Source organism: Rhinolophus hipposideros (genome assembly GCF_964194185.1).
Source record: "Rhinolophus hipposideros genome assembly, chromosome: 9".
Taxonomy (NCBI): Eukaryota; Metazoa; Chordata; class Mammalia; order Chiroptera; family Rhinolophidae; genus Rhinolophus; species Rhinolophus hipposideros.
The window spans coordinates 11,077,205-11,149,293 of record NC_138055.1 but is presented as its reverse complement, the minus strand read 5'-3'; the positions used below and the strand labels follow the sequence as shown (position 1 = coordinate 11,149,293).

Sequence of the window (72,089 nt, the reverse complement as noted above, 5' to 3'; positions counted from 1 at the left end):
ATTTCATGTGATGGACTCTCTCGGCCCACCTCACCACGCTGTGATCTGGCCTTCTGTAATGGAGGGATAGCAAAAGTCTGGGTGTGGGACACTGCAGAGGGAAGGAGCCACTGGGTCAGAGGAGACCAACAATCCACCCCGTAGCAACAACTCAGCCTGCGGTTCCCTTATTGTGATATTACAGTCACAGCTGCCTGTTCCAGGTGTAGAGCAACGGTCCCCTTCTTCACCCTGCTGCCTACCTGTCCCTCTCATCCTCCACCTTCCCACCCCCAGGTTCTTGCTCACAACCCATAATCCTTACCTCCTGGCTTCAAAAAGCAAGAGCAAGGTTAACCCAGGCAAATGAGGACGGGAGAACTTTGGAGGTTTGCAAGACATCCAGGCTGTGTGTCAGACTTACCTGGAGTTAGCTGAAATGGGCATGAGAGCAATTGTACTCCATCTTAAATCCCCCAGAACCAAGAGCCCAGAAGGTGTTTGTCTGATAAACCATGTTGACGACTCTCCTTGGCTTCTCTCCTTTGTGGGGACAGAGCCAGGAGTGCAGTTTCCAGGCTCTCGCCCTCACGTGGAAAGGTGCTCACTCAGGTAGTAAATGGCCATCAACTGTGCTTGGATGGCCATCAGCTGTGGCTAGTTGGCCGTCAGCTGTAACCAGTGAGCTATTGGCCACTAATATAACTGCCGTGGCTATGCTAGCAGGAAATGGGGGCTAGCAAGAAGATGGTGGCTGAGCTAGCAAGAGCGGATTGTAGTTAGGACGGCGGATTGCAGCTAGAAAGTGAGGTTGGTTGGCAGAGAAAAGCAGACGGCAGTTTGCAGATCGTGTGGCTCCTGCTTCCTGTGTCTCCAACCCAGCCGCCAGCGAGAATATAGTGATATGACTCCCCTACCTATGGCTCCGTGGGTGTTCCTTTTTGGCCTCACCATGTCCTGCATTCTTGTGTGGGCAGCGGGACCAGAGACCCCGCCTGATGCCCCACATGACACCTTCCTACAGTTCAAGCCCTGTTTCCTGCCCAAGGAGCTTTCAACTTGGACCTTTTGACCTCTGTTTCGGATCCAGACTTTGACTGATAATTATTATGTCAACTTGGAATGGCACTTCTTCTCCTGGCAGCAGGAGAGCCCTCTGGGTAGCAGTGGCCTTTTGGGGTCCTGGAAGAAGTGGAAATGAGAGAGCTGTCCTGGCTCACAGGATCTTAGGAGATTTTCTAATATCTTAAGACATGTTGACAGGATGGGTTCAAGGCTATGGAAGTTTCTCAGGGAACCAAGGTGGGCCAAGGTTTATGTGGCACTTAAAACTTCTTTTAAAACTTTCTTTCATTGCAACATTTCACAGTCCTCACCCAGGTCCAGCCCCTCCACCTACCCCCATCCCAAAACAAGCTCCATCCCACAAGTGACAAAGCGTACCTCAGGTAGGAAGGACCTGCCCCCTTAGGCACCCTTTCAGGGTTCTTATTCTATGGGGGAGCTGTCAGCCTATTATGCTGCCACTGCGCGCTCTGAAAAGTTTCCACGTGATCAAACATTCACTCAACTTGTTGACATAGAGGAGAGTGCTTAAGCCTCAACAGGCGCAAGCCCAGTGGGTCAGATGGATTCCGGAATCCCAGGAGTTCTGAGTATCAGCTGGGACAGTGTTTCTCCGTGGACGGTCTCCAGGTCAGCTGCAACACGACCTTATTAAAAGTGCTTGAACTTCTCTCAAGACCTACAGAATAGGGATCTAGAGTGGTGTTAGCCATCTGCATTTTACATGTTCCCAGGTGAGTCCAAGAACCAAGGAAAACCATGAAAAATAAAATTACACCCAAAGATAAATGGAAATGCAGGGATGGAAATTCCAACCAAAGCCAATGTGGCCCTCAGCACCCACCGCTTACACGAGAGGCACTGAGTCTGGCCCCATCTCACCATCAACTCTCCACCACCGTAGAGGAAGCCCCTTGAGTTCCTGCCTGCAGGGGCGACAGTAGCCGCAGTAGCCTCCTGACTGCTCTCCCTGCTTTGTCCCTCACCCCTACGACCTCCTGTCCACAGGAGGCCCATGTTGTAAAGTAAGTTATATTGTGCGCTCTACCTTCCAATGGCTTCCCAGCACACTCGTAACCCAATCCCACATCTCACCATGGTCCACCGGGCCCTACATGACCTGGCCTCTACCTGCTCTCCAAAAGGGTCCACTCTCTCCTTATCTCTGCGCTCCAGGTACACTGGCCCCCTGCTTTTCCTTGAGCACCCCAGCCACATGTTGACCTTGGGCACTTGGCATTTACTGGTCCCTCTGCCTAGAAAGCTCTCCCTTCTACTCTCCATTTGGTTCACTCCTTCACTTCCTTCAGCTCAAATATCACCTCCTCCACAAGGCCTTCTCCATCCACCCCTACCATAGCACCCCCATCACATTCTATCCTTCTGTCTTGCCTTATATATTCCCCACAGTGCCTGACACGTTACATGTTTCTTTATCGTTTATTGTCTCTCTTCTAGAATAGAATCTTCAGGAGAACAGTCAGGATAAGCAAGGTTCTGCTGCAGTAACAAACAACTCCAAAAGCTCCGTGGCTTCGAAGCACATGAGTTTATCTCTCACACCCTGTCCAACATGGGTCAGCTGCAGTCCTACTATGTTACCATCGTCCTTACTCTAAGACGTAGGCCAGCGGGGAGCCACTATCTTAGAACATTGCAGGTGACTTGCCAGATGGAAAAGAGAATGCAGCAAAGCATGAACTAGCTGATACATATAATTCCATTGAGATGTCATTGGCCACGCCTGAATTCAATGGGATGGGGAGGTATGACCCTTCTCCAGGAAGAGAAGTGGAGTTTGGTGAAACAGTAACCAGTCTGCCAGAGGCTAGGAACTTGGTTTTGTTTGCTAATCTATCCCTAGTGTCTAAAACAGAGCCTAGCTTGATTAGGTGCTCAATTAATGTTTGTTGGAGGGATAGAGGGTTAGATCCCAAGCTTGGGCAGCAGTTTGACTTAATTGTCAGGCTCTGTGTGCTGGGGCTGATGCTGTCCCGGATAAGACAGACTCAGTGGTATCTGACATATCCATAGATCCAGCTATGGGAGCTGGAAAAGACGGCGGCAGAGCTGACAGCAGCCTTAGGTGCCGTAAGCTGGAAGGGAGCGCAGAGACCATTACTCCAGTCTCCCTCCCAGTGAATGTACCCTCCTGTCCTCTACAGAATCCCTCTGGAAAGTGGGAATGGGGTTCTGGGCTTTGATAGGGCAGACCCCAGGGTGCAGACCAGCAGCATGTATACTCCATGATTGCTCTCTTCTCTTCTTTCAGCATCCCTTCCCGACCTCGGTGGGGACTTCGGGCCCCTCACTCTCTCTTCCCCATCCTCTGACCAAGGATGGAATGCCAGCATCCTTTCAAATCCAGCTGGCCTTGGTTCCCCAGATACCACCTCCCGGCACACAGGGCCTCAAAAGAGACATGCAGGCTGGCCACTGTCTTCGAAATACACACCCTGATTTTTCACAGGACTATTGCCAGTTTTCTGTTAGGTCAAGCAAATTAGGCTAGAGCTTATTTTCCCAGCTCCTGCAAAAAAATGCCCCTGGGCATATGCTGTCTGGCTCTTTCCAGGCCTCATAAAATGTAATGTTTACACAGGTGCAAGGGAGGCGCTGCCCAGCTGAGCCTCTCCTCCCAGCTGTCAGGCGTCCAGGTTCCAGACCTGGTGCCGGCCCATCTGGGCCCGGCCTGGCTCCTGTGTCCCCACGGAGCTGTCCTGGTGGCAGTTATGCCCCCACAACTTCATCCCAAATCTCCCCAACTCTTTTCTTCAGAGTCTTTGCCCTCAGACATCCCCAGGAAGGGACAAAACATAAGAAAACTTGGGTAAGACAAAGCGACCCTGGTTTCCTTGCTGTCAAACTTCTCAGGGCCGTGTGTGTGTGTGTGTGTGTGTGTGTGTGTGTGTGTGTGTGTGTGTGTGTGTGAGAGAGAGAGAGAGAGAGAGAGAGAGAGAGAGAGAGAGAGAGAGATGTGGTGTTGCGTCAGCTTCGACTCCTGGAGACCCTATGAATGAGTGATGTCCACAATGGCCTGTCCTCAGCAGCCCTGCTCAGCTCCTGTGGACTCACACCTACGGCTTCTTTTATGGAGACAATCCATCTCATATTTGTTCTTCCTCTTTCCCTGCTGCCTTCTGTTTTTCCTGGTATTATTGTCTTTTCCAATGCACCTTGGCTTCTCATGATGTGCCCGAATGAGGACAGCTTCAGTTTTGTCATTTTTTGCCTCCAGCGATATTTCAGGCTTAGTTTGCTCTAGGACCCCCTTGTTCTTCTTCCTGGTGGTCCAGGGTATCTGTAGAACTCTCCTCCAACAGCACATTTCAAATGAATCATTTTTTTTTCCTATCAGCCTTCTTCACTTGAGTCCATTAGAAATCTACTTAGAGGGAATCATTTGATTCAATAAATATGTACTGAGGATCTATTGTGTGCCAAGCATTATTTAGGCATTAAGAATATGCAAGCGAGGGTGGCCAGTTAGCTCAGTTGGTTAGAGTGTGGTGCTAATAACACCAAGTTTGCCGGTTCGATCCCCACATGGGCCACTGTGAGCTGTGCCCTCCTTAAAAAAAAAAAGAAAAAGAAGAAAAAGAAAAAAAAAAATACACCAGCTAATGAGATAAACCAAAACCAAAACCAAAAAAAAAAAAAAAAAAAGAATACCTATTGGAGACAGACAATAAACAAGAAACAAAGGAAATTAGTAACATACATAGGACGCTAGAAGGTTGTGTGTGCTATGGATTTATTTTGAAAAACAAAATAAAAGGAATTAGAGGGCCATGGAGGAAGGGCAGGGTTGCAGTTTTAGATAAGACCTTCCAAACAGGTCTCATTGAGAAGGCAGCATTGAAGCAAAGATATAAAAGATGTGGAATGAGTGGGCCAGGCAAATACCCGCAGAACCAAACAGCCCCTGAGCGCCGCTGGGACGTTGGAGGAGCTGGGGAAAGAGGCACTAGAAGCTTTGGCACTGTTGGCGTTTAGGGCAGGATAATGGTGTTCTGGGGTCTGTCCCACACATCGTACGGTCTTTAGCAGCCGCCCTGGCCTCCTCACTAGATGCCAGGAGCACCCTCTCACCCAGTGGTGACAACCAAAAAATGTCCCCAGACATTGCCAAATGTCCCCTGGGGGCAAAATCACACCCTCCCCCTTAGAACTGAGACACAGAGGGGTGAAGTCACGTGCCCAAGGTCCCTTTGCCTCACCCCAAACTCATCCCATGTTCACCCGCAAGCGGCGGGCAGCTGGCCCGAGTGCAGAGACCCGAAGTCCTGCATGTGTGACCAGCCTAGACTGAGCTGTGCTCCCCCCAGCAGGGCACGCCCAGATACCAGGTGTCCTCCTGGCGCCCCTGGTCCCACCACCCAGCCTGCGCCCCCGATAGTATCCTGAGCATGTGTCCCTCACCCACCCAACAAACTTCTATATCATGGCTGTCATTGCTCTCAAAGCAATCTCCCCGGAGACTACAGGCCATGGAGCATGGCGGCAGGGAGACTGCTGGGTGGCCAGCTGTGGGTCCAGGCTGACCTGGGCTGGGGCTTGGTTCTGCCACTTCCTAGCTGTGTGACCCTGCAAAGCGGGGATGTTGATATTAGCCTGCTTTGCCTGGCTACGGTGGGACTCACATGGCAAAACATTTGTGAACACATCCAGGAGAGTGCCTGGCACACAGTAGGATCTTCTTATATACTCACATTCTGGTTTCTGTCTTAACACCTTGCATTGGTTTTCTGTGGCTGCCACAACAAAGTACCACAAACCTGGTGGGCTTAAAACAGCAGGAATTCATTCCCTCACAGTTTGGGAAGCCAGACGTCTGAAATCAAGGCGTTAGCAGCACCCTGCTCCCTCCAGGGGCTCTCGGGGAGAATCCTTCCCTGCCTCTTCCCGTTCCTGGTCGTTCCTGGTTCCTTGGCTTGCGGTGGCAGCTCTCCAGTGTCTGCCTCTATCTTCACAGGGCGTTCTTCCATACGCATGTGAGTCTCTGTGTCCTCTCCTCTCATAAGGACGCCAGCTGTTGCCGTTAGAGCCCACTCTAAATTCAGGATGCTAGCATCTTGAGATCCTTGATAACTGCATCTGCAAATACCCTATTCCCAAATAAGGTCACATCCTGGGGTTTCCAGGGGACATGAGTTTTGGGGACACTATGCAAAGCCAGTTCACATCTCTTTGCCCTGTACCTCTGCTCCTTCCCCCGGGGCCAGAAAGGCAGGAGCGGGTCTTTGGCTCTCACAGTCTGAGCCTCCGTTTCTCCTCCTGCAAAAAAGATCTTCCTGCTTTCTTGGCCCAACGTGTCCAGGTAATATGCTGGGGCTGACCTACAGCAGAAGACAGGAAGTCGCTTCCCCATCATTCCCTATTCTGGATTAGCCCAGAGGTCCTCTGGGGGCTGCCAGAGCACGGTGGAAGCCCACGTGGAAGACGGTGGGTGGAAGGGGAGTGTGACCATTTTCATCCCTTTCCTAGCGCAGGCATCAGCCCAAAGCCAAGGCCACCTGCCACGGTCAAACCTGAGGCCACAGCGCCCCCTGGCGGCGGACCCGAGCCCGCATCGCGCCTCCCCTGTGCTCACGCAGCCATGCGCGACGGAGGTGGCTGTAAATGAATTTAGCATCAGCACAGTTATTTAAATTGTTTTAATTAATCACAGATTGAGCAGTAAATGAACCACTAAGTGGAGAGAGAGAGCGCGGAGTGAGCGAGAAAGAGGTGAGGGGAGGAAGGTAGCTCCGAGGTGATGTCTTAAAGAAGCACAAATAGCTTCTGAGGGGGGTAGGGGGAGGCGGCTGGAGACTCAGATCGCTGAGCTTTTCCTCCCACTCCTGACACATCTCCCGCTCAGCCCCTGGCGCCCTGCGTGGGGCAGGAGGCGGCCCAGCGCGGGTGGGGCTGAGACACAGCCTTGGGCAGGGGGTACCCCTCCCCTACAAAAAGGATGGGAGGTTGGCTAAAGGGGACCTACCGGGGGAGGGGTGGGGGTAACGCTTAATATGAATTTCATACGTGTCTTGCACTGTGCTGAGCACTTATACACCCATTATCGTGTCTGAAAAACGCAATGCAACATCAAGCATCTTGACCCAGCAATGCCAACTGCCTCCTGCGAGAACTCAACTGTGAACATCGCCCCTGGATCTGGCTTGTCCACCTGTGGAGGCGAAGGGACCCATGGGACTGGTGGCCCAGACCTCCCAGGCGTAGGAGTCTTTTCTCTCGAGCAAGACATTTCAATAACGCTCTGGGCCTGGCTTCCCCCTCTGTAAACCCGGTTTACTACCTTTTACATTTCATACAGGATTCAGCAAACTGCAGCCTGCAGGCCTGTTTTTCTACAGCCCATGAGCCAACAGTGGGTTTGTTTGTTTGTTTGTTTGTTTGTTTGTTTGTTTGTTATATTTTTATATGGCTGAAAAAATATCAAAAGAATAATATTTCATGACACGTGAAAATTATATGAAATTTAAATTCCATCAATAAACTTTTATTGGAACGCAGCCACACTTGCTCATTTTAAGGATTGCCTATGGCTGCTGGTGCAACAAAGACTCTGTGGCCTGGGAAACCTAAGATACTTACGACCTGACCATTTCGTCATTTACAAGATGCACTCATAAGAAAAATGCTGCAGATTAGTGCAGCCACTATGGAAAACAGTATGGAGGTATCTCAGGAATCTGAAAATGGAACTACCCTATGATCCAGTAATTCCACTCCTAGGCATCTACCCGGAGAAATCCAAAACTCCAATTCAAAAATCTGTATGCACTCCTATGTTTATTGCAGCACTTTACACAATAGCCAAGATATGGAAACAACCGAAATGCCCATCGGTAGATGACTGGATTAAGAAGCTGTGGTACATTTATACAATGGAGTATTACGCAGCCATAAAGAAAAAAGAAATCTTATCATTTGCAACAACATGGATGGATCTAGAGAACATTATGTTAAGTGAAATAAGTCAGAAAGAGAAAGACAAGTACCAAATGATCTCACTTATATGTGGAATCTAAAGAAAAGACTATGTGAATGAACTAATCAGAAACAGTTTTGGGGACACAAAGAAAAAACCGAGAGTTGTTAGATGGGTGTCGGGGGGGGGGGGTTGGGGATAAGGGGAAAGGTGAAGGGATTTGGAAGCAGCTGGTAACCACAAGATGGCCTCAGGGTTTTTTTGAAAATTAATTTGGGGAAGGTATTCAATAATGTTGTAAAGATTTTGTTGGGTATCCGATGGACATGCGTCCTATTTGGGAGACCACCTCAGGGATACTGTGGATACCTGATCATGGCATTGTACACCAGAAGCTAAACATTAATGAATGCCAACTATAATTTTATATATATAATGTGATGGTTCAGTGTGAGGTCGGAGGGATAGTGGATGGGGGGAGGGGGTTCACAGTGTGAGGGATATAAATGATGAACGTGTAAGTATTACCTTGTCTTGTACACCTGAAACTAATAAATAAATAAAAAGAAAGAAAGAAAGAAAAATGCTGCCCAATTAAACTATACAACAATGCTTTCATATTACATAGATTTTCTTTTTATTTTACATTTACTGGAAGTTATTTTAGACTATTTAAACATCACTTCGTATCGTACATCTAAAGGAAAATGTATGCAAAATAAATTGGTTAAGGTACTCCTAAAACATCTTCGTAATCCAGAGTCTAACTCTTCTGAATCACTTTTTGACTTAAAATCACTGTTGTCCTGTGCACACAATGTCATCCTCAGTGCCTCTGTGGAATGCAGCATTTCTTAAAAGCATGCTTCGCCATCATCTTGGGATTTTCTTCCCAGCTACTGACACTTGATCTGGAAGTTTCGATTCGAATATACAGGCTGTAACAACTACGTTGTGACTGCTCCCTGGCCAGTGGTGATTTTTAAGAAACATCCCGCTTTCAGAGATGTTGGAAAGTGGGGCACAGGGAGAGTGATACGAATAATAAACTTTTCAAAATTGAAACCATTGTCTACTGGTGAGAAGTGCTCACAATTTGAACATACTTTGAAAGGATTGCTTCCTACGATACTAGGAAGTATTCGTAGGTATGAGGGGAAAAGGGACACCAAAGAATGATTGTCTGGGGTTAGTCTGTGGACCTGGAGGACTAGCCATTATCTGAGATGGGCATGTGTACAGAGAATGGACAAGTCAGGAATTGCATTTGGGACTTGCTGAGTTTGAAATGTCTATTAGATGGCCAAGCGGGGACCCACCCAGAGAGGCAAATGGACAGCTCTGCATTTCAAAAGAGAGAGACCCTGGGAGAGAAGCCCTGGGAGACATGAGGACATAGATGGCGACCAAACCCCAGAGCCTAGATGACATCACAAAGGGCGTGGTTTCTGTGGGGCGGAGACTCCTCCCAGGGCTGAAGCCTGGGGCCCTCCCACAGGAAGAGTCAGCCAGATAGATGAGAAGGAACAGGAGGATCTACCACTCAACAGCTCAGCTCCATCCTTCACAGGTACAGGTGCAAAAAGAAAATGCAGGCCCCCTTGCTCCAAATTATTGATAAGAATTTCAAGATGGCAGCAGCAGAGGCTTAAACAAAGCTTGGGGACTTCTGAGCATTAATCCCAGTGCAAATGCACAGGTCACACTTCCATGAAGCAGGACACCAGGGGAATATGGAGTCCCAGAGCCGAGATAGAAACACAACTACTTCAAGGAGAAGAAAAAGACTGATTAACTGGGTCACGGAAATGAGGAGTGAGACTGATTGGTGGGTATGGCAAGGTGGAGGCCACTGCTGGCCTGGATGAGAGCAGCTCCTGGGGTGGGGTGGGGACGCGAGCCCGATGGGGTGGGTTCAGGCAGAAAGGGAGAGAGGAAGTAGCGCTGGCAGGTAGACCATTTGGAAGGGGTTTGCTAGAAAGTGGAACAGAACTACAGTGCAATATCCAGAAGCTACTATGGAATCAAGGCAGGTATATTTTTATTATTACCTCCTGTTTTTAGGCTGATGAAACAATTCTAGAGAACAGACGGTTGAGGAGGCAGGAAAGGAAGGAGAGTATTTGCAGGAGGCGTGTCCTTGAGCAGCAAGAGGGTGGGAGGAGTTGGCTTTGTGTGGGAGGACAGTTCAAGAGGCTGTTAGGAAACAAAGCCCCCTATGTATGGGCGGAGACATGTGGAAATTCTTGTCATGGCAATGACTTTCTCAGTGAAATGGGAAGCAAGGACATTCCTGAGAGGAGGGAGGAAGGGGGACTTTTTTGAGGTTGCAGAGAGAGGAGTCAGTCTGAAACAATCATCTAGGAAACTGTGAGGGACTGAGTCCAGTTCTGTGTGCAAACTCTTTTTGACCACTCTCCGCAGGAAGAAATACATTTTTCATTAAGACCCAGTATGCAATACATTTCACAAAACAGCATTTCACCTGATTACATTCGGTGGGCTCTGACCTTTTCTGTTCTATTTCATCTCATTTTCTTAATGCTTGTCGGACCCACTAAATTGGTTTCATGACCCAGAAATGAATCTTGACCTACAGGTTGAAACACACTGGGCTAAGGAAACATGATTAGCTTGCAGACACACTGGGGGCTGGCTGGGGTTGGCGGTCATCCATGCAAAGGAATACCCGGGTACAGGTGTGGAGTGGAAAGGAAGTTGGATTTAATGAAGACCAGGGTGCCACCCACGCAGGTACCACCCAGCAAGAACTAATGGGTCATAGGAGCTAAGGAAGGAGTTGAGGGCCTGGTGGGTGAAGGCAGTGTAGGTGGAATGGAGGTCTAGGTGGGGTCACAAAACTATGGAGACAGAGAACTACAGGGAGCGGGAGGGGAAGACAGGAGGTGTTGGTTAAAACAAAGAACCGGTCAGGCAACGGGGGAGAAGCCATTCCCATAGGCTGGTAAATACAGCGTCCAGCGGATCACCGTGGGGGTGACTGGCTGAAGCAAGGATGAGGACAAGTTCACGGGAGGATGGGAGTCTAGGAACCAAGAGGCTGGGTTGCTGGGGGGATCCTCTCTGCAGATACTAACATTTCCCCAAATTAGGACCCCAGTAGTCCATGTCAGAGACACGCAGGTGCTAAAAGCTTGTCTCTGAGACACAAACTCCGTGTCTAGAAGGGCAATGAAGAAGGGGTGGCAGGAAGTATTCGTCACCATCTGTGGCTTACCCTGGGCAGCTGGGATGGGCAAGGAGTCCCCATGGAACACACAGTGTGGGAAAGGGGGGGAACCTCCTTGAAAGGCTGCCAGGGACGTGTGTGCTCAGGGGAGCTCCCGGTGTCCCCGAGAGCAAGAGGGCAGAGGGACCGCACGCGGAGGCGGCTGTGTGCAGAGATTCTGCTGACGGGGCAGCTCCGTTCGAGCGGGCATAGCAGAAGGCCTGGGCAGTGGCGTCCCTCGGGCAGGGGGAGGGCGACTGTCTGCCCCAAACGGGAGGACCATGTTATCACCAGTTGTCTAGAATCGTGGGCTCTGGTGATAACAAAACGCAGGCTGCCATGTATGGTTTTATTCTTGTTTTTAAATTCTCTACAGCCCTTCTCGCTGGAACCGGGCAGACCACTGCCTCTGACTCCCTTGGGTGTGTCACTGGCTTGGGGAGGTCGGAGATGTGTGAAGTTGAGTCGGGTTAGGGGTACGTTGAGAGCAGTAGGGGATGAGATTTGGGGGGTGGAGGGTAGAGCAGCTAACCCCCCCTGTGAGCAGCCGTCTGCTAAGCAAGGGCTTCACACATAATGACTCATTGAATCCTCACAACTACCCTGTGAGCTGGGCTCGGTAATTAGCCCATATTACAGAAGAGGAAAGCGAGGCACTGAGAGGTAAGTGATGTATTGGAAGGTCCATAGCTGCCACGTGGGAGGGCCGAGGCTCCCACTGAGGCCACTGCTACAGAGTCTGTGCAGGGGTCCCCTGGGTGGCCTTGCCTTGTTCTGGGTTTCGCTATGATGACATAAGGTCCTGGCTTCTCATGGCGGCGGCTGCACACAGGGTTGTGAGCGTGTTGGGTTCCTCCTGGGCAACTGTTGGGCTATGAGCCAGGAAGCGGGGTGTTCCCGGGCACCTGAATCTCCATGTTCCCCTCCTCAGTCACTCCAATGCTGTGTCCTTGAGCAGACGGCCTCAGGGAGCAGCTTCAGCAGCTCCCCTGTCTGTCTAATGAGGATGAAAACAGGTTCCCAGATGCAGCAAGTGGCTGCTGGCCGCAGGGTGAACACAGGACGCCACACTTGTCACTGTAGATAAGAAAGTGCCGTATTTAAGGCAGGTTGAGTTGGGGTTTCCCTCACTTGCAGCCAAAAGCATCATAACTGAATTATAGGGAGGGTCTGCCTGGCACGAGGTCAAGGGTAGAACAGCCCGGAATCTAGGGAAAGCCAAGATTAGGAGAGTCGAGCATTAAAGAGGTCTGGCAGCCAGGCTGTAACCACCAGGAAGTCTTTCGTGATCCCTGAATGGGGTGGGGGTGGGGGGTTCATAAAGTCGGGTGGGACCCCGTGTTGGAGAACGGGGTAAAGAGCAAGGACTCAGGATGTACCATCAGGCCATTTCCTGGTGTGCAAGTGACAGAAAAGGTAAGTATACCAGCCAGAGTGACACTGCCCACACAGCAGCCTGATCCCCACCATAGATTAGCTGTGTTCCCTTAGACAAACAACTGAACCTCTCTGTTTCAGTTCCCTTCTCTGCCACAAGGCGATGGTAAAGCACCCGCCTCTAGGGTTGCCAGGTAAACCGATGAAATCATCCTTGCCAGGTGCTTCGTACAATGCCTGACAATGTCAGAAAAAATGCCATCTATGAATATCATACTCTATCCTCTGCCCCCCTAGGCTTCTGCCTGGGTCACTCCTTCCCACACTCCATTCCCCTCCATTCCTGCCCGTCCGACTTGTGCACATCCTTGAAGATGCAACCTTAGGCATTGCCTCCTCCAGGAAGCCCTCCCAGTGTCCCTCCCACTCCAGGTCTAGGTAGATGTGTTCTCTGTGCTTGTCCCTATGGAGCTTCTGCAGTCTGACTCTTTATCACTTATTGCAGCACATGGCACAGTGTAGGTGCTCAATGATTGTTGAATGAATTGGGGAATGAAAGAACCAGCTGAGGAAGTAGGGACTGGGTTTCAAAACAGATAGTTTGCTTATCAAAACTGGGGGCCAAGGGACAAATGAAATGATGAGAAGGGCTGCATGTCCTGACGCCGCCTCCCACACACATGCCAGGTCCTGTTGGTCCCAGAGCCATTTTTCATCCACGCAAGAAAGTTTACTAAGCCCCTAACTGTACTCCATACAGTGTTCCTGGCACTCAAGATACAGAAGTAAACAAGATACTGGTAATTCCTCATCTCTTTGTGCCTGTTACGTTCTAGTAGCAGACACAGACACACAAGGAAATGCATAAACTACAAGATAATTATTTCAGATCCAGGTAAATATTAGGAGGAAAATGAAAGTGCAAAGAGAGAGGGCGGGGCGAGACTGGGGCAGGGAGTTCCTTTAAATGGGGTAGTCAGGGAAGATACCTGAACAGAGATAGGAATGAATGGCGAGAGGGTGAAGCCAGGCCATGACGTGAGGAAGGACTTTTCACACAGAGGGAACAGGTGGCATGTGCAAGGGTCCTGAGGCAGGACCAGGCTTGATGTGCTGGAGGAACTGAAACACACAGGGCGGTAGTGCTTGGGGGGCAAGGGAAAAGGATGGTAGCGATGCCAGTCGTGAAGGAGCCCGTAGGTCAAGGTAATCCAAGTGCAACAAGAAGCCGTTAGAGATTTTAAGCAGGTTTTAAGAATGATCTGACGTGTGGTATTCAAAAGAGCAATCTGGCTGCTGTGTTAAGAAATGACTCGAGGAGGGGAGCAGGCAAAGGGAGAAGCAGGCAGGTGGGTGAGGAGACCTTCGTGGTTGTCCAGCTGAGAAGTAATGATGGCTCAACAAGAGCGGTGGCAGTGGAGGTGGAAGGAAGTATAGACTGGAATCTATTTTGGAAATGGAGACAACAGGACTTTGGGGGGCTTCCAGGGTAATCAAGGGGTCCCAGCTATGAGGACTCTGGCCTAAGAAGCAGCTATTTTCCTTCCAGTTTTGTCCTGGGTTGGCCCTGCCTGAGCTGCCCACACTCTGAGCCCTGCTTCCGGTGTGTCTGCCACTCATCCCACACACGGCCATTGACTTTGGGTGGGTGCCTCCTGCCCTGGCACATTTTACCTTCTCCTCCTTCCCTCCCCTCCCTGCCTTCCGTCACTAACACCCAGTGGAGTTGCTCATTATTCCTATTCCAGCTCTTCCCTGAAGATTTCTGCGGCTTCTGCCTCTGTCTGAGGCACCTCCTATTAATACAAATAAAGAAAACACCAATAGCCAACCGGTGTTTTATCATTTGCAAGAGACTGTGTACTTTGTCTCCTCTGAGCCTCAGAAGTCATAACAATGGTGAATATTTATTGAATAGCTATGAGGCTCTGGCACCAAGCTAACTGCTTTACTTGCTGTTATGGGCTGAATTGTGTCTCCCACAAAAAATACATGTAAGTCCCAACGCCCAGTACCTGTGACTGTGACCTTATTTGGAAAGAGTCTTTGCAGCTATAACTAAGTTAAGATGGGTTCATTAGAACAGGCCCTAAGCCAATCTGACCCGTGACCTGATAAGAATGAAGGAGACATGGAGACAGACACATACGGAAAAGTCCGTGTGACAATGAAGGCAGAGAATGAAGCAATGCGTCTACAAACCAAGGAACGCCAAGACATCGAATGCCGTGGGGATAAGGTCACACCAGAACCAGGAGGAAGAGCCAGGACCAGTCCCTCCCAGACCTGTTGCTTTCTAACTCCCTCTACTACACAAGCTTGCCTCGTTCACATTCGAGCAGTAATTACAATTTACAAAGAGTCTTCAACTCTCTTCGGGGTTCACTGCTCCCAGAGTCTGAGGTGACCATGAAGACTCTCACAAACGATGAAACTGAGTCTCCGAGAAGCCAAGGGCATTGACGGGCCATGTGACTCCAGACTGTCCCTCTGACCCCTCTGACCCCTCTCCAAGGCTGACCCGCCATTTGTGCCACCAGGGTAGTGGATTCTTAAGGACATGAAGAACCCGTCCAGGCCTTAGAGCCAGCCAAGCAAAATTAGAAGGGGCATCTGGGCTCACCGAGTCCAAACTGCTCATTTCACAGAATGCCGAGGCCCAGGGAGGGAGGCCAGCGCCCTCTACTGCCTAGGCCTAACGTTGCACCTGCTGCTACTCAAGGAGAAACTTTTCCAGGGCCCGGTTCCACTCTCACCAAGAAGGGCCAAGAAGGTGGCGTAGAGCTGAGAGACAGCTAATAACTGGCACAGGCCCTGAGCAGAGGAAGCAAGAAATTCCTCCGCGTGATAGTCAAAGCCCTGCGTGGTCTAGCGCCCCTCACCTCTTTATTCTTACCTCTCACCACCCTTTCCTCTCATGGCATGCTCTGTGCACAACTTACAATTCCCCCACCAAGCTAAGCTTCCCGATGCCTCCCTCTGCTCAAGCTGTACCCCACTGTCTAGAACCTGATGCCCTCCTCCTAGTCAACCCCAACCTGTCTAAGCCGTCTTCCTACAGTCTCATTTAATCTTTCATGGTAATCTCGTTGAGGAAGTACAAATAGCCCCATTTCACAGGCAAAGAAACTGAGGTTCAGAGGAGAAAGATACACAGCACAAGATCACAAGGTGAGTAAAGAGTAGAGCTGGGATTCAAGGACTCTCCCCTTTGTCTCTCCTCCCCCATTGCTCGGCGGCTCCCATTTCAGGACTGTCACCTGTAGTTCTGCCCAGGTGTGCTGGCCTGCAGGGCTCCGCTCATTACCAGCCCAGTGACACTGGTTCCCAGGTGTGTCTTTCCCCCAGACTGTGAGATGACTTCCCCAACTCTGCCTTCTGGCCCCAGAGCAGCCCGACATGGTGCTGGTGCTTGGGGACAGGCCACCAGTGATCGAAAGGTTCGGTGTCACGTCTTCCAGTATTTTAAAAAACACAAAATTTGAATCACTTAACATCTGAAGACATGCCCAGAGGGTCATATGCTGAATTAAAAAATTGAAATGAACCAAGATAACTGCCTCAGAAGCGTTCTGTCCACATATCTCCCTTGTATAAAATACTTCTCAGGTATCCTGCTGTCCATTAAATTCCCACGTCCTGCGTTACTGATGAGACAGAGCCTTTTTTTGAGGCTAATAATTTAGTAATGTTAATACTCATTTCCATTTCCTCCGGAATCCATTTGAACTCCAAGACTATTTCCCAAAGTCCTAATGGAGTCATCTGAACACAGAGCAGGGCCTAGAGGGAGCCACTGAAGGCAAACAGAAGGAAGTCAGAGCAAGGGATGAGGAAGAGAGTGGAGGAAGGTAGAGGGAAGCCCCAAGTCCAATGCCAGCCTCAGGATCCCAACCTCTTACGTTCCTGCAGAACAGGTTCCCTCGGCTTCCCCCCTCCCACCGCCATCACCAGGACCCTGTCATTGCACAGGTTATGCCCTACACAAGAGAAGGCCGCGAAAACCCAGCTCTCCCTGTTACCAGGCCCTGCACCCTCCCACACGGCCCCGAGGAAAACCTCTTCCTGACTGTCCACGGGCCCTGTGTGGCTGGCAGCCGCTCTGGCACTACAGAGGAAAGGAGGGTGCAGGGGGACCCATCTTTCACTTCTTCAGCCAAGACCCTACACAAAGGATTTGGCCCAAAAGAATGATGTTGGAACACACACACACACACACACACACACACACACACACACATCAAGGAAAACTGAGGGAGAGAAGGAGGCCTCCTGGCCTAAGCAAACTGACTGGGAGATGTGTGTGGCCCCCTCTCCAATGATTCCTGGATGTGCCAAAGATATTATCCACTTCATCGGCCTCCAGGGGCCAGGCCGGGAGGTGGCAAGCCGGCCTGCGTGGGCTCAGCGAGGACAGATGCTCTTCTGGTTTATTTCCGATTAGCCCTGTAATGGAATACACTGTGTGTAATTGGTACATGAATCAAGAGACACACTCCTTTTATGTTCCGTGGGGCGCTGTGGAATCCTCCCTGTGTCCCTCTGCCTGGCTCTGGCACTGCTTCCGCTGGTCAACCTGGCATTTCTGGAGCTGGCAGAGAAGGTATAGTTGCAGCCCCTGAATTAGGGAGTAACATAGCCCCTGGCTTTTGTAAGTGTCAGCAATCAAATCATCGGAGGGCCACCCTCCCTGTTTGTTGTTTTTTTTCCCAAATATAAGGAATTAGAGAAGCCAGGAGGCAGCCAATGGGAGCAGATGCTGGCCAACCGGCCCAGCCGTATTAACCCAGGGCTATCTCACTTCCTACTGGCCCAGCTTCCCGCTTCCCGCCGCCACCACCATCGCCGTAGCTGCCTCTCAGCCCAACTCTGCCAGTGGTCCCCAAGGTCCCCCTCAGCTAATCTTTCTATACCAGCAAGAAGGCAGTGCCACTGGCAACATCTGGGTTTGGGAGACACACAAATTCACATTTGATTGAGACGTGAGTACCTAAGCCAAGTGACTTCACCTCCCCATACCCCAGCTACTTCATGACTTCATCTGTAAAATGGACAGGTCATACCTTTCTCCCTGGTTTGTGGTAAAGACCAATTAAATCTCCCAGAAGGTCTGTCACAGAGTTGATGTACAACAAATGTCAGTTTGACAGCACCCCCTCTTTATCCCCTGCTCTAGCCCTGGCCCCACCCTATCAGACTGCTGTGACTGGCCTTTCCTTCTGTCAAAGAAAGAATCCTGGAAATACCCTGAGAGGACGCCTAAGCTCGTCACTTTAAAGACACAGCTGTAAGTTTACTTGTCCCTACAGCCATTCTCATGCAATTCTACCCATGGCCAAAAATAAACTACCAGTGAAGTGACCCCCTCCTAAAGGCATCCTTGCTTGAATGTCCTACCCCGTTTCCCCCCAGTCACAGTCTGTCACGACTCCACACACCATTGGGTCAGACATCAGTCAACCTCATGGACTACGGGACATTCGCGTCCCATGATCCGTGAAATGCAGATTCATTTCATTTGAAACCGAAAATCTCACAAATGAGGCAGGATTTCCTGAGATGGAAGAAAAGGGACATTAGAGCCTGGCTCAAATCACAGGCAGCGACTGTGACAAAATGAGCAGTTAACAAGCAGGCTATGCAGTTCAAGTCCCTCCTCCACGTACTACTCGCGCCATCGTGAGCAAGTTACTTAACCTCTCCGTGTCTCAGTTTCCTTATAACACATGCATAGGCTGTCCAGCCACGTAGAGCTGCAGTAAAAATAAATCCATCGAGACACACAAAGAGCCTGGCACGTGGTAAGCACTCAAAAAATGCTAGTTATTAGTACTATGTACAGGGTTAGACCTGTTAATAATTAACAAAGAGGAAATCAATGAGTATAATGAATAAGCACCTCAAAAGAGAATAATTTAAATATCAAAGCACTAAGACAGGCCCTTAGGAAAACTTAGGAAGCCCTCAAGCATTTTTGCAAAAATGACGCTCTGTGTAGTTGTGCCATGAAAATCGAATAAGAAGTGAACGTTGTCCTGACATACCACTATATCATCTTGTCAGAAAAATTCCACCAAAAAGAGGAAAATGTGATTCATTCTTTGTTCCTTCTAAAAAAAAATAGTGCACTACTTTCATTATAGTAAAATAGTGTTACGCATAAGATACAATTTACTACCTTTCATTATATTTAGCTTTCTGTTTCAGTGACAGGTTGGTCTCATCCACACGAGGCTGACATTGGACAGAGATGGAAATGCTGTCCAAGTGGGTGGTTCGGAGCTTGCGTGGCTGGAGAGGGGGCCAGGCCAGGCGACTCCGGAAGCAAGAGACTTTCTCTCTTTTGATCAATAAATATGTATTGTGCCAGATACTGTTCTAGATGCTTGTGGGACAGCCATGGACAAATGGACAAAATCGCCCACCCCTCCTAGGCTTACAGTCCAATTGGCAGGAGCGATAGGTGATGAGCTCTAGCCACACACATACTAAATACATAATTAAATCATATCTCACCTAAGAAGGAGCTGGGTGCTATAGCAAAAGAAAAGGAGGGTCAGGATGTCAGAGCAGAGGTGAGCAGGGAGGGATAGTTACGAAAGTGGTGCTTGAGCAGGCTGGAAGGCATGAAAGAGTGAGCCATGAGACTGTGTAAGGAAAAGCATTCCAGGCAGAGGGAACAGCAAATGCAAAGTGTGTTTAACAGAACTTCCAGGAGGTCTGTGTAGCTGGAGCACAGAGAGGCCATGGGGCCAGATTTCACAGGTCCTCACAGGCTATTGGTTCTCCTCTGGATTCACGGAAGGGCAGGGCAGGTGCTCGAGCAAGGAGACCAGATATGGTGGCTGTGTGGGCATGGGCCAGATGGGAGGGAAGAAAGGCACAAACGCCCATGTAGGTGTCCCAGGTGGGGATACACGGCTCATCCCAGGGGGGCAGTCAAGGTCGTAGGAAATGGGGGGATTCCAGACCCAGCCAAAAGGTCTAACCTACAGGAATGCTGATGGATTCGATGTGGGATGTGAAGAAAAGAATTAGATAATTCCTGGGTGTTTGGTTTTCACCAATCTGGGCCCAAGCCTGGAGCCAAGGTCTGTTCCCCAAACTGCAGTGCTGCCACCCAACAGAGCAAGAGTGCAATGAGTGGTGGGGAGTCGGCCACAACATGCCACCCACCCTGTGCGGCCTTGGAAATGACAACAACAGCACCCATCAAGTGGAGGCTGACTGGGCACCAGGCACTGTATGCTGCTCGTGTAGTCTCATTGAATATGGGCAACAAACCTGGGATGTAGGCATCACTAGTTCCACTTAAGATATGAGGGACCCTGAGCCCAGAGACATCACTAGGCAAAGCACACACAGCTAGTAAGTGACACAATTAAGAAGTGAACCTGGGGTTGTCTGACTTGATAGCCTGTGTCCTTAGCTACTGTGTGGCACTGCCCCCGACCCCTTGCCAGACAGGTCATTTCTTCCAGTTCCACCCAAGTGCCACTGCCTTCAGGAAGTCCTCCTTGATTTCTGGGGAGGGGCAGCGGCACCTTCCACTGAAACTACACAGGCTATTTCACCTTCTTTTTTATTTTATTTTAATAAAAATTGTATATATGTAAGGTATATCACATGGTTATATATATATATATGTATGTATATATATATATTTATGTAGTGAATTGATTATTACAGTCGAGCTAATTAACATATCTCACATAGTTACTGTGTGTGTGAGAGAGAGAGAGAGAGAGAGAGGGCTGATATAGGACATATAGAGCTGATGGCAGCAGCTTCTGCATCCTGAGTATTTGCCATAAACCAGGCACCATTGGAAGTCCTTTATAGTCAGTTCTCACAGCAGCCCTGTGACATGGGTTCTTTCAATAAACCCCTTTTTGTAGAAGAGACTGAAGCACAGAGTGTTGAAGTAACTTGCCCAAAGTTCCCTGGCTCCTCTGCTTTGTTTGCTATGTGGCTTTGGGCAAGTCAACTAACCTCTCTGATCATGGAAAAGTTATGTTACTGCTTATGTGCCCCAGTCTCCTTCTCTGGAAAATCTGGCATGTATTAATACTCAAAAACAGGAAGGTTTTTGTTTTTTTTAATCATCATACTTCATCATCACTACTGCTACAATTACAGACTTACCCAAAGAAATAAGAGGTTCTCAGTACACAGTCAACAAAGGATGGAGGGAAGGCAGGCAAGAAGGAAGGAAGGAGTGAATGGATGGGTGAATGAATGAATGAATGAATCATCTACCCAGAGAAAGCTCTAGAGTACAGAAGGTGAGCAAGAGGGCCTGAAGCGTATTTAAGTGATACACTTGAGAATAGATGGAGCCTGCGGGTGCAGGAGAATCAATGACCCACATCACCATAGCTACATAGCCCTCCACTCCTCAGCACCTTCAATCCCCTGGAAACAAGGACAAGAGCTATTTGCACCCTGATGGATGGTGACACAGACAGAAATATCAACTGATCATAATTGGTCCATAAATGGACCCCATAACACAATTACCAGTTTAAGACCCAGGGAAACGTTATTAATATTTCTAATTTATGGGCTCATTTGAGAAGTCATCAGGGATGACAAACCAAATAAATTGTGGGTTAAAGGGACTCCAGACAGCAGTGCAGGGGGCCTTCCAAGCAGCTATTGAACTTTTGAGACAATCATAGCAACCGTCACCAGGGCGAGGGACTGCAAAATGGAATCTGGAGTTGGTGGCAGTGACAGCTGGAAACAGATTATCAAAAAAGGACAGCATTTCCTGGTCCAGGGAGCATAGTAGGGGAAGAAAGGGCTATCAAATGTGCACCTGCTTTGCGCAGGCACTTTATTTGCACTGCCTCATTCAAGCCACCTCGAGACACGCCTCTCCTCATGCCCATTTTATAGACAAGGCAACCAAGGCTCAGGGAGATTAAGTCACTTGCTCAGTGCAATAGTTGAGCTGGGACGCAAAGGCGAGAGGTAGCCACTCAATGCTCCATGCTCTTCATCACTGCACTCTTCTGGACGCCAGTTCAATGTCCCCATTCCACGGAGGTGGAAACTGAGTCCCAGTGATGTTGCCACACAGAAGCAAGTCAACGGCAGAGCGGGAGTAAGGACGCCAGCATCCTGATGTCTACTCATTTGCTCTCATTCTTCCTCAGACGCTTTCTGACTCTCTGGCAGCTTCCCTCCACTCTCATCACCTTACTCTACTTCGTTGTCCCTTCATAGCATTGGTCCCCTGCCATGTTATATATTTATTTGTTTGAATGCCAGCATGCTCATTTTGTGAGCTGAGGGTTTGAGCTGTTTAATTGTATACCAGCTTGTACCCCAAGATGGTGACACAGACTTGGACTCACATGCAGTTGGTTACACACACACACACACATCTCAGGGCGTGGTCTTCCCAGCAGTACCAAAATAACTGAAATTCTCTTGCTAACTTCTCCCCTTAGCCCACTCCCAGACCCCAATGGGCAGGAAGCAGCACTCCCAACATTTGCGCCTGTGAGTGCCTTCTCTGGGCCCTAAGAGCTGTCCAACCTTTCACACTGATACATTCTTGGCAGGCGACAGGTTTTGCCTCTCATTAAGTTGCCTTCAGCGTGTTATGTGTTCATTACGTTTGTCACCAAAAAGGCCATCGCACTTCCTTTCTCCAGGTTTTTCGGGGACTTGCTCATGATAACTCCCAACTACGAGCTGTCATACAGGCTACACTACAGGTATATCCCATATGTATGATTCCCTTCTTGTTACCAGTAGAACCCCAACTTATTCAGGGTGACACTGTTCCCAGGTTAAGGACTGCATTTCCTAGGCCTACTTTCAGCTAAGAGGGAAGGTTCAGTGACACAAAAGAGCAAATCATTAGGTGAGATTCCCTCCAGAAAAGCTCTTGAGAAAGGGGCTGACTGAGCTGAGAGATTGGGCCTGTTTCCCTTCCACCCGGAATTCAAACCCGATGGCTGACGCCCCAGCAGCCAGCGTGGAGTGTGAGGCAACTGTAAGGATGGAGCTGGCACTACGGCAGGCGGCCCCTGATGCTAAGGCATCTGCCAGCATAGCTTTCGCCTTACGAGCCTAGGTCTCCATTTACGTGACAGCAAAAAATACATTGATATTTTTAAGACTTTTATTTCCACATTCTGTGACATGCCGTCAAACAAAATGCTAACTACTGTGCTAACACCCTGCTTTCGTTCAGCAGACCCTCACTGAGTACCCCCTGTGTGCAAGCCACTGTGTTAGGTGTGTGGTATGAGGACGAAGAAGCCACGGCCCTTGCTCTCGAGGGCCTCGCAGGGCGGGGGATTCCACAAGGAAACTATAACAGTCGTGTCCAAAGGAAAATTCAGAGAGCTTTACCTGTTATATTTCACTGAGCGAGAAACAAACTTCGCGAACACAGACTGCAAACCCAAAAGTGGGATGAAGCTCAGAGGCATGACGTTACAGGGCAGCTTGTAAAGTGAAAATGAGGAAGTCGTCGGACCTTTGCAGGGATTGGTTATTACAAGGGGGGTTTCCTGCTGGCAGGGGATTGATTAAAAGTGATTATCTTATATGAGTTTAGGAAGGTGACTTAAATATTTTTTATGGTTATCGGAGGTATTTACAAGACATAATCTAAGTCTTGTTTTGCTCGTGTTCATGAAATAAGCTAGATTTCGTTTTGTTTCCATGGCTTACATGGTTTTGTCTCTCCCTGGGGAATTTTCAAGCCTGGTCTCCATTTTATTTCAACAAGGGGAAGTTTAGAGAGCTGAGGAACACAGAGGAGGGGACTTGATCCAGCCAGGAAGGGCAGAGAAAGACCCCAAAGGACGCTGCATGTTTAAGAACAAGGATTCACTCGGCTGGATCTGGGGTAGAGATAGAAGCAGAGATGGAAGGAAGATAAAGAAGAGTTTGTTGGCCAGGCCAAGAGGTTTGGACCTGGCATCTGTTACCCAAGTGTACATCTGCACATGCACACCACACACGTACACAAGTATATGTGTAAACACACATGCACACGCATGCATACGTGTGCACACAGTTGGACACACACAGACTGCAGCCATCCTGAAACTCTTGCCCTTCTCCAAGCCTTCCAGGCTCCCTCCTGCCTCCAGGCATTTGCTCAGGCTGTTCCCTCTGCTGAGGACACTCTCTGGCCCCTCCCCTTGACCAGCTTCCTGGTGAGCAAGATTGGAGGTACCCCTTCTCCTCTGGGCGGGGGCTGGCCCCATCTCTCACAGCATCCGTCTCCACGTGGTTTGCAGGTTTTCGCTAAGAGCTCACCTTCAGCTGATTTTTGTGCCCCGGAGTATTGGAAATGCCCCACAAGCAATTTCTTCTTTGCCTCTGCTGAAGTACCTCTGGTTTCAGCACCCTGGGTATGAAGTTCACCAGAGTATCCAAAAATCTACGGTTACCTTTTATCCAATATTTCTGTCTGTTTGGAGCACGAATGTGTGGCCTCCACAACAGCTAAACTCTTCTTGTGAAAATCATGTGCCTAGTTCATGTGCTGATAGGAAAACACCAGCTCGGCAGTCGGGAAACCTGGGTTCTGGTTCTTCGCAATACTCATTCGTTGTTTTAGGCTGATAGATAGTCCCATTCTTCATACTCGTGTTCGTTTACATCTCTGCCTCATGCCCGAAAAGCCTTGAGGAGGCTTATTTGAATACAGATAACCCAGCACATACTTTAGAGGAACAAACAGATGGAGAAACTAGGGTGAGGGAAAGGAAGCCCAGCACAGTCTAAGATCCAAGAGGTCAAACAAGTTTTTTACACGGAGCTTCCTAGGAGCCATGGAGAAAACAGAAACACAATCACCTACAAGTGGTCAGAATGACAGGGATCCTAAAACTTGGAAGACTGTTCAGGTGCTCAAGAGAAGTGGGCCTTTCCTGGCTTGGCTGTTCTACTAACAGAAACATTATGTGAGCCTCGGCAAGATCCCAGCTCCCTTCGTCAGGGGAATTCTGGGGACTATATTTCTCTCCGTCTCCTCAGAGATGTCATGTGGAGAGCAGACAGTTTGAAGTTACAGTCGCTAATGAGAATCAGCCTACCGCACAGACATTCTATGTTACCAGCCAGGGGAAGATCTATGTGTATTAACAATCAATCAAGTAGTCCAACTTCTGTATAAAGAGGAGCTAAAGGAAAACCTCTGGGAAGACATGTGGGAATGTCTGTGGGAATCCCTGAGGAAATGCCTATGGGACTACCTATGGGAAAGCCTGTGGGAGTGCCTTTAAGAATACTGTGGGTGGGGCAGCCAGATGGCTCAGTTGGTTAGAGCTCGAGCTCTGAACAACAGGGTCGCTGGTTCAATTTCCACATGGGCCAATGAGCTGCGTCCTCCACAACTAGATTGAAGGACAACGACTTGGAGCTGATGGGTTCTGGAGAAACACACTGTTCCCCACTATTCCCCAATTAAAAAAAAAAAGAATACCTGTGGGAATCCCTATGAGAATATCTATGGAAACGCCTGTGAGACTACCTATAGGAAAGCCTATGAGAATGCCTCTAAGAATCCCTGTGAGCCTCTCTGTGAGAATCCCTGTGGGACTACCTCTAAGAATACCTGTGGGAATCTCTGTGGGACTACCTCTAAGAATACCTGTGGGAATCCTTGTGGAGCGCTGTGTTCTTTAAAAGAACAGCTCCTTATCTGCTCCCACACCAAGAAATAATGTCCTAGTCTACCATGCCCAGCCATAAATTTAGCTTAAAATTTTTTTCCAAGTACATTTTACAAGCCTCCCAAGAAGGCCTTAGAAAAATCCTAATACAGACTCCTAATGTTAAGTAAATATCACCTCCCGGTGAGTCCCCCAAATGTCTCAGTAGGAAAATGGAGCCCTAAGTGACTAAAGGAACGAATGCAATTCATAGGTTGTTGAATAAAAGCCAACTCCATGTTGGAGGACATCTGCTAAACATGACAATTGGAGGGTTGGAGCAGTTCACCCTGGACCATTTTTTTCTGACAGTAATGAGGCCATTCTAGGTTGGTGACAATAAAACCGTGTCATCCGCCTAGGAAAAAACTTTTAACTTTCTGTTCCTCATAACAAAGGATAATTCATGCAATTCATCCAAAACTTCTTTCAAGTCATAAAATTCCTGTTAAAGGAAGCAGGGACCAAAGCCCGTGGTTCTTATGCTCTGCTTGAAATTGTGGTCTGGTTTCTCAGGATACAATTTCTTCTGACCCTGGCCCTCACGCTGTGCTGAGGTGCAGGTTCTGTCAGTGCCTGTGGCAGGGTGGGGATTAATACTGAGCCCCTGTAGTTTAGCCCATAATTGGTTTCTCTCCACATAATTAGTTTCCCTCCACTGAGTCAAAGGCCAAAATCAGTCATTGCTATTGCAATTCTTGTGTTGTTCCTGACAAATTTTTGCACAAGTGGCATAAAAAGGTCAAAAGTATAAAATAAACGTGTTGAAAACCCAAGGGCTTCCTCATACAAAATATTAGCTTGACAAACTCAGCCTTGCAATTTATAAAAGAAAAGTGACAGATGGTTTAGTTAGAATATCAATTAAACCAATGGGTCCATCATTTGGGGGGAAATAGAGAATGAGCCTTTACAAAGTGGGGTAATCTACCCTCTGGGTCCATTCAGACAAGATCACATGTGTAGAATTAACGTGGCTATTGAACACTTGAAATGTGGCAAATCCAAACTGAGATGAGCTCTAAATACACAACACATGTCAGATTAACATTTAGCCCCCCCAAAAAATGCAAAATATCTCATAGATAATTTTATATAGATTACATGTTGAAATAATATTTGGGTGTGTTGGGTAAATAAAATACATTTTTAAAATTAATACCACCTTTTTTTTTTCTTTTTTAAATGTGGTTACTAAAAAATTTTAAATTACTTGCACATGAACTGTGGTGGCGATCTCCAAGATGACTCCCAGTGATTTTCCCCTACCTGGTATTCACACCCTTCTGTAGTTCCCTCCTATATTGTGTCAGGATTGGTCTGTGACCAATGCAATATGTCAGAAGTAATGGTGTGCCACTCAAGATTAAGTTATAAAAGACCCTGCGGCTTCTGCCTTGGTCTCTTTCCTAATCCCAATCTCAATCCTCTCCGTACCTCTCTCTTTCTCCTCATTTACTTTAAGGGAATTTAGCTTCTATGTTGTGAGCAGCCCTACAAAGAGGACTTCATTATGAGGAGCTAAGGCCTCTAGCCAACACCCATGTAGCTACACTTTCTTGGAAGCAGACCCTCCGGCCACAGTCCAACCTTCAGATAACTGCCACCCAACCTAAATCTTGACTACAACTTCATGAGAGACCCTGAGTCAGTACCACCCAACTAAGCCACACCCAGATTCCTGAAACTCAGAAACGCTGTGACATATTTATTTATTTTTTATTTTTTTATTTTTTTGCTTTCTGACAGGCTTTATCAAACCAAGAACTACAATGACAAAATCCACATTTACCCAAATCAAAATGAGCCAACAAAGCCCGTTTTGATTTGCCAACAGCCCCACTGATAATGGGTGAGGAAGTAAACCCAAGGCATCTTGTGGCATTTCAAGAGATTTTCAAAAAAAGCAATTTCCACCAGTGTGACATTTCCATTCCCCTTTTTGCAATACCCCCTTCCTTTGAGGTGCAGCCATGAATTGTAATAGCTTTAGACAAGGCCACACCTATGACTAAAATTGCCTTCTTAAACACAGTAATAAGACAGGCTAACCGTAATACAATTTACAGCACTAGCTCCTTCAAACTGTTTACCATAATTTGTAATTATTTTATCTACTTGTCTGCTTGTTTATTGTGCCTCCTTGCTAATCTATAACCCCATCAGGGCAGGAGCCATGTTGGTCTCACTCAATACTTAGCCTAGTGTCTCTCATGTGGTACACACCTAACGAATGTTTGCTGAATAAAGGATTGAATGGAAAATTTCCCCAGATCCTTGCCATGCAATAACACCCAGATATACTAGACTCTATAAATCCATGGGTAAGGAACTGTCCCCTCAGCTTGATATAGCTGTCCCTAAAGAGATGTGATCTATATACATGAAACCATCATATATGTATATATGTCATATATATCGACATATATATATGTGAGTTCTGTAACTCCAGAGCAGTTCAGGCAGGACCCTGCAAGCCCTACACCAACCCTGACATCCTGGTCTTCAGAGGTTCCAAGTGCTTTTAAATATGTGATGTAAATGGAGGATTTTAACCATCACACAAGCAGACTGCACGTATCTGACGAAGAGATGTGAATCAACTTTACGCCAGGTCCAGCCTCTGGTTATCAAACACAGAAAGGAAAGAGCTCTGTGTTTTGTCCTGTGTGCTAAGTATTGCCACTCTCCATTTTGGGTGTTTCTAGGATCTTCCCAGCCCGCTTAGAAGGTCAAGTTCTTATTCCCAAGTAAGGGGTATACGAACCTGGCAGACGATGGCATGGCTGTGATGCTCTCAACAGAATCTGGGGTGAAAAAGAATCAAGAGCTCAGAATGGCAGTTCTAGGCATCTCGATGCCCCCAGGGGGCCATGTCAAAAGCAAGTCTCAAGGGCAAACAGTGAGAACTCCTGATCTTCTCACCAGGCCATACCATGACAGGCCATTTTCATGCCATTGTCCCGGATTTCTCAGCCCATACAACCTAGCCTACAGGACCAGGGTCCTCTTCTGCATGGGAAGCCATTATCGCAGAATCCCAAATACACAGAGGGACCCTGAAAAGTTGTTCAGGAGGGAAGTAATAGAGTGGGAGCCCCACAGATCTCAAATCTCTCAACCACCAACCCACTCGGAATTTTAAAACAACTCTTAGAGGCAATGTGGAGCGGTGGGTGGAAGTGAAGATTAGGTGAGATAGAAAGTCAGGCCCAAGCTGTGATTCTGCCACTTTCTAGCAAGTAACAGAGAGACCTTGAGTGAGTTATTTCTGGCACCAGGCTTCAATCCCTTCAAACGTACAACAGGGTTAGTAACTCCAGCTTCCCGTGGAGGCCATGAGCGTTGAAGCCAATAAGAGGGCTTGGGAAATGGAAGCAATGTGAAGCGAGTTCATAAACAACCAAAGAGGAGAGGCTCTCAAGGAGTGTGCTTCCTCTTGCTGTTCTTCCTCTCTTCTCTCGCCACTTCCCAGGACCGCCCCACACACGTGGTCACACGCCTTTCCTGACATAATGTTCCAAAGCAAAACCCACTTGATCTTCATGAGCCATGGCTCACAAAAACACCTGTGGCTCTGTGTTGCCTGTGGGATGACATTCAAAGCTGAAGAAAATTAAAGGACCTTTCCTCACCTGGCCGCTGTCTAGCTCATCATCCTGTTTTGTTTTCTTTGTAACATTAACAAGCATGGAAATTATATTGGGAACTTATTTGTTGTCTGTTTTCAACGTCAGCTCCCTAAGAAGAGGGTGCTTGTCTGTTTCGATCACAACTGTCTCTCCCGCCCTGCACTTGCAGTCTGGCACATCCTGCAGGGTGCTTAAAAAAATACCTGATGGATGCGTACGTGGACAGAGGGCTCCAATCTACCTTTCCAGAATATTCTTCCTAAATACCGCTTCAGAAAATGAAATCCCTCTCCCATCACTGAGACTAGAAACAGGACACCATGCAGGTGTCTTTGTGCTTGCAGGTTTTAGAGCAGATTAAATTCGGGAACTTGCGTGTGATGACTCCCCTTTCTTTTTCTTCCCTCCAAATGGCCATAGAATTTCTGACTCCTATGCACTCCCACAAGATCCCATCGCTGACCAGTGACCACTCTCTACCTTGTCTCACTGGCACGCCTGCAGCCATCTTCTCCCCTCCCCCCACCCCAGCATGTGGGTCCCTCGAGGCAGGGCCTGTGTCTTATTCATCTACACCTCTCTAGTGGCTGGCAAAGAGGAGGTGCTCGAGGAACATTTTTTTTATTTAGATTCTTTTATTGGGGAAGGGGAACAGGACTTTATTCGAGAACAGTGTATATTTCCAGGACTTTTTTCCAAGTCAAGTTGTTGTCCTTTCAGTCTTAGTTGTGGAGGGCGCAGTTCAACTCCAGGTCCAGTTGCCGTTGCTAGTTGCAGGGGGCGCAGCCCCCCATCCCTTGGGAGACTCGAGGAATCCAACTCACAATCTTGTGGCTGAGAGCCTGCTCTCCAGCCAACTGAGCCATCCAGGAGCTCAGTGGCAGCTCAGCTCAAGGTGCCATGTTCAATCTTAGTTGCAGGGGGTGCTGCCCACCATCCCTTGAGGGACTCGAGGAGTTAAACCGGCAACCTTGTGGTTGAGAGCCCACTGGCCTATGTGGGAATCGAACCGTCAGCCTTCGGAGTTAGGAGCACAGAGCTCCAACCGCCTGAGCCACCAGGCCTGCCCAAGAGAAACATTTGTGGAGTGAAAATACATGTGAAAGCCAGGGCTGTGGTTAACCATGGGGTGATGGTTTGGAAAGAGAGTGAGCGTCCAGGTCTACACCACAAGGGCTGTTTTCTGAACCTGCCTGGGCTCAAGGCTCCCCTTGGAGAGAGACAGAAAAAAAAGGAAATCAAACAAAGTGTTCAAAATGACAGGTGTAACTCTGGTTGACTCAGTTCTCTCTCTGACTCCGTTTTTCATCTGCACCATGAGAAGGTAGACCAGATGGTCTCTAGAGATGATGGAAAAGGGAGCAGAGTGTCGGTTTTAGAGCGGGCGCCACCTGGGATTGAACACTGCTTCTTCTATAGCTGGCTGTGTAGCCTTATACCAGCCACCCCACCTCCCTGGGCACATCTCCTAACTGTAAGATGGCGTGAATGACAGCCAGGTGACAGGGCTGCCGGGTGGATAAAGTGAAGCAGTGAATGCAGCCACCCCTGCTCCATCGCCTCTCCTCCCCTCCTTTTCTGCTTTTGCTGGTTCAGCCCCTGAAGTCTTTGTCCTAACGCTTGACCAGCCACCGCAAGTATCCATCACAATTGTCTCTGCCCCAAATGGAAGGAAACCTGCCTCCCAATGTGACAACTCCTTTCGCCAACCAACAGTGGGCCTGACTTCTGTGGGATTCTGGCCTCCTGACATTGAAGGGGGTACAGCAAGCACTTCACTGTGCTGCGTCCACCAGTCTTGGTCATTTTCCTCCTGGCCCAGAGGAGAACCCCATTTCCCAGCCCCTTGCATCTAGGCAAGGTCCTATGACTCATCCTGGACACAGAATAGGAGCAGAAGTTACAGGAACCACGTCCACTTCTGACTTGGAAAATTCCCTCCTCCTCTCTCTCCTTTTCCCTGGAAAACTTGGAGCCCACAATAGGACGGAAGCACCCCAATGTGGAAGGAGCCTGGGTCCCTGAATGGATGCCCAATGACACTCACTACGACATGGGTGAGCCATGATGCTCCCAAGATTTTAGGGTTTACTTGTTCCTGCGTCCAGAGCGCAGAGTCCCCTGGTTGGATCCGATAGCCTGACGCTTCCATGGGGCGCAGCTCCTAAAACAGACCATGTGATCTTTCCCTCTTCCCCATCTCAGGGTGTGACTCACTCTCCTGACTCACCCTCCTCAAGGAGGGGGGATCAGCCTCCTCACCGGCCACCCACCACCCCCGCCTCTAAGAGAAGGCTATGTTGTAATGTCCCAATTCACGTTCCCGGTCTCTCCCGGGGTACCTGTCACTCTGGTGAAAACTGGCTCCTGTGGCCAGCATTGTGTCCTAGAGCTCCCCAGTAGGGTACTTCAGACAGACTGTGCCACGATACCCACTACATCCCCGCGGCCTGGGCCTCAGTATCCCCACATAAGCCGTAAGGCCTCACCAGGTCTCTCCAAGCACATCGGAGAGGGACGGCCTGCGGCCAACACCCAGCAGACTGTGCCCTGGCCCAGCCTCCAGCATATATGAGACCCATTACACGCTCCTGGCTGAGTAAACACATTTTATTGGGCCTGGGACACTTCCTGCCATCCTGTTTCCACCTTCCCTTGTCCTGCTCCAGCCTGGCCAATTCCCAGCACAGCCCCTCCCTAAACCCCCTAAACTCATCCTTTCGCTCCCCTCTGCCCCTGCCCCTTTTCCCTGACACCTGCGTCCCCAGCCTTAAGGAGGGTGGAGAGTTTCTTATCAGCCGTTTTACTGCCCCCTCCTCCCTGGTTACACAGCCATTGGGAGCAGAGCTCCTGGCAAGTACAGGTCAGCCTGTCAGCTCCCAGCCAACGGTTTATGGGCAGAGAGACAGGCTCCTTTCAATGCTATCTCGGGAGGCAGGTAAGGGGAGTGCAAGCACGAGAGAAGCAGGAAGCATCCCCAAAAGCAAGGAGAGGCACCGCGCACAGGCCAGGAGCTGGTGGAGGGACTTGTGAAGGGAGGTCGGGGACAGGAGAATGGCCGTCAGCCCAGAGACCCCGGGAGGCTGAGACCATAGCACTAAGCCCGGCCCCACCACAGAGGCGGCCTGACAGTGACCCAGTGACCCCTCCCCGAGCCTCCCCCTGCAGGACAGCAGAAGCACGAGCACTTCAGAGGGTGGATTCTGGAGTCTGGAAGCAGCAGAACTGAGAGAAGTCCAGAAGGGTTTCTGGGAACACCCTCAAGCTGCACTGGGACCCCAGGGTGGCACTCCAGTCTTCCAAAGGCCTGGCTGGCGCCAGCAAGAAAAGACCACACACAAGAGCTCCTCTGGGGGCAGGCTTTCTCCTCCTTCCAGCTCGATGCCCTGTTTCCCACTAGCAGTGACCTCGGGACCCCTGGCCTAGGCTGGAGACTGAGGCTGACCACCTGGAGAAGACCCTTTGCAGTAAAACTGAACCCAATTTGGCAATGGTAACTCCCTTGACATTGCCCCGGCGAGGTCTCTGAGCCTGTGGGCACAGGGCACAGCCCATTCCAGCTCTTCCCATGTGACCTGCCTCCTTGATCCCAGGGGTAATTTGAAGTGGCCCATGGAAGTCCCCAGGAAGACAGAATCGTGCTTGGATAATCCGACATGAGGCTCCCGGATCTCCACCTCCGCTTGCCCTCCTGATTCCAGGAGTCTCGGGGAAGGAAGTACGCCACCCTCCACCCTCATCACCCTGGGCACACACGAAGCCCCCTCTGCCCCTCCTCGCTGCCCACGGAGAGTGGTGGGGGGGCCCTGCTCTCTGCAGGGTTATGGAGAGGAAGGACGCAGAGTGCTGCGAGGCCCCAAAGAAGCTGGGTCTGTCCTTCTCCATCGAAGAGATCTTAAAGAGGCCCGCTGAGAGCAGCAATGGAGTCAGGCCAGAAAGGGCAGGTGGACAGGGCACCAGCCAAGCAGCAGCTACAGCCTCCGGGCCAGGCAGGCCTCCACACGACCGGCCCCAGGGTAAGTGTCTTCTGGTCCTTTCTTATCCATTCCTGGGTCTCTAAGACCCAGCTGGGCTCAGGCAGAGAGAAGGCTGCTACATACCAACAGAACAGAGGGCTCTAAAATTCAGAGATGCAAGGCGCTGGGCTAGTTGGTGCTTTACTATCGAGCCCAGAACTGTGGTGGTTCAGAGGCGACACCAAGGCGCAGTTAGTTGCAGAATTCAGGGACCCAGGGCTTGTTCCTGTAACCCAGCTACCCCGAGAATGCTAGTTCCCATTTATTTATTCAGCATTTACAATGTGGTCGGTCGGCCCTGAGCAGGAGGCTGTACGAGCCTCCTCTCCAACTTCAGTGAAAAAGCATAATCATCATAACTGGACAGATGCAGAAACTCATCTATGAAGGGGAAGAGGTGGATGGTGACCCCAAGTTCCACAGCTAGTAAGCAGAAGCCCCGAGAACAGGGCCTGCTTCTGGCTGCCCAAAGACACCTGCTCAGCCGGGTATATTCTCCTTCTTAAGCAGAGTTCAGCCTACTCAGCAACTAGGGGCTGAAGCTTTGCCTGGGATCTGCCCACCCTGAGCACCACCAGCACCAGCACCCCACAGGGCAGAGGCCCACCCCAGGGCCTGTCCCCAAATAACAACGAGCAGATCCCAGGCCCCTCCCTAACAGCCAGTTTGAGGAAGGACTCTGAGGTGGACACGTACACCCTGCCAAGAGTCAGGAATCCATGACATCAGTATCTACCCAGGCCTGTGTGACCACAGGGAAGGTTTGGTCTGACCTTAACTTTATCCTCAGAGAAACAGTTGAGTGAAGGAAGAGGAAACCGAGATGGTTTCAAGCCTCCACTGAGTCTGACAGTCAATGAGTCTGGAGGATCTCACATGAGGCTCCCAGTTCTCTCCCCTTTTCCACCCCTTTAATGCAAGGAAAGGTTGGAAAGGAAGCTCAGAGGAGCCCGTGATGTCTTCTCTTCCCACACAGACAGCCGCACTCCCTCCTCCCAGTCGAGTCTCCCAAGAGGGGGGTTGTCCCCAGCTGAAAGCAAAGAGGAAGGCCCTGAAGGTGACTTGTCACCAGGGAGCGAGTGGGTTTCCCTGCAGCTGAGTCTATCAATGGGAAAGGTTAATTTTCAGAAGTTCTTTAGTATATTCCAGTGAATTAAATGAGCATTCACAGAAACAATTCTTCTGGGAGTCTAACTTCAGTCTCTCCTGCTGCCGCTACATAAAATCCATAACTGCCTTCTCTGTCCTAATGAGAGAGAAAGAGGAGGGTGGGCGAGAGGGTAGGGGAGGAAAGGTCTGATCTCCCCCCCCGCCCCGCAGAGGCTTCCCTTGCCCTAGCCTGAAGGCAAAAAGGTGGCCACTCATCCTAAACCTCCCCTGAGACACTGGCATGTTCCATGTCAGCTACCCTGCTGCTCCCAGAGTGGACCCCCAGGAAGCACTTGCCAAAATCGCAGCTGTAACATTGGACAGTGCCCCACGGCTCTCACGCACTCTCATGACCACTCTTCCATTGAATTGTCACAGTTGTCACCTTATAGATGACAAGCCAAGAAGAAAAGACAAATCATCTGCAGAAACTACATGAGTAGTTAGTACTAGAATGGCCCCCTGGAGGGCTGAGAGCAGCCACTCTAGATCATTCTGGAAGGTGGTGTAAATCTATCCATCTCCCACTCTGCTGGAATTCCGAACTTCCAAGACTAGTGCAGGTCCCACTGGTGGTTTTCAAGATGACTCTGAGGGCACACAGAGAAAGATGATTTATGGCAACAGTTCTAATTATTTCTACACTAACCTTCTGCTTAGGACGCACCCATTCATGGGCATGACCTAAGGCTTTGTTTTAAAAATAAACCTATTTAAGTAAACAAAAAGTCTATCTGGGAAAATGCTGAGCAAATAATAACACAGATGGGATGCCCACACGTCAGAAAATACAGAGGTAACTGGCAGAAACTGCAAATGAGCTGGAGTGTGTGAGACGCTGGGCGAGGAGAGCTAGGAGCTGGAATTCCAGAACCGTGGCCTCTACGCCCCAGGCTGGCACCAATTCACAGGAGGACCTCAGGCAAGCCGCCTCCATCTCGGGGCCTCTGTTTCCCCATCTGGAACACAAAAGAGCAGAGCTGGAACATTCCTGAGGTCCCTCCCAGCTCCGACAGGCCATGACCAATTCCACAACAAATTGGTTGCTGAAAAGCCTTGGTGGTTTCACTCATGGTCATTTTCAAAGACAGAAGCTTCCTCCGGGAAGAGGGGGGTCTCCATTCCATGCAGAGCCAAGCAGGGTGACTGGGAGGGGCAGGCCAGAGGGCAAACCGTCTCACCAGCCTCTTCCTCTCCCTGTCCTCACAGGAGCCCCCACCAGCCCAGGGCTGAATGCCGCAGCTAAGGCCTCTCCACATCTCTGTCCCATTTTCCTGCTGGCATGCAGGACCCCTTGGGGAATGGAAGGCAGTGGGACCAGAAATGGTGTGTACAGCACCCTCTGCCACCCCAATAATAACAGTAGAGGAATAAATTCCTCTTTTTCTCCACTTACCACTGAAAGGGCTTTGTGGAGTGGCTATGGAGGTTGACTGGCGAGCATTACCTCTGGAGCCCAGTCACCTAGGAGCTTGTGAAACTGCAGCATTCCAGACATGGCATCCAAGACTCTCGGTCTAGGCTGGAGCAGCTTCCTCCGTGTACGTACGCTGCATCTAGGCCTGCAGTGTGAGCTGCTGGCTGCCAACTGAGTGGAAAGAGTATCAACTGCTGCACAGCGAATTACCCCAAAACTTAGTGGCTTAAGATAACCATAAGCATGTATCATCTCATTCAGATTCTGTAGATCAGGAATCTGGGAGTGACTTGTCGGGGGTTCTGTCTCAGGGTCCCTCATGAGGTCGCAGTAAAGATGTTTTTAGGGCTCCAGTCACCTGAAGTCTGGGCTGGAATAAAGGGGATTTATTCCCATGGCCGGTGAGTTGGCACCAGCTGTTGGAGGAGGCCTCAGTTTCTCCCCAGGTGACGCTCTCCTCATGCTACTTGAATGTCCTGCCAAAATGGCAGCGTCTGTCAGACCAAATGATCTGAGAGGGAGGGAGCCAAGTAGAAGCTGCCTCCTCTTATGACCCAGCCTAAGAACCTTCGTGACAGCACTGCCACTGTTCTCCATTGGCTGTGGGAGACACCGAGGTGGCCCCACATTAGAGGAGGAAAGAATTCAAAGGGTTCTATCTTAAAGCCATCACAGGTATTTGTTGGGAGTGGAGACGACACAGCGAGCAGAACACCCAAGTACAACCCTGCCCTCATCTAGTTCTAGTCTCGCAGGGAAAACAAACAACCATCCACTAATCACCAATGAAAGCACAAGGACAGCTGGGATAAGTGCTGGGGAGCGGGCGACAAGGTACTCGGACAGCCTATTCTAAGGGAGGTTTGGCCTGTCAGGGAGGCCAGCGAAGGCTTCCTGCAGGTCACGGCCGGTGCTGCAGGCACGAGGGAACTGCAGGAAGTCCACGATCGGGCTGCAGAGAAGAGGCCAGAGCAAGTCTGCCCCGGACACTCCTGCCCTGCACCCCACCTGTCATGTCCAGGAGGCGTCCCCAGCCTGCAGGAGGGCTCCCACGGGTGCCCTGGATCTCCTCCAGGCCAAACCCCCTGCCTTAGGAAGACAAGGACACTGCATTCCAGAGACTTCTCCCAGTGACAAAGCCCTGGGGCCTTTAGCTGAGCTGGGGCCCATTTAGCTGGGGCCCATTAGCAGATCTCAGAGAAGGCACAATCAGGGAAGGGAACCGAGCACGGAGAAACATAGGTTTATAATTAGGTGGCCTAATCACCTGTGTAAATTGTGTATTTCTTATGATCGATGTGCTAAACGGCTCAGGTTTAATTAAGTTCTGCTGACTCCTTCTCTTTGAAGACCCACTGAAGTGAGATCACAGCTTGCACAGTGAATAAGGGGGACAGGAGCAAGTTGAAAGGGGGGCAGCTTCCCACCGCCTTCTTCACTGTCTCCCTGCCACCCCACGTGGCCTCCCTGGGTGCCCTTGGTCAGCACTGTGGTTGGGCTGCGCTGTGGTCAGCAGCTCTGGGCTTCTCTGCCTGGTCCGGAGATACCAGGCCTGGGCAGGAACTCAAGGATCTCCTCACTCCTGATCCAGTGCTCCCTCCCGGCCTCCGATGACTGAGCCCAACACCCCCATCGTCCTCTCTGAGCTGGGACCCAGAAGACCCCAGCCTTTCCTGATGATTAAGAATCTTATCTCATGTGTGGGGTACCCCATCTATGAGCTGGTACTTCCAGCTTCCTGTTTAATGAGGTCCAAATATCTACCGGCTGAGTTCTGTATTCTGTGGGCAGGATTCCATATTCCGGTCTGCTGGTCTGCCTTCTCTCCCACGATTCCTCTCTCTTATACCCCCTGTGGTCTATACCCCAAGCGTCAGCCCTGCTGACCCTCTTACCCTGTCCCTAGCGCAGCCTCTTCCTGCATATGGTGGGAAAACCAAAGTGCGGACACTCATACTTCCTGAGCCAACCGTTCAGGCATTGCCCTTCCCCACCCCTCCCTGCCCTATGCACCACGGGCAGTTCCACTCTGCTCTGAGTCACCAACCAGGACTCCCAAGCACTATCCTCTCCATCAGATGTCCTCCTCCTCCTCAGGCACCGGCACAGACTTGGCATGGGCCGGTCTACCCTTCCTCTTCCTTGCGCTGTACTTCCAGTTTCCCCAATGCCAAAAAAGTCGGCTCCGTGACTGACGGATACTCGCTCTCCTAGAGATATGTGGCGATTAGAGGAAATTGCAACACAGAGAGAAAGGTTACTGGGGAGTTTACATGATGTTATCAGGTGTGTTTTTCTTAAATCCCCTGGACCACAGGTATATCCCCTCTCCAGCTCTCAACTATACTTCTTCCTCCAGATTCCCAGCACGCCTCCTTGAAGGGCTGTCTACAGCTGCAACCTCCTCTGCTTCACCTCCCCTCCTCTCCTCCTGAGCCCTCTGCCACCTGAGCCCTCATTGCCTCTGCTCTGTGAGAACGGCCATCGTTAAGGTCCTCAGCAGAGCTGGGTTCCACGACCACTGTTCTGTCCTCGTTGTAATTAATCTGTTCACCGCCTGGACACAGCTAAGTCTTCCTTCTTCCTGAAAGTCTCTTCCCTGGGTGTCCGCATCACTCACCTTGCTCGCTTTCCTTCTACCTCACAGACTGCCTTCTTGGTCTCCTCATTGGCTTCCCTTGGTTCCCACATTGGCGGCTGCACCTGAGTGGTGGAGGGGCCCCAGGCTTACTCTTAGAGCCCACACACACACTCTTCTCCACCTACACTTCCTGCCCAAATGATCTCACCTACTCCCCTCACTGCAAAGGTCAAAGATATGCTGATTCCCAAATATGAACCTCAGCCTGAGCTTCCCTTTGAACTCCAAATATACATGCATCTGCCTGGTCAATAGTTTTCTTTGAACAACCAACAGGCATCTTAGATTTGACATGCCCAAATCAAATACCTGATCTCCCTATCACACACACACACACACACAGACACACACACACACACACACACACACACACACACGGCTTCCTGGGCATGCGTGTGACTAGTGTAATTGCACAAGGTGCACTCAGAAGGGATTTCATGGTTTAATGCTTCTGATCACTGTCTTGAAATTCTTTCTAATTTTTATGTTTGAATCTGTGTGTTGCAAGTGAAGTCCAATGAGACCATTGGACTTCACCCACCAGGGGCTTAGAGCTTCGATTCATGCTCATTCCCTTCCCTGAGATGGGCTCGTAGCCACCACTTTCCTTACCTGGAGCCAGTGACTACTGCCTCCTCCATCTTGGGGTAGAGGAATGGGCCAGGCGTGTGTGTGAGGACGGTCAAGGTCAGGCACACACACCCAGGCACCAAATGGAAGGCTGGTCCTTGGGTCCCTGTAAGGGTCCACACTGTCCCTATTAGTATCCCTATGCCCGAGGGAACACGGCCTTAACTAACAAATACAAACACACCCTGACAGGTCAGAAAGAAGACTAAGGAAGAAAGGAAAAATCTTTCTTTTTGAACAAGGGTCCCACATTTTCATTTGGCACTAGGCCCCCTACGTGACATAGGATGTAGTTGACCCTGAGTGGACATGAGCCTGGACCAGTGGTTGGAAAAAGGTTGCCAGGGGCTGACTGTGTGGAGTTCAGTCTTTACTTTGCAGACCAAGGTTGGCAAACTTTTTCTGTAAAGAGCCACATGGTAATTATTTTAGGTTTTGTGGGCCTTATGGTGTCTGCTTCTATCGCATAAAAGCAGCTACAGACGGTACATAAACCAATGGGTGGGGCTGTGTCCCAATAAGACTTTACTGACAAAAACAGACAATGGGCTGGATTGAGCCCACAGGCTATAGCTTGCCATCCCCTGTTGTAGACAAAGAGGAGACACGGAAGGCATCTGAGCAGTGGAAGGACAATCAGAGGAGTTTCTAGAAGGTTACCTTGGCCTCACTGTCTAGGATGGATGGGAAGAGGGTCAGCCTAGGGTCAGGGTTTCTAGGAAAAAGAATACTACACAACAGCAAGCACGAGGGGCCCAGACCGGGTAGTGGCCGCAGAGGTTGAAAGGGTGGAACAAGGCCACCCAAATCCAACACCAAGGTCACTAACACAACTTGGCCCCTCTTCCAATCAGAAGAGAGGAAGAGCAGGAGGAGGGTCCGAACCACCTTCACCACGGAGCAGCTGCATGAGCTGGAGAAGACCTTTCACTTCACCCATTACCCAGATGTGCATATCCGCAACCAGCTGGCGGCCAGGCTCAACCTCCCAGAAGCTCGGGTACAGGTACAGCCACCCCCACCCTCAGCCCTCACCTCAAGGCACCTGGGGCCATGGGTGAGACACTATGGATCCAACACCCTCCGGGATACCCCATCCGAAACTCTCCATTGGCTTTGCCTTATGAGTGTAGTCACATGTGCCAAACATGTTCCAGGAAGGGGGGTTACCATAGTTATAAGACGGTTTCTCTCCTTGGGGAGTGGAAATGGCACTGGTGATGGTCCCCAACATCTGCTTCCACACCCTTCCTTTCCACATGACCACAGTTCTAGAACATACTCACCATGCAGCCTCATTCGCAAAATAGGTCTGGACAATCTAGACCCGGGGTCAACACACTTTCCCTGTAAGGGGCCAGATGGCAATTATGTTAGGCTTTGGAGGCCAGATGGTCACTGTCACAACTATTCAACTCGGCCAGTGTAGCATAAAAGCAGCCATAGACAATACGTAAAGAAATGAGCATGGCGGTGTTCCAATAAAACTTTATCAATGCACACTAAAATGTCAATTTTGTATCATTTACATGTGTCACAAAATGTTCTTCTTTTTGATTTTTTCCCAGCCATTTAAAATGTGAAAAGCATTCTTAGCTCATGAGCCATACATACAAAAACAGGTAGAAGGCCAGATTTAGCCCACGGACCTTAGTTTGCCAACCCCTGATCTGGGCCATGTGGGCCTCACTTCGGAGGCGGCCCAGAGACGTGGAAAGGCTTCTGCGTCCATGGTCTGAGACTTAGTTAAAGCACCAACTGCCTAATTTGTGCTCTCATTTCTTCACATCTGAGTATCTCTAGCTTCATCTGTGGTTAGAGATACAATAGCCCCTGTCACTCCCTAGGGCTGTAGGTCCTGCCCTCTTTTCACTTCCCCAATTTTGCAATCACCATGCTAGCAAACCCAAACCCAATGGTTGCATGGTTGGCATTCTCTCTAACACAGTTTTTTAAGTCATTCATTTTTGTTTTTTAACAAATATGATGGACTCATTTAAATGCAAAGTCGGAGCCAGGGCCCAGGTCAACATTCTACTCTTCATTTTAACCCAACCTACTTTTCTTCTGGCTACGAAGCACCCCGGTCTAGACTTCCCCCTTTTTTCTTCCCATTTGGAATCAGTGCCCAGCTAAGTGGGTGGCACCTGCAGCTCAGAATTCAGCAGCTGCCTCAGGAGAATGACCGAGTCCAAATGGCCATGTGTCCAAGACCATCAGGGCACTCATGAATACAGGGAACTGTCAGTGTTTCTGTAAATGCCAAGGGGCTCGTGGGGATTGCAATCCGGTGGCCCACCAGGAGGAAACAGCCCACAGGTGGTTTCTATTTGATCTGCACAGTATTTTAAAACTCAGCGCTTTCACATAAAAATCAAGATTTCTGCCTTAGAAATTGGTTGAGCCTGCAAGGCTGGCACACATTTCCACATGGAAGCTGTTGGCTGAAGCTGAGAGGCTGGCCCCTTTACGTTCTGTTCACCTCCGACCCCACCACCACGAATCCTGTACCACCCAGATGCTTCACTCCCGGATGGCCCCCCAGCCCTGCAGGCTCTGAGAGTTGTGACCCCCAATCCGCTCTCAGAAGGTTGACCTGCAGAGCCAAAGAAACCCTGGATGCCATGGAGCCTTCTAAACTGTAAAGTGCCCATCCCATGGAAGATGTCATTATTATACACATTTGGGGAGGTACGCGATGGAGAAAACACATTTTGGTTATCTCCATCCTCTCTCTCCCTCTCCCAGATCTGGTTCCAGAATCAGCGAGCCAAGTGGCGGAAGCAGGAGAAGATAGGCAGCCTTGGGACTTCGCAGCAGCTGAGTGACGCCAACTCAGCCCTGGCCACAAATCCGGACATGGGTGTGAGTGGCTGAGGCACCAAGGAGTTTGGGGGGTCCACTGTCTGGGAAGATCCCACGCAGACTCAGATGGGAGGAAACACCTCGGGGCTCTGTCTACAGTCAAAGGTGCAAGGGGAATTCTTGTAGAAAGAGCATGGGCAAGGATGTTCTAGAAGTCCGTGGGACCTGGGACCAGTCACTGTCTCATTTTGTCCCCACGTTCTCACCCACGGAGTGACAATCACAGTGCCGCTTCCTCCTCTGGGGACTGGCTTGTATTACTTGCGCACAACTTCACAGTTTACAGAATAAACCCACAGAGTAAAGGGTGGTACACAGAAGTCACGCACTTTGGCTCCAGAGTCAGACTGCCCGGGTTCGAATCCCAGCTCTGCGCTGAGCAGCAGGGTGGCCTGGAAGAGTCCCTGTGCCCCTCAGAGGACAGTAATAGTTTTGATGAGGATGAAATGACTGAGATGTAAAGTGAAGCATGCTTGGTACGTAGGAAGAGCTCCCTCAGTATTAGCTGTCCACTGAGTCAACACATTCTTGGGGTGTGTACCAGCTGCCCCACTCTGGGGAGACAGCACTACACAAAATAGTCTTATAGCTAAAGGTTTGTGCAGACCTGCAGTGATGCTATGAGGCAGGATTTCTTTTTTATCTTTTTTTTTTTTTTTTTTTTTTTTTTTTTGGCTAATGCAGAAACTAGGCTCTGGAGAAGCAAAGTGACTTTTCCACATCAAGCAATTGCTGTAAATGGTGGGATGAGGACCAGGGTTTCTGGCCCCCAGGGCACACACTTCTCCCTACCCAGTCCAAGCTGCCCAAGTAATGGGGGGGGGAAAGTTGGGAAGCTGCAGGACAGCCCAGGGTAAAGCTTAGCACTCACTTCTCTCCTGATCTCTCCTTGTGACAGGGTCCCCTGCTGCTGCCCCCTGCACTGCCCAGGCTGGCTCCTCCCCGGGGCTGTTATTCATTGGCTCAGGGTCAGCTGGCCTCTGCCTGGTTCCCTGCCTGGATCACCCTCCTCCCACGCCACCCATGGGAGACACAGCCTCTCCCAGGTCCTCTCATCCAGCAGACCTGCGTTCCGACACTCTGCTGCCTGCCCCCTCTGCACCCCAAATGGGGCAGCATCTGTGCCACTTCCACATAGGGACCAGATGGACATTCTCTCCCCAATGGAGCCGTTCTCCTCTCCAGGTGAAGGTATATGGCAGGAAGGCACCCAGGCCTCTGAGGGAATCAATCTCATCATCCAATGATGGCACACAGCCCAGGAAGCCTCCCCAAGTGTACCCCATGGAAGGCTGCATCAGACTCAGCAGCAAGGTGGCCCGTGAAGGTGGCCCTCCTGGCTCAACGACAGAGGCTTTGTCAGATCTCAGGATGAACTCTGGAACGAGGAGGTCATCCTCTTGCACCTATACTTCCTCTAACTTGCTGTGTGACCTCCAGTCAGTCACTCACCCTCTCTGGACCTCGTTTATACTATGAGACAATTGGGCAAGATGACTTCTGAGGTCTCTTCTGGCCTGTACTTTGTGAAGTGAACCATGGTGAGAGCAGAGGCATAAAAAAACCCAAGGAGACGATGTTTGTTCTTTCATTCATGACACATTTCTTGAGCACCTACTGTGCGCTCCATAAATGGAACTGGATATTGATGGGAACAACTGAGGCTCTGCCCCTACGAGCTCAGTCCAGGTTGGTCAAAGGGATAGTGCTGACCTTTCCCTGTAAGCAGAACATTCGCCAATGACCTTGCAATGGGCCCGTGTCTAACTCCTTCTGTGGGGCTCTGATGTGAATGTCTTAAAGAAAGAGAGAGAAATATAGGAACACTTTTTTAAACTTTTAAACGACATTTGGTGTCTTTGGTTATTCTGTTGAATGGGGGAGGAAGGTTGTCATTTCTGACCCGAATGAAGAGAAGGACAGCAAGTTCTTTTCAGAGTTAATTTCCTGGGACTCGTGTGAAGGGCCCAGCAGCAAGGCCAGCCTCACTCCATCCTGAAAAGCCTAGGGTTTCACTTGACTCTGCTGTTTCCTTGCAGTGAGGCCTTGGGCAAACCATACGCCCTGTCTGATCCTCAGTTTTGACATCTGTAAAATGTCCTGTCTACGCGGCCTGCCTCACAGAGCAGTCAGGAGGCTCCGAAAAGAAGCAAAAGTGCTTTGCCAAGTGTGAGGGCCGGGCCCATTGTGGAGTGATGTTGTCCCCCATTCCACCAGAAAATGGCTGTTCCGAGTTCCAGCCTGGGATCCGTTACTCCTGCTTAGAGGGCGGCGTCTACTGACCTTCCCTTCAGCATGAGTGTTGCTGAGAAGTGCCCTGCTGGGGGAGAACAGGGCCTGCTACCCTGAGCCAGGCAGACTGGAATGACCTCTGTGTGCGGTCCTGGGACTCCTAGGAATCTGCCCCACTTCCCAGAATCCCCCACAATCTGAGAAGCAGAGTGACTTTTCTACATCAAGCAATTGCTGTAGATGGTGGGATGAGAACCAGGCTTTCTGGCCCCCAGGAGTCAGATGGGGAACAGGGAAGCCTGGGTCGTACTCCTGCACTCTCTCTCATTTGCTGCATAACCTTGCCATTTGATTTCTGGGCCTCAGCTTTGCCATCTGTAAATCAGAGGCAGCAATGCTATTATTAATACTGAGTTTCCCCGAAAATAAGACCTAGCCGGACAATCGGCTCTAATGCATCTTTTGGAGCAAAAATTAATATAAGACCTGGCATTATATTATATTATATTATATTATATCATATTATAATGTTATATTATATTATATCCAGTCTTATAGTAAAATAAGACTGGGTCTTATATTAATTTTTGCTCCAAAAGGCGCATTAGAGCTGATTGTCCAGCTCGGTCTTATTTTCAGGGAAACACGGTAGCTCTGTCTTCAGGAAGGCAATATGCGGGAACCACAGCCTACAACCCATGATGTGAATGTGCTTTGCAAACTTAGAAGTGCCAAGTCGCCCCGAGCCCTGAATGGTGCTACTGACACCTAGAAAACAGAAGGCTACGGATTCGGATTCGGGGAGCAAAAGAGTCAGTTAAGAAATAAAGGCTCCTAACAAACAACATAGCTCCTAACTTATTGACTCCGGTAGCAGGTACCTCTTTTGCAGCCCTGAACTCAAATGTGCAAAATGTAATTTTTTATCATTTTGCTACGACTGGATTTCTATGTTGTTGGCAGAAATTTGATTCTGGTAGCTTCTATGTTATGATTCCTCCAACACTCCAGTTTAAACTCGGGCACATTGAAGATCACTGTTCCCCTTCTTCTTACAGGGGTCTTCACTAGGTGGAGGGTGGGGTTAGGAAAGTGTTTATACAAATGGTACTGTAGTCTCTCAAGGGACGGGCTGTCCACTTCTGAGCCTCTGTCTTTCCCAGCTCCTGCTGGCGTCCACTTCGTGTGCCTCAGCTGGTCTGGCCTGGGGTGTGACCCCTCCACCCACCTCATTCAGAACCCTATTGGGGGCTCACTCTACATCCTCTGCTGCAGCCTGCCCACCCCAGTTGTGAAGGCCCCTACTTTCTGTCTCTGTCTTCCAGGGCATCTCTCAGGGACAGGAGGAAAAGCTGTCCGCTCCCCAACAGCCATTGAGGCTGTGGAAGCCCTCCGCCAGGCAGCAGGCTCTCTTTCGAGACGTCTCGCAGCCACTTCCAGACTTCCAAGTGGAATGGAGAGGCACAGGGTGTCCACTCTGCTCGGGGGGTCCCTGCATAAGTCTGGGTTCTCCAGAGAAACAGAACCAACAGGAGAGGAGCTATTTGATTGATAGATACATAAATACACAGATAGATACAAAAACATAGAGATAAATAGATATAGAGATAGGTATTTTTATAAGGAATTGGCTCTTGGGTCTATAGATGCTGAGAAGTCTCGTGATCTGCAATGTCAAACTGGAGACCCAGGAGAGTATGAGCTCCTGTCTGAGTCCAAAGGCAGGAGACCGATGTCCCAGTTCAAAGTCAGTCAGGCAGAGGAGCAAATTCTTCCTTCCTCCACTTTTTTCAGGCCTCGTTTTCTCCCACGCTGGGGAGGGCCATCTGCTTTACCCAATCTACCAATTCAAATGTTAATCTTATCTAGAAACACTGTAGAACACACATCCACATGAATATTTAACCAGTTTTCTGGGCACCGTGTGGCCCAGTCAAGTTGACCTGTAAAATTAACCATCACCATCCCCAGTCATATACCCTCCTTCCTCCAGAATCCTCTAGAAACAGAGTTTGACGCCGTCAGAAGTTCCTATGACCAGAACGTTACATCTGCTTCAGTACAGGTATAAAAGGTGATTTTGAGGGGCCACCTCTTCCTCTCTAGGGATTTATTTTCCCCCCAAGAACTATTTTATTCCCTTTATTTTGTATCTATGGGGCAAAGGATCAGTTTAGAAATTCTTGTCAGCTGTGTGACCTTGGGCAAGTGACATGCCCCCTCTGTGTACATGTGCCCTGCAGCACAACAGTGTCTCGTGTGTGTCTTAGGGTTTCTATGACAATGAAATAAGTGAGTACATTTGGGCACATTTATCTCAACACGTGTTAAGATAAAAGTCATTTTCCAACTCTCCCTTCTACTTCTTTTTATTTTTGAGTTTGAGCAGCTATTCTGATCCTAGACTCTAGCCCAGGAATTTTTAAACCAGACTTCAGGAGGTCAAGGCACTCTGCAAAGAGTATATGCAAAATTGTGTGTGTCTGTTTGTGTGTTTATTTTTCTCAAAGAAAGGGTTCGTTGCTTTCATCAGTTTTTCAAAGAGCTCTGGGGCTAAAAATAATAATAATTCCTGTCAAACACCCCTGAGTCAGATCCTGACAGGCTCATATTGCAAGAAGCAAGAGGTCATTTTTTGAAAGATAAAAATCATACAAATGTGAAATGAACAAGAGCCAAAGTTTTATTTAACTCACTAATTAATAAGGGAACCAGTAAGACATCATAAGAGTTCCAAGGAGAATTCAAAGAACAGACACATATCTAGGCAATCAAGAATGCTGAAATGAATTACAAATAGAGACAAAAAGAGTCCATGGCCATAGGGAAAGAATCAACTGCATCTCCACCAGACACAATCATTTGCATTTCTACAGACAAGAATCATTTGCATTATTACTAGTTTTCTGTACTTTGAAGAGTTGAAAAATAGCTCAAAGACAATAAAAGGTGCAGAAATCCTAGAAGAGTGGGCTAGACAAAACACCCAGTAATCTTTTTATGCCCATTTCAAAGTCTTTCACAATTTTTCCTGACCTAAAGTTACTAATCTCTCTGAATCTCACTTTTGTCATCCATTAAATGGGGGTAACAGATCTGCTTCAGAAGTTAGCTGTGAGATTATGTTAGATGATTCAGGTAAAGTGTTTTTGTATTTGTCAAACACTATGAATTTAGGAAATTATTTACTGCCTTTCAAACTCCTCCAGAATTCAAGTTTAAAAGTCTGTATCTAGAAAGTGTTTAGAAATTCAGTAACATTTCTTCAATATCCATTGACCTTTGGTAGTTCAATTTTTTTTAATTTATTGGGGTGACATTTGTTAGTAAAATTACATAGATTTCAGGTGTACAATTCTGTATTACATCATCTATAAATCCCATTGTTTGTTCACCACCCAGAATCAGTTCTCCTTCCGTCACCATATATTTGATCCCCCTTACCCTCCTCTTCCACGCCCCACCCCACCCCTCAATTTTTTTTAATTAAAGTTTATTGGGGTGACATTGGTTAGTAAAGTTATATAGGTTTCAGTTGTACAATTCTGTAATATATCATCTATATGAGATTATTATGCTGAGTGAAATAAGTCAGACAGAAAAAGTCAAGAACCATATGATTTCACTGATATGTGGGATACAAAACTGAAAACAACAAAGGAACAAGACAAATAAATAAAGAAACCAAAACTCATAGACACAGACAATAGTTTAGTGGTAAACAGAGGGTAAGGGGGAAAAGGAGGGAGTAGATGAGGGTAGTTCAATTTTTAAAAAGACTACACAAGCCATAGAACATGGGAAAAGAGCAGAAATAAAAGATTCACAAGAGAAGCATATAAATGGATACTAAACATGAAAATATGCTCAACCTCATCCATAATTTTACAATGTAAATAAAACAGTAATGAAATACATTATTTTAACCTTTCAGATTGGTAAACATTTTAGTGTTGGTGAGGAGTTGATGAAATAGTCACCCTCGTATATACGGAAGTATGAATTAGTAAATTATTTTGGAAGATAACTTGACAACTATTAATATTCTAAATGCAAATCTCTTTAACCCAGCAGTTGTATTTGCAAGAACTCATCTGATAAATGTGCATGCATAGAAATACTATATATAAGAATGTTCACCGAGGCTTCGTAATAACAAAAATGGGAAACCACCTAAACAGGACTCTGGTTGAGCCAATTACAGTACATTCATCCAGCTGTTAAGAATAATGAACGAGATTAAAATGTACCTCATGGGAAACTATCATTAGACATGTCATTAAGTGGAAATAGTAAGTGGCAGAACAGTATTGTGATGTCATTTGAGTAAGAAAAGGATGAAGATATCCTTATATATAAAAACATCATCTATATGTTGATGGTTTCTACATACATTAGCTTTTGTCTCTATAACAAATTCCTCCAAAAAACTTAGTTGTTTGCAACAAGTTTCTTGGCTCAGGATTCTGCTTGACTTGGTTCTTCATCTGGTCTGGCTGACGCGGCTTATCTCAGCTGGGCTTCCACATGGGTCTGTTGTCAGCTGCTCAGTTATGGCCGCTGTGTGATCTATTAGGTTGTGCAAAAGTAACTGCAGTTTTTGTTAATGATTTTTAACCTTTTAAACCGCAATTACTTTTGCACCAACCTAATAGGATGGCCTCACTCACACACAGGTGTGGGCTTGGCAGGCTGTTAGCTGACGTGACAGGGTAACTGGGTCATGTGTCTCTCAGGAGGCTCCTTCATATAGCGGTCACAGGAGTCCAGAAGCACAAAGCAGAAGTGCAAGGGCACGCCCAGAGTGAGGGTTCCAAAAAGAAAAAACCAGGATCTAGGAGCCTATGAAGTTTCTGCCAACATTACTTGCTAATGTCTCATTGGCCAAAGAAAGTCACATGGCCACCCATGGGACCCCATGTGGGAGGGGACAACATAAGCAAGGGAAGACGAGGAAGTGTGTCTTCAGTGTAACAATCTACCCTCTGGTGTGTGACCCCGAGCAACTTAATTCAAATAAAAGGAATTTCTCTGTACTTCACTTTCATCCCCTATAAAATAACAGAACTGAAATCAGTGCTCTTGGCAGGCGCTTCTCCTCTCAGTCTTCCTATGATGACAAAATCACAACGGAAATTAACCTTGAAGATGTTGGCTGAAACAAGATGAAGCTTTACTTTGAATAATATAAAGGTAATACGTATTATGTAAAATAATTATATATAAATGTTATGTATATTACATACAAATATTTGTATGCATAAATTATGTTATGTATAATGTATATGTGAATATCATATAAATATAAGGTTCACTTAGGATCAGAAAACCAAACCAACCAGGAAATTTCGTGAAGAAAGAGAGGTAGCTTAGCACAGTCCAGGAGAAAAAAGCTTAGGAGATTTATTCAGAGCTGAGCTCAGTGGGAATTAGTGTGCTGCAACCCCCAAATGAATTAATGGAGCCTTGAGCTGCATCAATAGAAGCATTAGGTATAAACTGAGGGAGGTGATACTCCTCTCTAGTCCAACCCTAGCTGGAATGATGCATTCCCTTCTCGGTACTTCCTCTGAAGTGTAGAGCAACTGGACCCTGTTCAGAATGATGACCTGGGGAGTAATCAGGCTGACACCTGAACCCTCATCAGCCTTCATCTCACTGAAAGTGGAACACCTGCCGTTGTGTGAATGCTGATGTAGGCAGCGGGGAGCACACAGCAAGCACCATCTGTGAATTGTTCTTGCCTAAAAAATTGAACTTGATTCCAGTCATGCTCTAGAGTTAACTACCTATTTACAGGAAGTCTGGAGGATAAAAGAACAAATTAAATACCCTGTTTCCCCGAAAATAAGACCTAATCAGACAATCAGCTCTAAAGCATCTTTTGGAATAAAAATTAGTATAAGACCCAGTATATATTATATTATATTATATTATATTATATTATAGTTTATATTATATTATAGTAATATAATATATAAATATATATAATAATAAATATATATATTATATATAGTATATTATATTTATATTATATCATAGTAAAATAAGACCAGGTCTTATATTAACTTTTGCTCCAAAAGACGCATTAGAGCTTCTTGTCTGGCTAGGTCTTATTTTCGGGGAAACACAGAACCATGAAGAAGCCATCAGCCATATTCAGAATAAGAGATAGTTGACAGAACAAATGATCCAGTTTCTCCCACAAATCTATGACATGGAAAAAATGGGGGAGGAACTGTTACAGAATAAAAGAAACTTAAGAGATAGAACAAGCAACAGCAATATATGAATATTGTTGGACTCGATCTCTTAAAAATAACCATAAAAAAGTCCTTAGAGGGGCCGTCGGATGGCTCAGTTGGTTAGAGAGTGAGCTCTTAACAATAAGGTTGCTGGTTCGATTCCCACATGGGCCAGTGAACTGCACCCTCCATGACTAGATGGAAAAACGACTTGACATGGAGCTGATGGGTCCTGGGAAAACACACTGTTCCCCAATATTCCTCAATTAAAAAAAAAAGTCCTTAGATACAATCAAGGAACTCTGACAATGGATTGAGTAATAGAGGATATTGAAACTTTCTGTTAATTGTGTTCATTGTCAAAATCACATGGCCTGGTTTTATAATGTCCCTTTTCGTTAGAGATGCATACTAAAATCCTGTGGATGAAAGGATGTCATGTTTGGGATTTGCTTTAAAATACTCCCGTAAAGAAACAGACAAACATAGGAAGGGCAGAGGGGCTAGAGAAGTGTTACTATTTGTTGAGACGTGTTGATGGGCCTGTGGGAGTTCATACGTTATCCTCTCTAGTTTGCATATGCTTGAAAATCTCCACAGTAAAGAAATTTTAATTCAGAAGCCACTCATTTAAAAAAATCATAAGGAAGAACAGAACAGAAAAAAAACGATCTGGAAGGCATAGGTTAAAACCAGGTCTCTCAAGGGTGAAAGAACCAGCGGTGTTTGGGACGCAGATGAGGGATTCCTGGAGATCTAACCCTGTGTTCAAATGTCTGAAGGGCTTTCCTGAAGTAAGAGGGAAGACTTGCTCTCTGCAGCCTCAGAGGACAACATTGGGACCAGTATGGAAATTACAGGAAGACAAGCAAAGACCTAGAGGGCAAGGTTTCGCAAAGCTCCCTTTTCCCCCACTGCTCTAAGCTCTCTTCTGTAGCCCTCTAAACCATTTGAGGCTCCTGGAACACACAGGTATGCTCCTAAGTCACACACTTTGCCCTGCTCTCTCCTTGGCTATGAATGCCCCCACCGCCTGCCCAGCTATTGGAATTCCACTCACAGTTCAAGGCCTAACTCAAAGATGGCCCTCCACTTCACACTGCCCGCCATCTCCCCTTTGAAATAATAACGTCTACAATTGCTTAGAATACGCTGGTGGCTGTTACAGGCATATGACTTGGTAGCTTAGAAAGAGCTTATATTATCTTTACAGATAGACCCCAAAGATAAATTATATATTTATCTTCTGTAATGGTTCCTCCTTTTCACTCCCACAATACTGTGCACCTTCATTCCCATCACAGTGGTCCGTGTCTATTGAGGGCCTACTATGTGCTACATGCTTTACTCTCACACCAGTCATATGACACAGGCATCTTAAGCGTCCGAGGGGGATCAACTTACTCAGTGTCACACAGCAGAGGTCTAATTTGAACTCAGATTTCCCTGATGCCAAAGCTTTTAACCACTATATACATAATTTATAACATGAACATATAAATGGTGTATGTGTGTTGTGTGCATGTGTGTGTGTGTGGAATTCCTCTCCTTATTCTTTGTGTCTATTTTCCTTTCTAGCACACAGTCTAGCTCTGGTAAATGCTCAATAGATATTTAAGAATGGATGGATAGATGAATGAATAAATCCTGCTTTATGACTAGTTATGTACATGTTCCCCCCCGCCACAGTACCCCGACCACAGTAAACTTCTGAACAGCTGGAATGAACAGGACTAGCCTCCAGCGTTCCATATAGGATAGGAAACTGGTCCTTGCAGATAAGTGTAAAGTCTCGGAGAGTAGCAGGGACTTGCCAAGTCCCCAGGAAGTCAATGGAGTGACAGAGGGAGAAGAGAGCCCACAAGGTCCCATGTAGTCTCCTCCACCAGCACAGGCTGCTCTGGGCGCTGCCACAGTGTGGGGGTTTGGGAGAAGAAGGCCTCTCTCCTCTGCCCCAGCTGCCAGGTCCCTGACCGCTGCATGACCCCTGGAGGTGGGGACCTGTACTCCCCAGGGGAGGAAGGTTACAGCCCTGTTATCGCCAGGAGGCAATAAACTCATTTCGTGGTAATTAGACTCCTAACCAATTTAAGTCATTTACAGCTCCCAAACAATTACCTGGTGATTCTTATCACCCCAAGAATCCTAAGATGTTATGTGAAGAGGGTCATAAACTAGGAACCTGGTGGGTGGGTGGGGAAATGACAAGAGGAAAGACAAGGAAGAAAGATGGCTGCCCATGGCGATGGGAAAGAGAAAAATTTTAAGCTCCATCAGTGTGCCCGCTTCCTTCATCAGATGCGGGCAAGGCAGGCCTATCCTTGTGCATTTAGTAGAAGAAAAACATTCTATCCCTAGAAGGTTCCTCTCCAGAATGATGGCATTTTAGAGCTAGAAAGGCTAACGAAACATCTAGAAAAGTATTTCCCAAATTAGAAACCCTGGACATCTGTGGTTCTGAGATGTTCGTAAGTGTTTAATAAATGTATTCCTAGGGTGAATGGATTTGGAAAATTTGAAAACGCTGGCACTCTCCTAGAGGATCACAGAGCCCACTGCATCCTGTAGAAGACCTACAGGAAAGAAACCGGGATGCACAGGAACATTTAACTTAATGAAACCTAGTGTGTCTTCAAACTTTGACCAAGAAATTTTTTCACCCCCACAGGAAATCTATTCTGCCACCAACTAAAACTCTAAAGGTGATAGGAAGAGACTTATTCTGTGGGTACTAAATGGGCAGAATTGATCCAGTTAAAGAAGGAACGTTCTTACTGTCAAAGCCACAGACAACAGAACAGATGGCTTCAGGAAGGAATGAGATTCCGGACAGCACGTGTGTATGAGCCGAAGCTGAACAGCTCCTTAGGAGTGTAGTATTCAGTCAATTGGTAAATATTTGAGCATCTATATCATTCAAAGCACTATTTGAAGGTAGAAACACAATGATGGGCAAGTTAGATAAATTTCCTTCTGTATTGGAGCTTATACCCTGATGGGGAGAGAAGAGAAACAGATAAGAACCAAGGAAACAAAAATAAACATAATAATTTCAGAGAACTATATGGATCTTCAGTGGGTGATAGGATCATAATGGGCTAATTAAGTTCAGGTGACCAAGCAAAACCTCTATGGGATCGAAATACTTGAGCTGAGACCTAAGCAACAGGAGAATGCCAGGCCTGAGATTGAGGGGCAACGTCCCAGGCGATCTAGTGGGAATAATGTGGGCATGTCAGAAGAAAGGAAGGAAGGCCAGAGTGGTGGAGCATGGTGGGTGGGAGGAGGACACTATGGATGAGGGAGAAAGACACAGCATATTCTAGCATCCCATGGCCTAGAAAACCCCATGCACCCTTCCAGTTCTGGGAATCTATGATGGCTCCCTTCACTGAGCAGAATGAGATTGCAGAGTCCCTCTCCCTTGAAAAATGATGTCAACAACCTCAGGGTCAGGCCTCAGTTTCCTCATCCGACAACTGGAAGCCACCAGCCTACTTTGTGAGGTAAGTGACAACGTACTTATTTAGCAAGCCCAGATGCAGTCCTGCGTGATATCCTACACACGTTATGCAATAAATATCACTCACTGAACCCTCCTAACAGCCCTAGGAGGTAGATAGTATTAGCATTCTTATTTTATCAATGAGAAGCAGAGGCACAGGGAGTCTCCTCGTGTGTCTAATACACACTAGGTGCTAAGTGCATCAGAGCTATTTTATACTTAAATTAAAAGATATAAACAAAGTATTCTCTGTGGTCTGCTCCCTCACCCCCACTTTGGGAGCATCTATATGTCCTTGTAAATTCTCAGTAGGAAATTATTCAATTGAATCATGTGGTACTGATAGATAAAACCCATCTCCAGAAGTGAGGATACTCAAGAGTCTTGCAATCATTCCTATCAAAATTCCAATGGCATGTCTTCACAGAAATTGAAAAAACAATCCCAGAATTTGTATAGAACCACAAAAGACACCAAATAACCAAAGCAATTTTGAGGAAGAACAAACTTGGAGGCATCACACTTCCGGATTTCAAACTATAACACAAACTTAGAGTAATCAAAACAGTATGGTACTGGCATAAAAACAGGCACATAGACCAATGGAACAGGACTGAGAGCCCCGAAATAAACCCACACATATATGGTCAACTAACCTATGACAAGGGTACCAAGAGTACACGACGGGAAAAGGATAGTCTCTTCAATAAATGGTGTTGGGAAAATTGAATATCCAATGCAAAAGAATGAAATTGAACCCTTCTCTTACACCACTCACAAAAATCAATTCAAAATGGTTTAAAGACACAACTGTAAAACATGAAACCACAGAAACTCCTGGAAGAAAACATAGGGGGAAAGCTTCTTGACATTGGTCTTGGCAATAATTTTGGGGATATAACACCAAAAGCACAGGCAACAAAAGCAAAAATAAACTAATAGGATTATATCAAGCTAAAAAGCTTCAGCACAGCAAAGAAAACCACTGACAACGTGAAAAGGCAACCTACAGAATGGGAGAAAATATTTGAGCATAATATATCCAATAAGGGGTTATATATTTGAGCATAATATATTCGATATATCCAAAATATGTAAGGAACTACTACAATGCAATAGCAAAAATAATAATAACCTGAATTTTAAAATGGGCATAGGACTTCAATAGACATTTTTCCAAAGAAGAAGTACAAATGGCCAACAAGTACATGAAAAGGTGCTCAGCATCACTAGTCATCAGAGAAATGCAGATCAAACCACAATGAGATTACCTCACAACTGTTAGGATGACTTTTATCAAAATGACAACACATAACAAGTATTGTCGAGGGTGTGAAGAAAAGAGTACCCTTGTGTACAGGTGGTGGGAATGTAAATTGATATAGCCATTATGGAAAATAGTACAGAGGTTCCTCAAAATATTAAAAATAGAACTACCATGTGCTCCAGCAATCGTATTACTGAGTATATATTCAAATGAAATCAAATTAGTATCTAGAAGAGATGTGCACTTCCATGTTCATTGGAGCATTATTCACAAAAGCCAAGATACAGAAACAACCTAAGTGAGCATCTATGGACGAATGATGAATGAATAAAGGAGATGTGTGTGTGTGTGTGTGTGTGTGTGTGTGTGTGTGTGTGTGTAGAATAGAATAGAATATTATTCAGCCATAAAAAGGAAACCTCTGCCATTCGCCATTCGCAAAAATATAGATGAACCTGAAGGACATTATGCCAAGTGAAATTAGCCAGACAGAGAAAAACAAATACTGTCTGATCTCACTTATATGTAGAATCTTAAGAAGTTGAACTTGGAAGTTCCAGTCAAGGTGGCAGTGTAGGTAAATGCTATGCTTACCTTCTCTCACGACCACATCAAAATTACAACTAAACTACAAAAAAACCATCATTGAGACTCGCCCGAAATCTTGCTGAACCAAAGCCCTACAACTAAGGACATACAGAAAAAGCCACCTCCAGACTGGTAAGAGGGACAGAGACGTGGAACAGGCTGGTCCCACACCTGTGTGTGACCATCAAAAATCAGGAGGGATCTATCAGCCACAAAGGTCCCCCCTGAAAAGGGAAGGAGTCTCAGCACCACACCAGGCTCCCCAGCCCAGGGTTCCAGTGCCAGGGAGCAAAGTCCCCATAATTTCTGGTTGTGAAAACCAGCAGAGATTGTGTCTGAATGGGACGGAGGGCAGCGGGAGTCCCAGGCACTCCTCTTAAAGGGACTGCACACGGACTTACTCACTGACAGAATCCCTGGTTCTGAGCTCTGGTGCTGGGGCAGCAGTTGGAGAGGCAACAGTGACAGATGGGAGGGAACTGAGTTGTTTAGCTTCAGGATGAGGGCTAGAGAGGCAGCTTTCTCCCAGATGGAGGAGCTGGTGGGAATCGTTGTTTCTTTGTCGAGCCCTCCCCCTCCCTGCATGCAGATGCAGGCAGATGCCACATCTGAATCTCCATCAAACTAACTGTCACCTTTCATCTGCCCTGCCCTAGTGATTCCCTGAGATCCTCCCCCACCACGCCACTTCCAGTGGCTTTTTCATGCAAACCGCCTCCATGGCTCATACTGCAGACTTTCCTAGGGTCTCTCAAAGGTTCACAGGACCCAGACAGGCAGCATCTGGCTTAAGCATGTCACGTTACCCTGGCTGGGCAGTCCTAAGTCCAGCACTAGCGGCAGCTGACCTTGGTTTGCAGCTTGGCCTCTTGAGGTACTTCCAAGCACTGCACAGGCAGTGGCTATTTGTGCATTGCACTGTGGTTCCTGCCAGGTGGCCCCAGGTGGGGTATGGACTATAGCTGAACTTGACCTGTAGCAGGTCCCCTCCCAAGTGGCCCTGGGGCTGGCGCCCCCAGTGGCCAGCTTCCAAACGAGCTGGAATATCACCCAGCCACCTCCAAGGAAGACACACCCAAGGAGCAGATTGGCAGGCGTCAGAGCCCTGCTGAGGCAGATCCTGCTCTGTAGGGTCAGCCCCTGCACCGCAACTCTTCCACTGTAGTCATGGCCAGTCCTCACAACAAGTGAACCCAAGGGTCAGTCCCTCCCAATGACATGCCAACAGCAACGAAGGCTCAACTACAACAGGAGCGCACACACAACCCACACAAGGGACACACCTGGAGTGCATGGCTCAGGTGAATAGGAAGACTGTGACACTGAGTCCCACAGCACACCTACTGCAAAAGGCCACTTGATTAAGACCAGGAGACATAGCAGCCCTACCTAACACATAGAAACAAACACAGAGAGGCAGCTAAAATGGGGAGACAAAGAAACATGTCCCAAATAAAAGAACAGAACAAAGCTTCAGAAAAAGAACTCAACAAAATGGAAATAAGCCATCTACCCGACACAGTTCCAAACACTGGTTATAAGTGATCTCTGGGAGAACTTCAACAAAGAGATGGGAAACATAAAAATGAAGATAGAAAACATAAAAAAGAACCAGTCAAAAAATAAAGAAAACAATAACAGAAATGAAGATGACATTGCAGGATCTAAAGAACAGAATAAACAAGCAAACAAAGCAGAAATAGACATAGAGATTTCAAAAAAATAAAAACTGATGGTTGCTAGATAGGAGGGGGAGGTTGGAGGATGGGGGAGAAGGTGAAGGGATTAGAAAGTACAAATTGGTAGTCACAAAATAGTCATGGAGATGTGGAATACAGTATGGGGAATATAATCAATAATGTTATAAAGATTATGTAGGGCATCAGATGGGTGCTGGACATGTCAGGGGGATCACTTCATAGATTGTGTAGATGCCTGACCACTACACTGCACACCTGAAACTATATAAAATAATACTGAATGTCAACTATAATAAAATTTATATTTATATAGCATGGGATGTAAAGTGCAGCATAGGGATTACAATCAATGGTGTTGAAATAGCTAAGTACAATATCAGAGGGGTAGTAGACTTGGGAGGGTGAAGGGTGTAAATGTCTAATCATTATATTATTTTGTACACATTAGTTTGTATACAAACTAATGTTTTAAAAAGGAGTACATTGCAAGGAATCAACAGTAGATTAGATGAAACAGAGCATCGAATCCATGATTTAGAAGATAAGGTAGCATAAAACACCCCATCAGAACAGCAAAAAGAAGAAAGAATCCAAATAAATTAGGAAAGTTTAAGGGGCCTCTGGGACAACATCAAGGGTACCAATATTCACATTAAAGGGTTACCAGAAGGAGAAGAGAGAGAGCAAGGAATTGAAAACCTATCTGAAGAAATAATGACAGAAAACTTCCCTAACCTGGCTAAGGAAATAGATATACAAGCCCAGGAAGTGCAGAGTCCCAAACAGGATGAACCCAAGATACACCAAGACACATCATAATTAAAATGCTAAAGGGTAAAGACAGAGAGAGAATCCTAAAAGCAGCAAGAGAAAAGCAGTTGGTTACCTACAAGGGAGGTCCCATAAGACTGTCAGCTGATTTCTCAACAAAACTTTGCAGGCCAGAAGGGATTGGCAGGAAATATTCAAAGTGATGAAAAGCAAGGACCTACAACGAAGATTACTGTACTCGGCAACGCTATCATTTAGAATGAAAGGACAGATAAAGAGCTTCCCAGATAAATAAAAAACAAACAAACAAACAAATAAATAAAGCTAAAGGATAAAGGAGTAGTTCGTCACCACCAAACCAGTATTACAAGGAATGTTAGAGGGACTTCTTTAGGATTAAAAAAAAAGAAATCAAAAATATGAATAATAAAATGGCAATAACCACATATCTATCAACAACTGCTTTCAATGTAAGTGGATTAAATGCTCCAATCAAAAGATGGGGGGATGATTGGATAAGAAAACAAGACCCTTACATGCTGCCAACAAGAGACTTACTTCAGAGAGAAAGACACACACAGACTGAAAGTAGAGATGGAAAAAGATACTTCATGAAAATGGAAACAAACAACAAAAAGCTGGGGTAGCAATACTTATATCAGACAAAATGGACTTTAAAACAAAGACTATAACAAGAGACAAAGAAAGACCCAGTAATCCCACTTCCGGGTATTTATGCAAACAAATCCAAAATGCTACTTCGAGGGGACGTGCTCATCCATATGTTCATTGCAGCATTATTTATTGTACAGTAGCCAGGATCTGAAGGCAGCCGGGGTGTCCCTGAATGGATAAAGAAGAGGTGGTACATATATACAATGGAATATTACTCAGCCATAAAAAAGAATGGAATCCTGTCATCTGTGACAACATGATGGACCTAGAGGGTATTGTGCTGAGTGGAGCAAGTCAGACAGAGAAAGACAAATGTCATATAATTTCACTTACAAATGGAATCTAAAGAGTAAAATAAACGAACGGAAACAAATTCATAGATACAGAGAACATTTTGATGGTTGCCAGATGGGAGTGGAGTTGGGGGTGAGTAAAAAAGGGGAAGAGATTGAGATGTGCAAATTGGTTTTTACACAGTAATCATGAGGATGTAGCATAAGGAACATAGTCAATAATATTGTAATCACTAGGTATGGGGTCAGAGGGGTACTAGGTCTATCTGGGTGACAGATGGGAGGGGGATTGGGTGCAGGGTGAAAAGGTGAAGGGATGAGAAATACAAATTGGTAGTTATAAAATAGTCATGGGGATGTAAAGTAAAGCATAGGAAATAATATAGTAATAATATGGTAATACAGTAATAATGTGGTAACACAGTAATATTATGGTAATGTGGTAATAACTGGTGGGTACTAGTCAGGGGGATCACTTCGTAAATTATATAAACTTCTAACCACAATGCTGTACACCTGAAATTAATATAAAATAATACTAAATGTCATAAAATAAGTAGTAGAGCTTCATTCCCCAAAGGGCTTTTTCCTCTGACTACACCAGGTAGACTCTCGGGGGATTCAGGGGAAAGGGCATCTAACGTTCAAGAGATCATTTCTTTGTGGGGAGGGGCGGGTGGGTCTTGGACCTGGAATATAATACATCCAGGTCATGAGAACCAAACAGTACACTTACACCTTAACGGTGGCTTAAGGGAAGGTGAAATAAGTTTCTGTTCCCTCCTACATTGAAAAAAAAAAAAATGGTGATCTTCATTATACAATGTATATTTAACACATTTTACCAAGTTTTTAAAGGATCCAGGAAAAAAGATCTTGTAGAGCACACGAGGATAGTATTTAATATCGTTCCCTCTCACCTTAACTGCTATCAATTTATTCCAAACACTAAACTTTTTTTGAGCTCAGACTGTTTCCTCATTATATCCCCGCATCCGGCATGTACATCCATCTGTATTTTCTCCAATCTCTAAGATGCAGCGTGACACTACACAGCGGTGTATTCACAGTACCTATGACTTTGTCCCCACAGACATTTTCCTCTCTTTATGGTTAGTGCAGATCTCTCAAAACATTAAATGTGTTCATGAAAAAGCACATGTGTGTACCACAGTATCACAAATGCTTTACTATCTGCGAGCTGAATTTCAGTATAATTGCTTTCCTTTACAATCGTGTATTTTATTTCATCAATTTACAAAGCATTATTCAGAGAAAGGGCCCATCGCTTCCCCAGGCTGTCAAAAGAGTCCATGGTTTGGAAAAGGTAAGAACCCCACCTCACAGGCTGCCTTCCCTTTGTAATGCTGCAGGCTTCTTCACCCCTTCAGAGGGAGAAGTCCTGTAGCTCAAAGTGCTGTGAAACTGGAATTTTACACCCAAAGCCAAGATCAGGCTACACCTCCAGAATCCCTGGGCAGCAGCGAGCACAGCTCACAATTCTGTAGATGCAAACTGTGCTCTGCAGGTGGATTCATAGTCCTTTCCATGACAGCAGAAAATGCCACCCAAGAACACTTCTGATGAGTTTAAAACCAGAATTAAATGTTGTTCCTTCACATGCGATGAAGCCTTCCCTCCATGAATCACTGACCCAGATCTTTGAGTGCACTGCCCTCGGGGAAGTTTGAGGTGATGTTTTATGACCCTGAGGCTCACAAGTGGCTGGACAGTCATGCATTTCAGGTCATATGTAGGGTCAACCACTTAACACGTATGACGGCCCCACAGCTCATTCTCAATGGGGGTTTCAAAGCCCTCTGGGAAGATGCAGCCCGAAGCAAAGGAGATGGGTCCTGGGCTAGCAATGGAAGATTCTGGATTCTGGTTGAGCTTTCCTAGCCTGCTGGATGCACCTGGACAGTGGCCCCCACATCCCTGGGCCTCAGTGTTCCCATCTGTACAATGGGAAGAGAAGATTAGATCATCCCTCTCTTGAGGCCTTGGGTACCACATCAAAACCACTCAGCGAGTGACTCCAGGGAGGTGCTGCCCACAACCAGCGCTTGCTGGTCTCCTTTCTGCCTTTGCTCCATCAGACGGGTAGCCCCATCTAGGCTCCAGAGCCCACAGTCTCCTGCCGTGGAAAGGAGCCCTACATGAAGGCAGGATGTCCAGGGGTCCTCAGCCAACAGGGCCAGGAAGGGCAGGGGGCCAAGGCTACACTCAGTGACAGGTCCTGCCTCTCACCGGACCTTAACCTTCTCTGGGATGAATGCTCAGAAGGGCAATGCCGTTTCTGTTTTCTTTCTCATATTTTTGGGTGTGGGGGGGGGGTCACTTGACCATATGTTAGAATTCCATTTTGACTTTACTGTAGTATTTCTTAGTATGCCTCTGTATACCTTTTTTATTGTTTGCTCTATATAGCTCATCACTAACATCAGTTTCTTCCACGTTGACTAATTAGCATGAAAATAGGAATAGCTGGTCTTATCAAAATGTATACACCAAGCACTGAGCAAATTACTTTATTCTTATTACCGCCTTTAATTCTTAAAATAACTCAAGGAATGCTAAGGGAAATAAGTCAGACAGAGAAAGACAAACCCTGTACGGTCTCACTTATATGTGGACTATTTAAAAGGCAAACTCAATAAATAAAATAAAATAAAATAAAATAAAACAGAAAAAAAAATAAAATAAAATAAATAAATAAATAAATAAATAAATAAATAAATAAATAAATAAAAAAGGCAAACTCAGAGAAACAGGAAGTAGAACGATGTTTGCCAAGGGCTGGGAGGTGGGGGAAACAGGGAGATGGTGGTCAGAGGGTACAAACTTCCTGTAATAAGGTTAATACTTTCTGGGGCTCTAATGCACAGCACAGGGACTATAGTGAATGACAGTGTATCATGTCCTTGAAAGTTACTAAGAGAGTAGATCTTAAATGTCCTCACCAAAAAACAGTGGTAACCATGTGAAGTGACGGAGGTGGTAATGAACTTTTCTGTGGTAATGAACTTCTCATTTTGTAACATATATGCGAATATGTATCCAATCATCACCTCAAGCTTACACAATGTTACATGCCAACTATAAAGCTGAGGAGCCGATGAAATGACCTCTATGACCTCCATGGCACATTTAAGGGCCGGAGGCTCCATGAGCTGATGAACGGCCAGTGGTCGCAGAGTCAGCGTGGGGTAAACGTAGGGTAGGAGTCGAACCTGGATCTTGCTGCCTCCACTGTCCCGTGTTTAGGTGAAATTCCACATGTCTCCTGAACATAACTTGCATCAATTCATAAACCACTGGGGGACACTTATCATATGCTAGGAGTCGGAGACTTGTTTAGAACCCAAAATTAACAGAGATCACAATCAAAATCAGATAAAGATTTGAGAGGTGCTTAAAGCATTAAAAGGGAGGGGGTGGGAAGGGGATGAACGCGTGTCAGATGGTCCCAGGGAGCCAGGCTCTCCCTGTGTGCTCCGCCTCACACATCCCATCTCCCCTGCTCCTCTCCATGGCCCTGTGGGGTTGCTATTGTTGTTTTCACTTGACAGAAGAGGAGCCATCTTCTCAGAGAGGCAACACAGCCGCCTGGGGTCAAAGGGCAGTGTATCGTGAAGCCAGGTCTGGAACCCAGGACCCCCTGCTCCAAAGCCCTGTTTCTTTCCAATATAGTATACATTTTCCTCGTGTGAAAGTGGCCTTAGTCCAAGAAATGAAGAAAGGAGAGGACAGTCCCCAGTTGGGTGGTCCCTCTGGGCTTGAACCCCCTGAATGTGATAAGAACCCAGACTCGGGAAGTCTCAGGCTTGTGTCCCAGATCGACCACCCCTTCCCAGCTGTGCAAGCTGCTACAAGCCTCAGTGTCCTCATCTATAAAATGGGGACAGTGAGGGAACTGCTGGCTTGATAAGGCATGGATAAGGCAACGTGGCATCATCCTGGGCACACAGCAAGCATTCAGCTAACGGTACCGAGAGATATTTGCTCAGCTCCCACGTGCCCGGTACTGGGCCACGCTCCGAGATTAGAAGGTGTGATACATGGCCTTCAGGAAATGTGGCATCTCACTGGGGAAACAAGCAACGCAACAGTTAAATCCCAAGGTAAGGGCCTACAAGTATGGCCAAATTAATTGTGCCAAAGTTGTTCAGGGAAGGATGAGAGGTGAGTGCATCTGAAAAGGTTTCACAGAGGTGGGGTAGATTCCTAAGGAGGGAGAGGAAAAGGAGGAGAGAGGGAGGGAGAGGAGGGGAGGGAGACAGGGAGGGAGGAGTGAAAGGGGAGGGGCAGTGGTGGAGCCCTAGGCCCCAGAGCTGGAGCAGAGTGAAGCCTGGGCCACTTGAGGGGCTGTTTCAAGAATGATGAGGAGTTGGAAGAGGATGAGGAGCTGGAGAAGAAAGAAGAAAAAAAGAAGGAAGAGATAAGCCACTTATTGCTGAGGCTGGAAGGGGGCTGGCGGGAATCTGAGGACCAGGAACCACACCTGATTGATATCTCTGAGCTGACCCCATACATCTTGCGTTCCATTTGCAAAGATTACGTAATAATTGCAACTACCATTACAGAATGCCTTCATACATTTTGTAAAAGCTGCACTCTAAGACGTTTTTATTGTAGCAACAGATGTCCAAAATGCAACAGAGTAGCACACCAGACACAACCTCTTTACAACATAAGGTTGGACAGGCAGTTCCAAGACATAGTGCACAAATTAGTGATCAATCTAGAGGAAATAGGAAAAAAAGCAAATGCATGATTTCTAGAAACAAAGAGGTCTAGAAGTGCCTAAACCTGCGGTTCCACAGCCAGTCCCTCCAAGCAAAGGAAGAGCTAAGCCAGTTGTAGAATCGGTGTTTTGGATTCCACCTGAACTTGATACGTTTTGTTATCACTAGAGTTCATTGGTACTAACGAAGGCACAGGCCATTGTAAGCCACTGGAAAAGAAGCTTGTCCGCGTTTCAGAAAAAGCAACTATGGGGCATGTAGAAGAATTCCCCAGAAAAAAAACGGGTAGTGATCCAGCTTGTCAGATAAGCTATCATGTGAAGCAATGACCTGTTAAAAACGTCATCGAACTCTAAGGGAAATTCAACATGCAATAGGTGAGGCAGCAATGCAGGATGGTCTGCTGGTCCCTCACTGTGATCTTGTGGTTTCTCCTCTGAAAATTACTTGAAGATTCTAGGGGTATTAGGAGCCGGGAAACAAAATAAGGAGTCTTCTGCAGGATTTCATCTCACCAAACCTGACCATGAATTGCTACCACTTCGTGCTGTGCGAGACGAAACTTATCAGTTTTCAGCACCAAGCATCATAACATTTCTAAGTACAATTTGGTATGACAGACTGCATCTGTTTTACTAGAGACTGTATATGAAAAGCACCCATAGCTCAGGGGAAAATTTTCAAAGCATTGAATTTTTAGATTCCTTGTGATTCCAGACATTTTGACCTTGATGTTGCTTCCTAATCTTTGACGTCAATCGGTTACTATTTTCTTCTTCATTAAGCCATATCCCTTTCAAGTTGGTGGTTCAGATTCTGCTCTCTGGTATCGGTTGGACAGGCATCCTTTTGGGAAAGAAGTATGCTTTTGAACTAAAGAGTCAAAGCCCGTCTTTGTTAAACTACAGACTGTATGTACCTCTCAGACAAAGACCAAAACTATCAGCCACTTTTGTGTGTTGTCATCATTTCTTGAACTTGCATCTATTGTTTTTTTTACAGCAACACTACTAAAGAGATGTTATTCACTTTTAAAAGAGATAAATTATCGTTATTCTGTCTGAAGAAACTGTCTCCTGTAAGGTTTATGGCCCGTACCATAAGCCTTTGGTGTAATAAAGACTTTTTTTCATCTGTCTTCCCAGGGGTGGCTCTTTGCAACAATATTTGTATTCCTTGAATGTTAATTTTATTAACATTCATTTTATTTAAGTACAGAGTGTGGTTGTCCATACTTTGTAATGACAGGGCTGCTGCTGAAAGTAATAAAAAATTTGAGAAGTTTACAGATACTTATTGTTTCCTCAGTAAGTCAGTTTAACATTCATCTTCCCATGACTTTGTCACTGGGATAAAGAATGGGTGTTTGAGACTCACTTGCATACAGAGATTTCAGTTTTAAACATTATTTTGCCTAAAATTAGCACCATGATAGCTTTCTGAAAGAAATATTTTGTAGACCCTATTTCACTGCAAAATTTCTAAGTCTGCATAGAAACAATTATTAATTGGGTAAGGATTGGTGATAGTTTTGTAAAGAATTTGTGAGTTGTATATAAATCTCTTCTAACTAAATAAAATAATAATAAAACTTTAATTTAACCTAAAAAAAAACCCGAGGCAGGAAGAGAAGGCTGGTGGGAAAACAGCAGCTGACCTTCATGGGACAGAGTGGGGAAGCATTGGGTATGAAATCCCAGGCACTCTGATTCTCCCGGCTTGGGTCCTTCCTTGAAAATTTCACAGCGATGCCATCAAGCCCAGGACAAAGTTGTACTCTTATCCAGCATGTGATCTCTGAAACTGCATGTAAGGCCCTAAAGCAAAGTTCAGTTTCAACTTTCAGATGACCCTCAGGAATGAGACGTTCATTCCAGCACTCGCTGAGCACCTACTGTGTGCCAGAAGCCACCGCAGTGCTTGGGATTTGGCAGCCAATGACATGGACGTGGCCGCTGTGTGTCTAAGCTCACTTTCTAGGAGGGGAATCAGATCGTAAACAACTTCCTCCGCAGTTCCGTGAATTCCTAAACTGTCCCTGTGCTATGAGCACGAAGGTGAAAGTGTGATGCAGAAAGCAATCTGCCCTGGGAGCTCAGGGCACAGGCAGGGCAGACGTCACAGAGGGAGCCAACCTCCACGCTCAATGAGCTCAGTGTCTTTATAAAGGGAATGAGAGGCCTGGAGGACACTGCTCCTACCTCCCTGGGTCACCATCCCTCACAGGAACCAGTACCAGAAGCCACCTCAGGTTACAAGCGCAGACCCTCTTGGGGATATTGGAGAGGAGAGCTCACTAGCCCAGGAGCTTCTGAGAGGGTCCAGGTTTCACTGTGAGCTGGGGCCGCCAACTTGGGCAACTCATGTAACCACAGCTTGGAAATGTGGGCCCCCAGAGGTGGGAAGTCTCTTGGAGCCATGTTTCTAGAGTATGTTATGTTGGACACACTGGCCTCACAATATCTGAATAGAGGCTTAATTTAAAAACAAAATAAAAGTTCTTGGGTTATTTTTTTTGTTTGTTTGCAGCACTTCTCAGGATGGACCATAGAATACAGCACTGTCTAAGCTTATTTGACTAAGAACATTTTTTCTAGAAACTCATGTTAATATTTTCCCCCACACAGTTAGGGAAACACCCCTCCACCCCCCGACCCCTACCCCCAAGAGTTAACCTCTCTGGCTGGACAAGAAAATGAGCCTTGGTGAAGAGCCTTATTTTCAAGCTGGAAGGTACATTGGGTGTGATCTCGTCAGCCTCCCCTCACTAATGGATTTCTCCCATTCCATTCCTGACAAGTGATCCCTCAGCCCCTGCTTGAATGCCTCTGTTCACAAGGAATTCATTACCTGCAGGGCAACTCAGCCCCACTGTTGGACGTGAGATTTCATCCAGAGGCCTTCTTTTAGGCTGAGCTGAAATTCATCTCCCTGGCCCATTCATCTATTAATAAAAGTCATAATGATAGCAACTATATATGAACACCTACTGTGTGCCAGCCTCTCTGATAAGTATTTTCCATACATGATCTCAACGAAACCTCTCAAGCATATGGTCAGCATATGTCTCTTCTATAGCCAAGGAAGCTGATTTGGGAGAAATCGCATTATTTTTCTATGCTCACCCAGCTGGCAAGGAGCAGATGGCGAATTCACACCCTCAATCTGATGGTCTGACCCAAAGGCCAAGGAGCGCAATGGACCTAACCACTGCACCGGCCTGCCTTCCTCACAAAGCTCCACCCTTGGGGGCCCCTAGAATAACACCCACATCTATGTATCCTTCCCACACGCCAAACTCCATTCTGATGGACACATGCGTCTAATCCTGAAGGGTCTAGATTATCGCCAGTGCAAAGGTGAGACACTGAGCAATCACCTGCCCAGAGCTGCACAGATACCAGGTGGCAGATGGGAGCTTGGAACCCTGACCACCTGGCCCCAGAGCCCACGTGCTGGCTGCCACTCTGAGCACCCCCATGTCTCCACCCTTTCCCACACTCCCTCTTGCGCACCAGCAGAAGGGACTATGCCTCCAGCAGCCTCGTGTTCCCCAGCTCAGCAGCCCTGGTCCCTCTGTGTTTCCTCCCAGCCCAGCGTCTCCAGATTCCTTGCTCTACTTGCCATCCTCCCACAGGCCCATCCGGGGAGTCTGTGCCAACAGCCCGGCCATTTTTATGGCCCCAGAAAAAGGAAAGATCAGGAAGCCAGGACTGAGAATAAGAACAAGAACAAGAAGACAAACAGCCGTCAAATGGGGGCTTGCTGGGCCCAGGCACTTTGGGGAAATTATGGCCTTGAATCCCCATGGCAGCTGCTGGCATCGGGAAGAAACTCCAGGATACATAAGTCGGACCAATGGGAGAATCCTCACTGACGCCATTTACAGATGAAGAAAGGAATATCTTTCTTCAAAACCACACATCTAGTGACAAGGTCAGAATTCCAGCCCAGGTCTGCCTGACCCTGTCTCATTTGCCATCTTCCACCCCACACTACAAACCCCAAAGCAACAGCTCCTCACTCCAGCTGTGTCTTGGAGCCCTTGGCTGGCCTCGAGCCAGGCTCTTCGTCAAAGGCCGCCAGGTGCTCTTCGAGGGCCATCTGGGGCGAGGAGCCTCCAGAGTTTGGTGGGTGTGGGAGGAAGGAGTGAGAGAATCCACTGGCCAGAGCTTCAGATTCATGCAGCCAGCTCTGGCACACCACCAACACTCCTTTTACAACAGGAAAACACTCTCAAATGACTCACTCAAGGAGGTGTCTATAAAGAGTTCTGTAAAACTCTGCATTTCGGGGTGTGACGAGTGGATAAAGCCAATGTGGGCCCCATTGGCCTATAACCCAAACAAAGGAGACTCTCGGGCAGAGTTTGGGATGAGGGATTAGATTACAGGCTGGCAGCCAGAGCACCACCCCACACCGTGCACCCAGCTGGCCCTGGCCTGCCTGTCCAGTGCAGAGGGGCACTGAGGGCTCTAGCCTGATGGAGAAGCCAGGAGGCAACAGGCCAGGATCTGAGTTCCAATGTGCCGAGGCTGCCCATGGGAACTTCAGCGATCCCTCTGAAATAGACACGGGCGATTCCCTTCTGTGTTCATTCATTCAGCATCAGTGACACGAATACTTGCCTATGAGAGTTGCTGTGAGGACTGAGGAAACAAATAGGGGATTGGAACCCGCTTACGCCACCTGCAGAGTGTTTCACACATGGTGGGGCAGCTGCTGAGACTGGCAGAGCCCTTCCACCATGGCCACCACGTCCCCTCTCTAGTGTGACCCCTGGGTGAGAACAGCACTGTGCTAACCACCTTGGACCTGAACTCTGAGAAGCCATCTCGCTGTTGTTTGGTGATGGGCAAGTCACTGACCCTCAGCTTCCTCACCTGCCCAATGAAGGACGCACCGTGGATTTGAACACAGGTCCCAGCCTCAGAGCCCCCAGCCACCAGGACAGGGATTGCAAATATTTTCTATAAAGGGCCAGGTAGTAAATATTTAGGCTTTACAGGCCTCATGGTCTCTGTAGCAACTATTTAACTGCCGTTGGAGCTCAAAAGGAGCCAGAGACGCTATGTAAATGAATGGGCGTGGCTGTTCCTCTAAAACTTTAGGTACAAAAACAGGCTGTGGTCCAGATTTCTCCCACAAGCCCTCTTTCGCTAAACCCTGCCCCAAAAGGTCCCAGAACTACTGCCAGACTCTTGTGATAAGAAACAAGATTTGAACACTAAGCTTTCTGTGACTGGCCACTCCACCTAATCTGTCTCGCCACCGACGCTCGATTCTGGCTTTTAAAACTCGAGTCAGCCCAGTTTGGACATGCAACAAGCACCCTCCTTCTTCAGAGGCTGGGACAGTTCCCCCGCCTCTTCAGGCCTCAGTCTCCCACCTATAAATGTACTTCTGGAAAGCTTCCTCTGGGACAGGTGCAGCAGCTGGTGAGATGCCAGGTGAACAGCCTCAGAACACATACCAAAACCTGCCTCCTCTGAAGGTAGAAACTAGGACTCAGGGAAGTTACGAAACTTGCCTGAGGTCACAGAGCTGGGAAGTATCCAGGCTGGCACTAGAACCCAGTTCTTTGGGTCCATGCCTCTACCACTCTCACACACACACACACACACACACACACACCAGGAATGATTCCAGTGCCGCGTGAGATCTACTTCTCTGAGTCCTGGGAAGGTGGAGGGCCCCACAAGAAAGAAGAGAAGGATGGCAAAGGGAAGACCAGGGAATTTCCTTCATTACCCAACTGCATGCCAAGCTAGGATCTCAGTTACAGGAGATGTTGTCCTCCCCATGAACAGATGTGGAATCAGGCCCAGAGAGGTAGAGGAACTTGCTCAAGGTCACACAGCCAGTAAGTGGGAATCAGGACACGAACCTAGGCCCATGGGACCCCACGTGGCAGGGTTTGGTTGACTTCTCTGGCTGTGTTCTGCCCTCCTTTTATGTATTCAAAGTAGAGCAGGAGCCAGAGAAGACATCATACCATGATGGCATACACCTGATCCCAGAAGGTGGTACCCAAACCCCAGTGCCTGCCTTGGGGGCACCACCCGAGCCCACAGGTGTTCATCAGTCTGAGCTGAGAACCATCAACAATGACCCCTCTTGTTCAGACCTCGAGAAGCCTCTGTGACCTCGAGAAACCGGCATTCCAGCTGGTTTCAGCGCCTCGGGAGGATTATCAGCTGCCAGGAAATGCCTGGAGGTCTTGAACTTCTGAACTCCTCGCTCACCTCCACCTGAACCCAACGAAACAGCCTCTTTGCTGTTATTACTTTATAGCCTTGATTGTAAATTCTTCCCTCATCCCACTTTATGGCTGCAGGATAAAAACATGTGCCTGGGGTGTAGCTCTGGTGGAAAGCGCCCGCAGGGCTTATAAAGTGGTGCTGTCACAGCCTGGAGGAGGGGTGAGCTCAGCAGGCCCAAGGCAGAGCATCCAGGCAGGGGCCTCCAGGGCCCCAGGGAGGCCAAGCCACCTGAGCCCTGCCCCAGCGCCCAGAGAGGCGCTGCAGAGCCCCAAGCCCAGCAGCTCCCAAACCCGTACTGAGGATTGCAGCCGCCACAGGCATCTTTCAGGCCATTTGTCCCCTGCATCCTTGGGACAACATTTTATAATGCTCTTCCTTTTACAGATGAGAAGGCTGAGGCCCAGAGAGGGGGCATATCCAAGGCCACACACACAGCCCACCCCCAGGACCAGAACTCAGGCCCAGAGCTCTGTCACCACATACTCTCCTAATAAACCATGTGTCTGTGGGGCAGCGTATCTCAGCTGAATTCGTCCAGCCTCGTGGGGTCCTCAGACATCGTGGGAGAACGAAGGTCATCCTCCCTGACTTTGTACACACGCTCTTTTATCCACAGATGTTTATGAAGCACCACTCTGCACCCCATTAATGGAGGGCATATAAGCCTCCCTCCTGCCGTGGTCTTCCACGTGCAGGGACTTGGATCAGCACCCACTCCCACCCCCACTGCCCCACACCCCCGTGGACTGAGTTTGGAAGGAGAAGCAGGGCCTGCAGCCCTGCCCTTTCCTCTTCCCAGTATCTTGAGAGCCACACGCTCACAGGCAGCAGGAGCCCCCTTGCTCCTCCATGGGGGGCCCTGTCTAGGGAGGGATGTGGGGCAGGGTCCCCTGGGTGGGCTGCCAGGACCTGGCCTCGGATTGAAGCCATGTTCTCCATGCCCAGGGATAAAGATGCTTTTTGGCCCCATCTGCCTTCCTTCTTTGTCTTCCTTTAAGGTCCAGGCGACAAATGGGAGGTGATAAGTATAAGTGTGCTTAGGGGACGGGAGGGCCCAACAGGATTGGAGAGACCTCCCTCACAATGACAGTTGTCCCTCCCTGTGCCTCTTTCTGCCATAATGTCCACAGTTCCTCAGTGATGGAGTCTTTGGAGACTCTGACTTGGAACATAACCAAGACCGACTGGAAGGAAGTGACCCAGGAGAGAACAAAGCTATAGGAGTGGGGGCTGATGAGCTGCTGGCGACACCCACAGAGAGAACAGTGAGGCCCACGTTCAAGGCTGCGGCTGTGGAGGTGGGAGCAGCAATGAAAGATCCCTGCTCTAGATTCAGAAGATCTGGGTCTAGCCTCCCCCGCGAGCCTGACTGGTTGGACCCCCTCATCACACCCCCTCTGCTGTCTGGGCCTCAGTTTCTGCACTCATCTGTGAAATGGGTGGAGATAGGACACTGAACCACAGGATCTTGGGAGATTTTCCAGTGCTAAGATCAAGATTCTGGGCCTTTTCCTTCAGCCCACAGTTCTCAACCTGGGCTGCACATTAGAACTTCCTGGGGGAGCTTTTGTAAACACTGACGCCCAGGTCTTTTGACTGCTGTGCTCTAATGATGCCCAACTTCAAACTGAGAAACTTGACTTTGAAGCCAGAAACAGCACGACAGAAGCTGGATGGCTATGGAGAGGTAACCAGGAGACTTCCACATATAAGAAACAAAGATAAAATAAATGTCAGCACAGTGGTTCAGAGTTGGGTTTTGGAGGCAGACAGACCTAAGTCCCAAATCCTGCTCCCGAGCTCACCAGGAAAGCTAGACACCTCCCAATCTACGTTTGTGAAATGGGCACAGTAACACCTCTGAATAAGATTACATAAAAAAGGGATTATGTAGGGATTACATAAAAAAGCCCTACATGGCATATAATGAGCACTCAGAAATGTTAGCTTTTATTATTAAGGGTAAACTGTGCACATCATTTCCAGGGCAGGTGGGAGAGAACCTCAGGTAAGCATGTGGGCTCAGGAGCAGGTATGCCTAAGTCCAACGCCTGCTTCACTCACCAGCGAGCTGTATGTCTGTGAGTGAGTCAGTTCCCTCCTCTACACTTTGGTAACTGATGGTAATGTCACCCTGGGGTGTTGTGAGTGTTGAATTAAGTAGTAACACAGTATGAAA

The 72,089-nt window shown here is 47.7% G+C and overlaps 2 protein-coding genes across 2 annotated transcripts; both read left to right on the top strand.

The window, feature by feature from the left end:
- Positions 1-32,713: 32,713 nt before the first annotated feature.
- Positions 32,714-42,761, top strand: ISX (intestine specific homeobox; the record flags this gene model as incomplete). Its single annotated transcript, XM_081059965.1, has 4 exons — positions 32,714-32,921; positions 39,613-39,764; positions 41,507-41,623; positions 42,522-42,761. Exons 1-4 carry the CDS (start codon positions 32,729-32,731, stop codon positions 42,759-42,761), a joined length of 702 nt encoding a protein of 233 aa, XP_080916091.1. The 5' UTR covers positions 32,714-32,728.
- Positions 42,762-62,960: 20,199 nt separating this feature from the next.
- On the top strand, positions 62,961-64,098 carry LOC308502590 (polycomb group RING finger protein 6-like; the record flags this gene model as incomplete). Its single annotated transcript, XM_081060510.1, is given in 5 exon segments — positions 62,961-63,023; positions 63,278-63,597; positions 63,826-63,967; positions 63,969-63,983; positions 63,985-64,098. Coding segments are annotated over 5 exon segments (654 nt in total).
- Positions 64,099-72,089: the final 7,991 nt, after the last annotated feature.